The sequence below is a fragment of the Euphorbia lathyris genome, chromosome 5 (assembly GCF_963576675.1).
Source record: "Euphorbia lathyris chromosome 5, ddEupLath1.1, whole genome shotgun sequence".
In the NCBI taxonomy this organism is placed as follows: domain Eukaryota; kingdom Viridiplantae; phylum Streptophyta; class Magnoliopsida; order Malpighiales; family Euphorbiaceae; genus Euphorbia; species Euphorbia lathyris.
Window position 1 is genome coordinate 13,070,744 of NC_088914.1, and position 72,089 is coordinate 13,142,832.

The window sequence follows — 72,089 nt, forward strand, 5'->3', positions numbered from 1 at the left end:
CTTGTTTATATTCGTTTGTACGAACGTGTAGTTATACTTGTCAACTTCATCTATACGTGTCTATATGTTTTTATTTAATACCGTTCTTATACTTGTACAAAACTGTGCAACCTTGTATGATGTGTATGATTTTCCTTCCGCTTTCATTTATTTCTGTATTTATCTTTTCTCAGCGTATGCCTACGAGATCAGCGAAAATACTGTGTGTCCCTCTTAACCCTGAACTTGAACGTACTCTTCGCAGGAGCAAACAAATTGGAAAGCTGAAGCAAGACGAGATCATCGAGCCTATCAAGCCTATCAAGATGACTGACAATGAACGGAACAATGAGCGGAACACTGAGAACACCGGACCAGAAAATGACACTCGTCTGATGAGTGAGATCCTGGCACCGCACCGACACCAGCATCTGTCCGGCATTGCTGCTCCAAATATCCAGGCCAACACGTACGAAATCAAGTCCGGTATAATTCACTTGATTCAGCAGACCGGATTGTTTGGAGGAGAAGCACACGAGAGCCCGAATGATCATATGGATCGCTTCCTAATGTGCGCAGACACTGCAAGAACAAATGGGGTTCCCCAAGATGCTGCTAGGCTGAAGTTGTTCCCGTTTTCTCTGACTGGGCAAGCTTTGGAATGGCTGAGAACACTGGAGCCCGGATCAATCACGACTTGGGCAGGATTGGAGAAGGAATTCTTGTCCTACTACTTTCCTCCCTCGAAGACAGCAATGCTCAGGGGTGAGATCACATCCTTCCACCAACCCGAGCACGAAGCGCTCCACACATCTTGGACCCGATCCAGAAAAATGTTGCGCATGTGCCCTCATCATGACATACCCAAGCATCAATTGGTAAGCGTCTTCTATCACGGACTGACTCCCACCAACAGAGCTATTGTAGACTCCGCAGCGGGTGGAGATTTGTTTAGGAAGACAGCAGCAGAGGCATATGACATGATTAATGAGCTGGCCAGGAAGAGTGTGCAGTGGCAAGAACAGAAGCTCGCTGGCCCTTCAAGGCAGCGGGTATTTGCTGTGGAAGAACAAGAGCAAAATTCGAGTGTTGCAGATGTAAGTAGGAAGATGGACATCCTGTTGGCTCAATTCAGCCAACCTCCCACCTGTGTGCACTGTGACGGCGACCACCATGGAAAGGAATGTCAAGCAGGTAGCCCTTTCGCTGGAGACGGGATGGAGATGGTCAATTACGTTGGGGGACAACCGAGGTACAATCAGAACTATAAAAACTACAACCCCAACAACCACAACTCCTACAACAACAGTAACAACTACAGGAGGCCTCAGCACCCGAACTTGTCTTACGGGAATTCAAATCAGAATGTGCTTCGACCTCCTAGCGGTTTTGTTCAAGAGCATAGAGAGCAAGGGCTTGGCATGCCCCCATACCAACAGTAGAATCAAGGGCCAATGCAACATCCCAAGGAATCCGACGAGGTGATCACTCTTTTGAAGGAGATCTCGGCTAGGCTTGCCAACAACGAAGCCTTCTGCAAAGATTTGAGCAATCAGGTAGCTCAGATCAATAGGGACAGGCAGGAAAGACCACAGGGTTCTCTCCCAAGCACAACGGAGAAGAATCCAAAGATCCTGAGAAAGGATTGAGTAAGGGGGAGAAATCGGGTTCTCCTCGGTTTAAATTTAAAGCTTGAACAATTTAATTCTGCATTCCTTTTTCTTTTATTTTTATTTTTGTTTATTTTTGTTAATTGAATTCTAATCTCGCTTGTCCTTTTTTTATTTACATTGTCAAGCTTTGTTCCCCCACACTTTATCCAAAAAAAAAACGAATTTCGCCCAACCCGGGCGAGTGAGGCACTGCCCAGCTCGCCGGGCTGGTCGGCCGAGTCAGCCAGCTTGGCCGACACGGGCTATTCGGGATTTGAAAATCCCGAACCAAAAAAAAAAGAAAAAGAGACTTTTTCTTCCCTTCTCTCTTCTTTCTTTTTCTTATTCCATTCTTTCTTTCTTCCTTTCTTCTTCTTCTTTCCCTTCAAAAACCTAACCCCCCAAATCCACCATTCTAATCCGAATTCAAGACATAAGGTATGAATCTTTACCCATTTTTTATTTCTAACATGTTTCTAGGCTTAGATTTTAGCTTAGGGTGATAATTTTTGAGATTTAAGGAAAAACCTAAGTTTTAGGTTTCTCTCTCTTTTCTCAAATAAATCTCTTGTTTGCTTTTTCTTGATTTCCTTGCAATTTATGTTGACATTATGATTAATTTGTAGTTTGGGTGTGATTTCTATTTTCAATTTGTGAATATTTGGAGAAATTGCTCAATTTGGGTAAAATCCCCATTTTAGCTCAAAGTTCAACTATTCCAATTATAGTTAAAAACTTGTCAATAGAGTTATGAATTGCATTCTTACCATGTTTTAGTCATTGGGTATCTCCAATTTTGCATGAATTTGTGAATTACGGGTAAAACACTTAGGGACCAAATACTTATGGTATTGGTCCCTAAGTTCCTAAAACTATGGTTTATGCCTATGAATGGTTTATTTGGGGGTTTATGTTCAGAATTGTAAATATGTCCTAACTTGTCCATTTTTGGTCTATTCCTCAGGAACTATGGGTAAGAAAAGCAAAGCCAAGGTCGTGGTTGAGAATGAAGCCGAGTCTGAGGTCGAGTTCAGCGACAGCCTCTAAGCTAAGTATGATCCACCCTTTGGGCTTGTTGATGAACGTGAGGGGGTATTGTATGATAGATTTTCCAAGCAAGAACTTGCTACCCATATAGTTGTTGATCAAACATATTTAGCGTCTATAGGCTTGAAAAAGGATTTCAATGAAATCCTCAAATTCCACGGCTGGTATAGACTAGCCACAAAACAGACCCCAGTTTATCACAACTTCACTATGGAATTTTTGACTACTTGGAAAAAAGAGCTACCCGTGGGCAGTGGGAAGCATTCTTTTAGACTAAACGGTAAACCTTACCGTCTTGATGATACCACACTAGCAGCCCTAATGGGAGTCTATAACAACCCAGAGGCAATCTCAGATTTTGAGAAACCCACGACAAAAGATATGGCCTGGGAACAATTAACAGGCATATCGGACTTTGACTCCCAGACTGCTAGCCCAGTCGCTCTCTTGGACCCACTCCTCAACCTTGTTCACAAGTTTGTGGCCCACAACTTGTTGGGCAAAAACGAGAGCAATAAAGTCTCAAAGACAGAATTGCTCATACTATGGTGTGTGGCCAACCACAAACACGTGAATAATGTCAAGACCATCTTTGAGGGCCTCTCAAGCCAAACGAGTAGGAAACGCGGTTCCCTTGGCCTTGGACACTTAGTTACCAACCTACTTGAGAGCCAATTCAAAAATTTTGACATTCAAGAAGTTGCTTTTTACCCTACTTTGCTTAACTCCAAGTTTTTGGGGAGATCTACTTTTCATGAAGTCTTAAACAGGAACCCAACCGGAGGAGCAAGCTCTAGCAGAGGGGGACGGAAAAGAGCACGAATTCCACCACAGCATAGGGACGAGGGACCTGAGGAAGAAGAACCTGCGACAGCAGGAGACCAAAGGGAACACCAAGCGCCGGGGACGGAGGCCCAGTTCCAAGCCATCAACACCATGATGGCAGAAATGCGAGATCTTAACCTACGGACCTTTAACACCATTCAACAGATGGACCAACGGTTCACCAACTTTGAGCAGAATATGGACCGAAGGCTTTCGGGTCTTGAATACGTAGCGGCAGACTACTGCGAACGCTACAACATGCCTTGGCCATACCCCCCGGCCGATCAGTAAGTTGTCTTCTCCACCCTAACTCTTTACACTCGTACTTCATGATTTGTGCTGCAATGTTGGAACTTATTGCATATTTTTAGTGTGAGGAGGAGGGGTAGAAAAACTTACAAAAATTGTATAAATTTTAAAAATTTTGTTGCGTCGTGTCTAGTTTAGTTTAGTTTAGCGTTTTTGGGTTTTGTTTATGTTTTTCAGTTTTAGGACCTAAAACCGTGAACCTCCTTCGAATCTAAACTTCGTTATTTGTCCTTGAGGGCTGAGAACCAAATCTAAAATTGCATGACAACTAGTTTAGGTGTAGGACACAACCCTTGTATCTGTAAAAGCATGAGCTAAGGTTTGCATTTAGACCCTACTTTTGAAGAAATGCTAAAATCATTACTTAGGTAGATAACTTAAGAATTGAAGGCATGTGACATTAACTTGAGTTTGGGGAAAACTAGTAAACACAAAATTGAAACCCAAAGAATTGTGAGTTGAATTTGAGCCTAAGAGCGAACATCAAAAAGCTCTTTTTCTTGACATTTTTGTGTGAATGCTTTGACTTGTGGAAGATTACAGATTTTGCACCTAATACTGTGTTGAACCTACATGCAATGATTTGAGATGATAAACGATGAATCAGCCTCATTAGAATTAACCCTTTTTCTTTACCTTATTTTTTTCTTTTTCATCCACTCTAGGAAGCCCCTTTGAGCCTATATTTTTGTAGTTTATAGATTTTTCTTTCGTTCTAACCTATTTTTGCAAACCACAGCTTGGTTTGCTACTTAACCCAAAATTTTTGCAAAGCTCAAATTGATCCTGTGTTTTCTTCTAGCGCTTTATCTTTGTTTATGGCATTACAGTAGTGAGCCAAAAGGCTAAGAAGTGAATGAGCATCACTATCCCAAAAAGAAAAAAAAAGAGAAAAACAGAAAAAGAAAAGAAAAGAAAAGAGACGAACAAAAGGGAAGAACTTCATTCCCCAGTTCTTAAAAATCAAAAACGTCTCAAGAAAACATCCCAAAAAGAAAATAAGGGATGAATAAAAAGCTCAGTCACTTCATATTCGCTAAAGCCATTTGAACTTTGTTTTTGTAGCGCTAGAACTATTAACCCTTGTTGTACCTTAACCCTCTAACCACATTACAACCCCGATTAGAGACTGTTTTTGATATCATCGGAATCATATAGCATAGTAGAGGAACTCGGATGAACGTGCAAAATCAACGCAATCCTAAGCAAGAACATAAGCCGAGAGTAAACACTTTAGCCACCAAAATTGTGTGAATGAGTGAACTACCTATGGTGAGGTGTTTTACTGAGCGATCCCCTCAAGCTCGTTTAATTGAACATGTGTCCTTTTGCTTAAAACTATGACCTATGATAATTGAAATACGGCTTTTGGATATCGTGTCTCTACTTTGTATTTCCGAATGCATGTAATTACAGATGCTCGAAATTGTGTCAAGCACCTAGTCAAACCGGGAGGTTTTCTAGCTTGCTTGTGATGGCGGGTTTAGTTTTTTAGTTTACTTGGGGACAAGTAAAGTTTTAAGTGCGAGGAGGTTTGATAGGGGTCAAAAACCCCTATCTTTGGGTACGGTTTTAGGACGGGTTTTAGCATTATTCAGTTAATAAGCGAGCATTTCTCGCATTTAAATGCTTTTGTGTGAGTTAGTTAGGAATTGGAAACCTTTTATTTATTTTTCATTGTTTAGGCTCGTTTTATGACCAATCTAGGCAATTACGGCCAAAATAGCATGCATAGTATAATTCCGTTATCTTTTGAAGCTAATTGGTCCGTCAAAAGTCGCACCAAACGAAGCGTTTGCTCAAAATAAGCGATTGACGGATCAATTTAGCTTTTGGACTAATGTTATCTGGAGTTTCTGTACGTGCGCAGGTGTAAGTTCGGGCGAAAAAGGACATCGACGACATTCGGCAAGCATCGAGGACATGCCGGGCGAAAACGCTCGATGAACGGGCCATTTCTGCTCGCCAAGCAGGCCCCTGGAGGCCTACTCGCCGAGCAGGCCGCCAGGCGCCTGCTCGACGAGCAGGGGGCTGCTCGTCGCGAGTAGCCCTGCTCGGCGAGCAGACTTGCGGGAATTGGTCAAAAAGACCAATTCTGCCCCCAGGAAGCCACGATGGACCCCACGACTTCCTACACCAATAAGGACACGAAAATAGGTCAAAAAGAGGGCCGAGCCACGCCTATAAATAGAGTTTTTTCAATGTAAATTAGATATCTTTTATCTTTGTAATTTTCTTAGTTTTTCCTCTCGAGAAATCCTCTCCACCTCCTCCATATCCTTCAAACCTCCATTGAAGACACCTCCGAAGCTCCGTTCACCGAGGATTGCTCAAGCTCCATCCTTAAGTCTTAGAAAGACGCCTGCATTGGTAGATAGGTTCCCTGAAAGGGATTTTTCTTCTTTTACATTCTGTCCAGCCTCTGATACATGTTATGAATTCTAGGCTTATTGTAACTTCATGACAATATTCTCCATCTTTGATATATATTATAGTTCTTGTTCATTCAATTGTTTTAATGCTTTAATCTTTGTCTTACGCTTTGTCTGATTGGTTTAACTCATTCGATAATCCCAAAATCAAGTTGGCACATATTGCGAGCTGAATCTGACCTAGTCAGTGCCTATAGGATTGACGACCCTATAGAAGATTAAGCCCAAATTGCTGAGCCTTAGAGCTAGTTTCGGCCTTACAAGGGAATCACGAACTAGGAACTTTAGGAGGATAGGTCGGGTTAATCGCCTCGGACACAAGTGACTTAGGTTTTAATTCAATTGCTTAAACATTCTATTTTCATTATCATCGTATCCCTTCATGTTCCTTCGGATAATTGCATTGGTAAAAGATCACTTAGGAGTAGTTTAACTTAATTAGGGGTAGAGTAACTTAATTAGGCGTAGAATAACTTAGTTAGAATCAGATAACTTAGCTAGGAATAGTATAATTCAACCTAGGAGTAGATTAACTTAGAAAAACCAACTCAAAACCCCCTAAGCCTAGATAACACCTGAAACCAAGTAACTCGATACTTGCAGAAATAAATCCTGTGGACGATAACCTGGACTTAACCAGAAATTTATTACTTGATAACGACGGGGTACACTTATCCCTTAATGAGTTCTCATCTCTAACTTAGGTGAGGGCGCATCATTACCTCTTGTAAAGCAGGCCCCATTAAATAGCAGCGGAAGGATACAAATCGAATCTTGTATTACAAATAATCCCACAACATCTACAATAAGCAAGTCTAAAAGGAGTTGTATTGATCTACAAACTAAGAATGTACACCAAGAGGAAGGGGATGCACGACTCTTGAGGAGAGGGAAACATAGAGTTTTCTCTCATATTGATTATGTTAGGTTAGGGTTTAGATGTGACATAATGTTCTATTTATATGCCACTTATTAGGATTAAACTTAAGCCTAATATAAGCATGTTTGGCTCATTTTTGTTACGAACAGATAATTAATTAGACCTATCTGACCAATTAATTAAATCCTACATGTCTCATTCGCACGTAATGGGAACATATTTCTTGAGAAAGGATTCATGAGTTAAATCAGGTATAACCACATTTTTTATCTTAAACTGCAAACTTCTTACCTTATTTTCTTCGGAGCATGTTTCTTTTGTCCCTCCTAAATAATCTGTATTAATCTCTTCTCCTACATTTTGTTTATTCATCAAACTTCTCTCTTGTATCTTTTCATTCCTAAATTCTTCCAGTTCATTGTTCTATTGTTCATTTTTGTTTACTTAGGACAAACAAAGATTTAATTTGGGGATATTTGTTAGGCATGAAAATGACTACAATTAAACATACTATTTGTGATGAATTAAGGGTGTTTTAGGAGTAATGTTACTTAAAAGAAGAACTTATAAGTGTTTTTATGCAGATTTGAAAAAGATTAAGTCGAACAGACTGTAAGCAGTCTGTTTTGCAGAAACCATGAGGAGATGAGCAACCTTTGATCCACCGGTTAAACGCTGTGTGTCTGATGACGGATAGCGACGTGACAAGCAGCAGGAGCGGTAGGAAGGAGCGGTACGAAAGAGCGGCTAAAGTAACAAGATGACAAGAGTGTTCGACCCTTGAGTGTTCAAGGGTCAAAATATCTTAACCACTTCTAGTAATCCAGGATCAGTTGAACAATCTATTTTGTTTTGTAATATTTTATTAAATACTTTTGTATCGATTGCTTTTTCCTCCTATTTATAGACGTAGTGGAGGGAAAGGAAAGGTACCTTTTTGAGAGAACAGAAGATATAAGTTTTTGTAGAGAGAGAAGCTCTCTAAGAAGATTATGACTCCATTGATGGAGTCCTGTAGATACAATGCAAACTGTTCACTCGGTAGTATGAGTGAGTAGTCATTTTGAACTGGTTCGGCTACTTAGGGCATGTTATGTAAGTCTTCTATTTTCTATTTATGAATGAATGTTGATACATTATGATGTGTTTGATAAAGCTTTCACTCTATTGATGTATGCATGTATGTTAGTGTTAGATGAATGATAGGGAAATGCTTTCATCTTCACGGAACTTTTTATCAAACGTCCAACCCCCGAAGTAGGAATGTTAGGAGGTTGTATCAAGGGTTTTCTTTATTCAATTGTTGTTTCGATCGTAATGCAAGAAAGATCCAACCTTAGGGACGCTTACGGTTGTAGTATGTCTTAGAATCTTAAGAACACACGAGAGTTGACTTAAGTGAGCATTAAAGCAGAAACATTGACTTCACTTTACGTCATTCATGAATAAATAGGATGTTTAGAGACTGAAAGTAACATGTTCCACTGTGCCTAGCCTGTTCTACCTTTTATCATTATTAAATACTCTTTTTCATAAGTTGAATCATTGACTTTGATACCATTTCACAATATTTCTCAATACAAAGAATTCACACACCACGAACACCCTGTTCTGCAAGGTTTTTCTAGTAAAATTTGGTCATCAATCCCTGTGGAGACTGTTGGTCCCGTGTAATGTAATAGGATTAGTTCCAAGGGGGGGTTAGGAACTAATGTACCTTTTCTTAAGTATGCTGACTTAATTTAATTCTTTAAATAACTTCACTCAGTTTTGGTCAGCAATGATGAGCATGATGTAAGACAGCTTTAGTCAGAGGCTGACTAGAACTGTTTCACTTGTGAGTTGGGAAATAACACTTAACGTCAGCTTCCAACTCAGCACTCTGATTACTCAGCGTCGGCTTATACAAATTATATACTGAGTAATTTAAGCAAGCAACACATACATATATATCAAGAGAAAGGTTAGAGATTACTCAACAGTCTTATCCTGGTTCGGCCTCACCGCCTACGTCCAGTCCCCAGAATCCTTCCGGGCTTTTTCAATCCACTACTGAGCTCTTTAAAGGTAGAGCACAAACCGTTTACAAAGCAATAGAGTATGCAAGGGTACCGCCCTCTATCCGTCTACTCAATCCTACTGAGCGCTATAACCGAACACTCAGATTTTCTCTACCGCTGAGTACTAAAACCGAGTACTCAGCTTCACTCTCTCAACCTTTACAATTGATACAAGATTTATTCTCTCAAACGAAGAACACTTTAGATGAATACAAATTCACTCTAGACTTTTACACAGAGATTGGATTTGGGTGTAAGAACTTGCTTTTTCTATTTAGACAACTTCTACTTTGGATTTCACTCTTGTGAAGATTTGCTTTTCTATCTGTGCTTTCTTGTATTTCAGCAAAGAATCCAAATGATGAACTTGTCCTTTTATAGAAAAATCTGAGGCTCCAATGATTTGAATTCGGACATATCCGTTGAATTAAAACGGTCTTCTTGCGTCACTCATTGGTCAGTATACAGATTTGCAAGCCAATCCCATCGTCTGAATTTAGCAGGCGTCAGGCTTGTCGGTTTCATCTTCTAGCATCAGGTTTCGTCTTCTAGTGCCAGGTTTGTCTTCTTGCCAAACGCCAGTTGATCCATGCGTCTCGAGAAGGTCTCTTGGTGTAATTTCGAGGCTTCTAAATTGATGCAGACCTGTGTCAGGCGTTTGTCTTTTAGTCAACGGATCATTGGTGCTGTCCTGACGAATACTCAGCTTGACTTATTTGACGTTGCCTTTAAGATCTCCTTTGACGGGGTTGAGTTATGTTCTACTCAGCTTCTTAGGTCAGCTTCGTCTTCAAACGTTTGTTCTGAAGAAGACTTTTCTTCTATGATGCTGAGTTGTGTTCTACTCAGCTTCTGTGGTTCATGCTGACTTCGTTCTGTCTTACTTTTTATTCCTGTTATCATTCATTAATATCCTCAACATTGAACAAACACATTAGTACAATTAAATCAAAGCACTTAAATTTAATTGTCTTAATCATGGGATTAACTTAAATAATTTTGTCAAATCAAAATCATGTGGAAAGGTGTTTCAACAAACTCCCCCATTTTGATGTTGGCAAAAGTATTTAATTTTGGAACTCAGCATTGAGGTTCCCCATGATTGTTTACCTTTATTCTTCTGAAGTTACTCCCCCGTAAGGGTTGCATCTATTGACTTAAATTAACTCTAAACCTTCTAAGATTTAATTGAGTGAAATTAAGACATCCATTTATTGACTTAGTTCAATTCTAGACCTTCCAAGATCTAATTTAGATGAGCCTAAGGTCAGCTTTCAGAAGTAGGTCAATATTTGGAACATATAATTATTACTCAGTGTCAAATATAGATATCAGAGTTTATGCTGAGTGTTATTTACTTGTATATTCCTTATGTTCACAAGTTTTAATTTGTTGTTCAATGAATAGTTAAGTATGACAGATCAGCATATAAGCACAACAAAGTAAGCATCGCATATATAAGGGAAATTTGGATAAAATATGCTTATAAATAATATTACTCAACTTAACAAGAACATGCCATACAATATAAGTTACAAGCAAAGACTATATAGACTATTGCTAGCACTATTTCTTATGTTTGTTTTGGGCAGTTCGTTGTTGCTGAGTGTGGGTGCTCGGGTTAGCAGAAGTTGAACCAGGCTTCTACTGAGTTCCGGTAGCTGGCTTAGATATCTCCCCCGTTTTCTACTGAGTTCCAGCAGCTTGCTTTGTTCGTTCTTTCTCCCCCGTTTTGCCAGCATCATGAGATGGAGGAGAAGGAGCATAGAAGATCCCCTGTTGAACAGCACGAGTCAGTTTTGATGAATACAGTTGCAGTTGACTCGTACTCTCTCGTAGACCTTGGAAGACCTGCATACCATCGGCCATACTTGAGGCGGGGATTTTAATGTTGGCACTGAGTATACTGAGTAAATACTCTTGAGATTTCTCGATCCAAGTAATCAATTCTGTCATCTGGGCATAGGATTGATGATACATCCTGAGCAGGGCAGTGTCGTATGTTTGACATTGAGCATTTGTGTGACGGACCTGCGCAAGGGTGGATTGAGTGCATTGCAGAATCTCGTTGGTCTTCACTTGGTCAGTGTCCATTTCCTCTTTACTCAGGTTGAGTAGGCGAATGGCTTCACCAATCTATTCGATGGAGCACTGAGAGGAGGAGGAGATAAGGTCACGAGCTCCAGTCAGCTCAGAGGTCAGCTGGGAGAAGTGTTGATTGACCTTAGCAGAGGTTGCATATGTTGAGTTCACAGTTGATAAGGTATTGAGTTGACCTTGGATGGAGTTCTTATGGTTCACCATCATCAGCTAGAATTCATCCAGCTTCACTATGGACTCTTGCTTGGGCTGTTGAGAGATGAAAGATGTCATGACACTCATAAGATCTTTGAGACCCTTGATTTCAGTTAGAAGTTGAGTGACAGAGGATATTTGGGTTGGCTCAGCAGGAACATGCCCAGCAGCATCGGCGTGAGTTTGATGAATATCCTGAAGTAGAGCTTGTGCTGAGTCAATGATTTTTCTTCCAGACTCAGAAGCATTCAGATAAGCATAGGAATCATCGATCTTTTGCTCAGGGGCCGGAATTTTGTTAGCACCGGATGAAGGAGGTGTTTGGTGCTCTCCAGAAACGGAGGTGCCAGCTTGGTCAGCAGCTACACTTTTATTCAGGTCAGCAGCTGGTGCTGACTGATTTTCATTCTGCTTAGTAGGAGTGGGAAGAGGTGGATCAGTAGAGTTATTAACCTACTCGGTGTCAGTCTGAGGCTGAGTAGAATTTGGAGGTTGAGGCAGCTCAGAACTGTCTTGAGCAGGAGTTTCCTTTGCTAACTCATTGGGTTGAGCAGCATGGACTTCGAGCACTTGCTTAGTGGAAAGTTGAGCAGAGGTGTCGGCAGAAATTTGATCCTTAGGAGCTTTCGGGTCGGCTTGTTCCTCAGCTTGAGAAACAGAGGCTTGTTTTTCCTTCACTTGGTCAGGAGAGGGTTCAACAATGGTGGTGAAGAACTGGAACTGAAGTCCGGTTAAGTCAGTGATTGGATCTCTTAGCGGGGAGTCTTTGGGCTTTACGTTTGAACCGCTTTTCTGCACTGTCCTTAGGAGTTTTGGCTGGTGGAGAGGGGTCAGCAGCAATGGAGTCGTGGGACTCGGAAGAAGAATTGAGTCCAAAGTCAGCATCAAGGCCTTGCACAACCTTGTCCTTCACTGGTGACTCAGTGGGGTTCTCAGCTTGCTCAGCATCAATTGGTTTACTTTGCTCAGCAGGACCCATCTTGTCAGCTTGAGGCTGTCCCTTAGTATCACCCAGTTCTTCCTCCTGATCACAGGGAGTTTTCTCCAGATCAATTTCTTGACTCTGTACGAAGTGTGATTCCTTTGTAATCACGAAGTTAAGTGGGTCAGCTTCAATCGGCTTCATCCCAGAGGTTTTCTTCCTCTTCAGGGGCTGATCAGGTGTCTCCTCACTTTCTTCCTCAGGCTCAACTTGCCTTTTCTGTTTCTCCGCTGACTTAGGTTCCCCTTGAGCTTGCTCAGTAGCAGCTTTCTTTGCATTAGAGATTATCCGAAGCTTCCTCGGAGCTATGTTAATGTCTTTTGCGGATTGGTCAGCTTTTCGCTTTTTATCCTGCCTAGTGCGCACAGTAGGTTGTCTTTCAACCACCACTTTCTTCCCTTTCTTGGTCAGTGCATCTTGTGCTGCTTCAACCATATTATCCCTTTCAACCATATTATCCCCTTCTATGTCTTCCTCGGTGGGTTCTTCTTCACCCATAGCCCCCTTTCCTTTCTTCAGTTTTATAGGTTGGTTGTAGGCTAAGCCGAACAGCACTGTTGCGGTGATTTCTGTACCTGAAATCTCAATTTCCTCTACCATACTGACCTTGTGATCCTGCAGTATCTTTGTGATGAGAGAACCCATTCTGAGTGTCTCGGTACTACGTTGGAAGGCGCCGATGAGAAAAATGGGCATATTGAGCGGCTTGTAATTCAGCATGTGCCAGATAAAGCACTGCTCAAAGTTCGACACTGAGGAGGAGGAGTTGACCTTGGGGAACAGGAAGTTGGTCAGGATATAGTGAGCCATTTTCTGAGGCTGACCCATGCAGGTGCTGGCTATTTCTCCTTTATGGTTCTTAGGTTTACAGAACTAAACAGGGTAATCAACGTGCAAGTAATCGTTTGTGGATCTGAGTTCTGATCTTTTTGCTGTCAGCTTCAATAGTTTAGTGAGATAGGCTGGAGTGATGGTGATGTCCTTGTTTTTGACCTTGGTGACTAAATGGTCAATATCATCTTCGGCAACCCTTAGATTTGCGTAAAATTGTCTTACCAACTGCGGGTAAGTGGTACCGGGGAGTTTGAAGAGTTCGGTCCATCCGTTTTTGGAAATCCATTTGCAGAAAGGTTTCTCAGCTTCTACGAATCCTTTGGAGAACCAACGGGAACGGAAGACTTTAAAATTTTTCACGCTTTTGTAGACTGGGAGGAACACCTTTTCCTTGGTTTTCTCCTTCTTCCTTTTTGACGGAGTTGCCTGGTCAGCTTTAGGGTTCATGCTGACCTTGGTGACAGATTGGTCATGCTGACCTTGTTCTTGAGACTCAGTGGAAGTCTCTGGATATTCCTGCTCAGCAGGAGATGAAGGATTCAGATCGGAGCGATTGTCGTCGTATTCTTGACTAGAATGATTCTGGGAATCGCTAGACATGATTTTCTTAAGAATTAGATAAGTGCAGAAGTTTTGGGATCTTGAGAGAGAGAGAAATCGAATACGAAAGATTTCAAGTGTAAAGAGAAGTTAGTGGGAAATCATCCACTATTTATAGTCGTTTCGAGTTAATCTGATAGGTCGGAATGGCGGTTTCACCTCGAGTTGATCAATCGACCGTTATCTCTGGCATTTATGGCATATTCGGCGCATGGTTTTCTAATTATTGCGCTTATGTCATCCTAGGAGGCTGCTTAAATACGCGTGCTAGCATTAATTATGCAAGTGGATTCACTCAGTATCTAGAATACTGAACGTTTTGAAGTTCTGAGTGCTCTGTTTTGCGTAGAAGGAATGTTAACATGCTTAGTAACCCAGCTAATAGTAATCGCTCAACATGTATGTCTACTCAGCATAAGGTGATTTTATGTCATTCATATTAGCTCAGCATATGATAGTTACTCACTATGAAATAATCACTCGGCATATTGTAATCACCTAACATTCATTTAGCGCAGAAAATTTATTGAAGAGGATTAGACATACCGATAGCTTCCCTTAGTATGTTAAACTGCTCACGAGCCAGGGGCTTTATGAAGATATCCGTAAGCTGTTCATTTGTTGGAACATAAGTCAGCTTGATCTCACCCTTGAGTACATGGTCTCTGATGAAGTGATGCCTAATGCTGACATGCTTCATCCTGCTGTGTTGGATTGGATTTTTGGATAAGTCAATGGCACTCTTGTTATCGCATTTGACTTCGATTGTTTTTGTTTGTACTCCATAATCCTCCAGCTGTTGCTTAATCCATAGAACTTATGCCACACAGCTTCCAGCAGCAATGTACTCAGCTTCAGTTGTTGACAGGGCCACTGACGATTGCTTCTTACTGAACTAAGACACTAGACATCTTCCAAGAAAGTAACATCCTCCTGAGGTGCTTTTACGCTCCAGCTTGTCTCGTCCATAGTCAGCGTCAGTGTATCCAATGAGTGTGAAGTCATTGGTGTTTGGATACCATAACCTGCATTAACTGAGCTCTGCAAATATCTAAAAATTCTTTTTATAGCTATATAGTGAGATTCCCTAGGGTCAGTGATAGGGGTATTTTACCCCTATCTTTTAGCGCGATTTACGGGTTAATTTTAGAAGAAACAAATAAGTTTAATTACAAAAATAGACTGTTTTAATAAAATAACGGAATAAAAATAAATTCCATGCGTTCAGTTAATTTCCCGTATTTTTGAGTAATTTAAAACATCAAGCTAACTCGGTCCCAAGATTTGTATTTCAGGTACGAGCAAGGAGTGAAAATCCACTCAAATACGCGAGGCGCATCATCCCATACGCGGGGCGTGAAACATAGAGTCAGAAATAATTGCCCTATCCACAAACACCACGCGGAATCTAGTCAGCATACGCGAGGCGTACGCCAACTTACGCGAGGCGTATAAACATATGTCAGAAATAATTGCCTAATCCTGAAAGTCAGACTGCATTGTCTCCTGAGTCAATGATCCATACGCGAGGTGTACCACCTTACACGCGGGGCGTGTAAGGGAGTTCGTCAATACAAAAAGTTCAGAGACTCATTTACGCAGGGCGTGCCTCAAGCTACGCGCGGCGTAAAAGGCTCAATTCAAGCAATAAAATCTCAGAGACTCAAACACGCGAGGCGTATCCCAATCAACGCGGGGCGTGTTTGAGACAACAAAATCCGAATTGGTCCACATGCAGGAGATTTCTGATGGAATGGGCATATACGCAGGGCGTACACCACCATACACGGGGCGTATCATGGGATTTCTGCACAAAATAATGTTCCTCCATGCTTGCACCTTGTGGAATTACAATCTTGCCCCTAGCTTGATCTATAAATAAGAGTGTCTAGCACTCATTTGACATACCATTTTAGAGAGAGCAAAAACTATACTTGTTTTGATTGTTGTAGTTTAGATTTGTTTTTAGGCTTTGTGTAACTAAACTCTTCCTCGAGAGCTTGTCCGTTGCTCCCGGCATTTCATCAAAGTCCCGCTCCATCTCCGCACACCAAGCTCGAGAGCTCCACCATTCAAGTCCTTAGAGACGGCTTTTGAGTCCGGTTAGCTAGTTCCAAGGGTGGATTCTTCCCTTTACACTTGCTAATTAGCTTGATCTCATCCTATGTACTAGGCTTGTTTGTAATCCATATTTACACTTTCCATTTTATAATTTATGATTCATAATCTTCTTTTCTATATATGTGTTGATGTTTGTTACTTGTTTTGATATTTATAATTGATTGTTGTGTAGGAGAACGCGACTTCCGACGCCATTCGGGTTATTTTTAGGGATTCATATAGGTGTTGCCTTACCGGAAGTGACAAACCGAAAACCGTAGGAATTGACAAACCACGGAACTTACGGGCCCTAATTTATGGTCCCAAGCATTAGACACGCCTTGACTAGGAACCACGTAGTCTAAGTACTTCACGGGTCGGTTTCTCTACACGTAGTCGTCTTTGCACAAGCAAACCATCAATCGTATAAACATTAGAAGTCATTATTTGTCATAGTTATAACTTATCGCATTCACATCACTCTATAGAGTTTTGTTATATAAATTCGCCTCACACGTAGTTAGGAGTAGTTTGTAGCTATGTCTCACACCAACCTCAAAGTATTCACCGCTTAAATAACGTATAAAACCGAGTCTTTTAATACTTGCAGTTATAAATCCCGTGGATTCGATACCCGATCTTAACCGGATTATTACTTGATATGACGGGGTACACTTGCCCCTAAGTAGTGACGTCTAGTAAATATAGAGCATTTAGAAAGATCACATCCCTAGTCGTAACGCACTTATCGTAATATACATTTCATATTTACACCACTAGACTTCGCGCTATCAGTCAGCTTGATATCTCGCACAGTAACATACTGAGTATTGAATGTCTGGCCTACTAGCAGTTAGATAAAGTAGAGAGCCAATCATACCTCGATATAACTTGCTGTCTATTGACTTACCTTTCTCGTCAACGCAAAGCACATTGTCAATACCCATTGGGGTAGATATGGGCTTACATTCTTCCATATCAAATTTCTTCAATATTTCTTTGGCATACTTAGACTGACTAATGAAGATGCCATTCTTCCCTTGCTTAATTTGAAGTCCAAGGAAGAAGTTGAGTTCGCCCATCATTGACATCTCGAACTCAGTTTGCATCTGTTTACTAAATTCCTTACACATAGATTCATTAGTAGCACCAAAGATTATATCATCTACGTATATTTGTGCCAGCAGGGTATTTTTACCCTTTTTCTTAATGAATAAGGTTGTGTCAGTTTTACCTCTGACATAGTTCCTGGTCAGCAGAAAACTAGTCAACCTTTCATAACAAGCACGTGGTGCTTGTTTCAGGCCGTACATGGCCTTTTTGAGTTTATAAACGTGGTTTGGAAATTTTGGATCTTCAAACCCTGGAGGCTGACTAACATATACCTCTTCGTTTATAACTCCATTAAGAAATGCACTATTGACATCCATTTGGAATAGTTTAAAGTTCATGAAGCTAGCATATGCACACAATATTCTTATAGCCTCTAACCTAGCTACGGGTGCAAAGGTCTCACCATAGTCAATGCCTTCTTGCTGACTGTAGCCTTAAGCTACGAGTCTGGCTTTGTTCCTGACTACATTGCCTTGTTCATCTAGCTTATTTCGAAAGACCCATTTAGTTCCTATGGTCTTTTGATTCCTAGGCTTTGGCACTAAATCCCATACCTCATTTCTCTTAAATTGATCAAGCTCTTCCTGCATAGCATTGATCCAAAATTCGTCGTGCTCAGCTTCGGTGAAGTTCTTTGGTTCATGGACTGAGACGAACGCAACATTACTGAGATATCTCCTGAGTTGATTTCTGGTCATCAGGGTGTTCTCATCAGCATCAAGAATGGACTTTTCTAAGTGTCCTCTTAGAATTTTGATCTCTTTGGGCAGTGTTGAGTTTTCAGGAGCAGGTGTTTCAACAATCTTTGCAGTTTTAGATTGGTCAGCAAAGGTAATTCAGGTTCGTTTTTACCTTTGGTCAGCCCGTGTGGTAGTGACTCAGCAGCTCCATTTTGGTCAGCGGAAGCTGAGCATGGGTCATCTTCGGCAGACTAACTTGACTTTCCTGCAGGGTTAGTTTCATCGAACTCAACATGTACAGACTCTTCTACGACCTGAGTTCGTTTATTGAACACCCTATATGCTTTACTGTTAGTTGAGTACCCTAGAAAGATCGCTTCGTCAGCTTTTGAGTCAAACTTGGCAAGGTTGTCTTTTGTATTGAGTATAAAACACTTACAACCAAAGGCACGAAAATATCCAATGTTGGGTTTCCGTCCTTTCCAAAGTTCATAGGGGGTTTTCTTAAGTATAGGTCTAACTAAAGCCCTATTGAGTATATAGCATGCTGTGTTGACAGCTTCACCCCAGAAATACTTTGGAAGCCCATTTTCACTCAGCATTGTCCTAGCTATTTCGACTAAGGTTCTGTTCTTCCTCTCAACTACCCCATTTTGTTGAGGAGTTCTAGGAGCAGAAAAATTGTGGTCAATGCCGCTGACTTCACAGAATTCATCAAACTGTTGGTTTTTGAATTCTCTGACATTATCACTTCGGATGTGAGCTAATTTTAAGTCTTTGTCATTTTCAAGTTTCCTAATCAGTGTTGAAAACATTTCAAAGGCTTCATCCTTGCTACTCAGCAAGATGACCCAAGTATACCGAGAGAAATCATCTACAATGACCAAGGAAAATCTCTTACCGCCCAAGCTGAGTGGCTGGACAGGTCTGAAAAGATCCAAGTGTAGTAATTCCAATGGACGCTTGGTTGAGACAATATTTTTACTTTGAAAATACTTTTTGGTTTGTTTACCTTGCTGACAAGCATTGCATAATTGATCTTTCTCAAATCTAAGTTTGGGCAAACCTCAACTAATTGCTTTCTTGCTAATTTGGCAAGGAGGTCCATGCTTACATGACCAAGTCTCCTATGCCATAGCCAGGAATTATCTTCCTTTGACACTAAGCATATATTTTTGGAAAACTTCTTTTCTAAATTCAGCATGAAGACATTGTCAACATGAGGGGCAGTTAAAATCAAATCATTTGTTTTTCCTTCGAGTATCCGACACTCAGTGGCATCAAATACAACCTTTCTACCACTGTCACACAGCTGAGCCACGCTCAATAGGTTATATTTGAGACCCCTGACTAGGGAGACTGACTTAATAGTGGGATTTCCTCCGATAGTACCTGATCCTACTATCTTACCCTTTTTATTGTCTCCAAAACTTACATTTCCACCTCGTTTATGCACAAGTGTGATGAACTGAGGTTCATCACTAGTCATATGCCTCGAGCATGCGCTGTCAATGTACCATAGCTTTGACTTCTCCGCGCACCTCAGGCTCACCTGTAATTTAAACTATTCATCTTTAGGTACCCAATTCTTTTTGGGTCCTCGTTGGTTAGCATGAACAGGTGAAGCATCATATTTTATTTTGTGACGGCATACATTTATGGTGTGGCCATCTTTACCACAATAGTCACAAAAAATTACCCTTTGAGGGTATTTCCTCTTTTGGTCAGCACGATGGTGCTGAGCATACCAACACACATTTATAGTGTGTCCCCTCTTTCCACAACAGTTACACTGACTGTTCTGCTGAGTGTACTGTCTATGCTGACCAGTACCTTGATACTCAGTATTTGGATAAAACCTTTTCTTAGCCAATGTGCTCAGCTGGTTCTGTATAGATGTGATGTCCTTTCTCAGTTTCTTAGAGTCTGATTGGACTTCAGAGATAAACCGATGCATGATTTTTAGATTTTCATCTTGCCTGGTGTTGTCTTGAAGCAGATGTCGGAGTTCACTCAGTTTGACCTCTTCAATCTCATCACATTGCCTGCTGAGTGCTCTTATTTTCTTATTACACTTTTTGGTCAGTGTGTAGAGATCAATCAAGGCATTAACCATTTCATTTCTGAGCAGAAGAAGAGATGTTACCTCATTGGAGTGTTCCTCTTGGTCAGATCCATCTGAGAGGTCAGCTTGCTCAGATCGGCAGTGGTCAGCAGATTCGTCAGCCATGAAACATATGTTTGCTGACTCAGTGGCATCAACTTCTGATGAGGTTGACTCATCACTATCGTTCCATGTTGCCACCATTGCTTTTCTGCTACCTTTCTTTTCTTTCTTCAGAGTGGGACAGCTTGATTTAATGTGCCCAGTTTGATGGCATTCAAAGCAAGTGACAGGTTTCGAGCTGTCCTTCTTGTGTCTGTTGTCGCTGGACTCAGCTTTGTATTTGTCGCTTCTTCTGAATGGCCTTTTGTTTTTCTTGTCATTCTTTCTGAACAACTTCTTCATCTTTCTGGTGAACATGGCCATCTTCTCATCATCTGATGAGTCAGCTTCTGTTGAGTCAGCTTTCATGACAAGAGATTTTTGCTTCTTGTCCTCTGACTTTTCTTTAGCTTCAAAATTCTTCATGGAGATCTCGTGGGTCAGCAGAGATCCTATGAGTTCATCATATTTGTATGTGGTCAGGTCCTGAGCTTCTTCTATAGTTGTCTTCTTAGCTTGCCAGCTCTTGGGGAGACTTCTTAAGATTTTCTTCACTTGTTCTTCTTCTGTGAAGTTCTTGCCGAGTCTCTTAAGCTCATTTATGATATTGGTGAACCTTGAGTTCATCTCAGAGATGTCTTCATTCTCGTTCATCTCAAATAGCTCATATAGTCTCATGTGTTGATTCACCTTGGACTCCTTGACCTTGCTGGTTCCTTCATAGGTCACCTCCAGATTCTTCCAGATTTCCTGTGCTGACTCACAACCTGAAATTTTGTTGTACTCTGCAGCATCTAAAGCACAGTGAAGCATATAGATAGCCAAAGCATTATTCTGTAATTTTTTAAGGTCATCTTCTGACCACGCAGTCACACTTTTAACAACTTTCTTGTTGTTTACAATTTTATAAGGAACAAACGGGCCTTGGACTATTGCAAGCCATGCACTCATGTTTGTTGCCTGAATAAAATTTTTCATCCTGTTCTTCCAAAATGTATAATTTGACCTGAAGAACAAGGGAGGCCGACTAATAGATAATCCCTCAGGGAGTATCTGTGTTGTTTGATTTCTTGGAAGGAAACGAGTGCTGTTCTCAGCCATTTACAGGGATCAGCTCAAGATAGTTTTATCTTTGAATAGTGAGCTACTAGGCTCTGATACCACTTGTTGGTCCCGTGTAATGCAATAGGATTAGTTCCAAGGGGGGGGGGGGGTTAGGAACTAATGTACCTTTTCTTAAGTATGCTGACTTAATTTAATTCTTTAAATAACTGCACTCAGTTTTGGTCAGCAAGGCTGAGCGTGATGTAAGATAGCTTTAGTCAGAGACTGACTAGAACTGTTTCACTTGTGAGTTGGGAAATAACACTTAAGGTCAGCTTCCAACTCAGCACTCTGATTACTCAGCGTCGGCTTATACAAATTATATACTGAGTAATTTAAGCAAGCAACACATACATATATATCAAGAGAAGGGTTAGAGATTACTCAGCAGTCTTATCCTGGTTCGGCCTCACCGCCTACGTCCAGTCCCCAGAATCCTTCCGGGCTTTTTCAATCCACTACTGAGCTCTTTAAAGGTAGAGCACAAACCGTTTACAAAGCAATTGAGTATGTAAGAGTACCGTCCTCTATCCGTCTACTCAATCCTACTGAGCGCTATAACCGAACACTCAGATTTTCTCTACCGATGAGTACTAAAACCGAGTACTCAGCTTCACTCTCTCAACCTTTACAATTGATACAAGATTTGTTCTCTCAAACGAAGAACACTTTAGATGAATACAAATTCACTCTAGACTTTTACACAGAGATTGGATTTGGGTGTAAGAACTTGCTTTTTCTATTTAGACAGCTTCTATTTTGGATTTTCACTCTTGTGAAGATTTGCTTTTCTGTCTGTGCTTTCTTGTATTTCGGAAAAGAATCCAAGTGATGAACTTGTCCTTTCATAGCAAAATCTGAGGATCCAATGATTTGAATTCGGACATATTCGTTGAATTCAAACGGTCTTTTTGCGTCACTCATTGGTCAGCATACAGATTTGCAGGCCAATCCTGTCGTTTGAATTTAGCATGCGTCAGGCTTGTCGGTTTCATCTTCTAGCGTCAGGTTTCGTCTTCTAGTGCCAGGTTTGTCTTCTTGCCAAACGCCAGTTGATCCATGCATCTCGAGAAGGTCTCTTGGTGTAATTTCGAGGCTTCTGAATTGATGCAGACCTGTGTCGGGCGTTTGTCTTTTAGTCAACGGATCATTGGTGCTGTCCTGACGAATACTCAGCTTGACTTATTTGATGTTGCCTTTAAGATCTCCTTTGACGGGGCTGAGTTATGTTCTACTCAGCTTCTTAGGCCAGCTTCGTCTTCAAGCGTTTGTTCTGAAGAAGACTTTTCTTCTATGATGCTGAGTTGTGTTCTACTCAGCTTCTGTGGTTCATGCTGACTTCGTTCTGTCTTACTTTTTATTCCTGTTCTCATTCATTAATATCCTCAACATTGAACAAACACATTAGTACAATTAAATCAAAGCACTTAAATTTAATTGTCTTAATCATGAGATTAACTTAAATAATTTTGTCAAATCAAAATCATGTGGAAAGGTGTTTCAACAGAGACAATACTCTATTTATCACTTTATTACTTGTATCTAGTGCACTTGCTAGAGTCTGTTCAGAGGACAACAGCATACTCACAAATAGTTCGTGCGACCTACATATTATATATCGAGAGCTCCTGTATTGTATACTCATTGGAGATATATAGTCTCTCATATAACATGTATCAAAATAAGTATTATACACTCGTTGGAGATATATAACCTTTCGATGAATATGTGTTATAAAACAATATAGTTTGTTTTATCCTAGATTTCACATCACATTTACTATAATCAATTTTATCTTTAGAGTTTTCTATTTTCACAATTATTCTCATGAGCAAAACTGTCCGGACTGTGAAACATAAAATGTTGAAGATGTGAACATATGGAATCTTTTCCTCTTACTATGTTATTTCCATCATAATTTTAACTTGCTGATCTAATTGGCCTCTTTTCGGGCTGAATTATCACCTAGCTCACGAGAGCATCCTTCTAAGGTAGCCATATTAAATTATGCTTGCAGAACTAGTTAAGAATCTTGAGGATAATAAATCAAAAAACCATAATTTCATGAAGTGAGTCTCACACTAGGAAAAGGTTGAGACCGTTCTTTTTCCATCTTGTGATCGCTAAAAACACATGACATGAAAACATGTGTTACGATGTTCATTTCCTTCTGTTTGAATAAGTGCATGTCTTTACTCAAATAACACCAATGAAAGCATCAATTTAGATGTGCTAGAACATCTAACCTTAGTCCACCTATTAAAGGACTATATTCAGTTATATAGACAGAAAGGTCTAAGTCATAACTAAGCTTGACCTTGTAGATTTCACATGATCTCATATATACAAACGTCTGTCTGCATGTATATGATAGTCTTGTATTTTAATAAAGCCAGTTTCATAGTTTATAACAAGAAAACCTTTAGTATTGAACAAGCTCCTATTTGTTCAAAAAAACATTCTTATCCTTATCTTTGTCATCATGAGACAAAATAAGGGTAAACACTCAAGCGAATGAGTTACTTCTCTACCCGATATGCATAGAATTTATAATAATAAACATTAACAGATAATATTCACACTTGTGTATTATAATGAATTCAAAGACTTTATTGAATAATTATGTTCACAATGTTACATGAAATAGAAGTATGTTTAGATCTTATACATAAACCCTAGGTTCTAACATGTTTTACATAAACACCCCTCTTGACAGGTTTTGTTAGAGGATCAATTATAATGTCATGAGTCAAAACATACTTCATACACAAACTTTTTTGCATGCAATTAAATCTCTAACAAAATGATACTTAATCTCTATGTGATTGGCTTTGCTTTGGAATCTTTGATTGGCTTTGCTTTGGAATCTTTGGTTTTTAGCAAAAGCAATAACAGATTAACTATCACCATTGATTACTACTAGAGTATGTGTACGTAGTAGTAATGTTAATTCATGCAACCAAATGATATTTTGAAAATTTAAGCTGAGCAAACCTTTGATTTTGATTTATGTAAGTTATGTGGTTTCCTGCTATAAGGATGTCATCAACATAAAATGACAGAATCTCAAACTTATTTTCGAAGCGTTTAGTATAGACATAGTGGTCTTCTTCCATTAGATTAAAGTTGTTCGATAACATCTCGTTATGAAATCAGACATACTACTGACTTATTAAAGATTGTTTAAGGCCATAGATCGATTTATTCAATTTGCAAACTTTTTGTTTGCAGGATTTTTCAATGAAACCTCTAGATCGATTTGATCAATCTGAATAAATAAACAGATTCATGAGTTACCCCTTGGAGCGTATAATTTATTTATATATTGATTGTAACGGAAGAATGAATCTTGATTGCGTATCACTGGTTATAAATATGTTTCTAGTAAACATATATGTGAATAATTCATCTATTAACTCCAAGGCTGGCTCATGATCGTTTGAAGCCATATGCGAGATATAAATTGTAGGCTCTTTATACATAAATAAAATTTTAAAACTACATATGTTTATATAATTTTAATTTGACGAAAAAATGTATCTTTTATGGCTTTTTATTTTACTCTTTGTAGTCGTTTTATTCTCTTTGTTGATTTTGTATTGGTTTTAGTCTGTAGTTGTATGTAGACTTGGGCATGGGCTGACGAGCCCGTCCGGTCCGCCCAGGCCCAGACCCATTTAGCCAGACTTGGACACATGAAAATGCTGTCAGGTCCGACCCAATCCCATATAAACCCGCCAAAAACTGGATGGGCTTGGGCTTTGAATTTTACGTCGGCCCGACCCGAAATAGTATATAATATATATATATATTTATATAAATTATAATATATAAATATAAATTATAATATATTTTTATAAACATAAATATAAATAATTTAAGTTTGTTGTGATATATAATTTATATAATTTATAGTATATAAATATAATGGAAAATTATAAAAATAAACATTGTGGTTATATCTGTTTTCGGTCGGCATTCTTGTGGTTTAAAAGTTTACAAAACAATATCTTGGGGTTCATTCTGTTAGCAAACACATATCAAATTGACTAACGGTGTTAAAAGTCAAAAGGAAAAGAGTTAATTTAGTCCTTATATTTATTTATTTTATAAATTAACTCCTTTATTATCTAATTATTACAAACAAAACCCAAAATAAAAAAATAAAAATCAATTTCACCCTCTTTTCCATTTCTCTTTAATTTTTTTCTTCTTTCTCTTTCTTCTCTCTCAGGAAAGCTGGTTTCTTAGCTTTTATGTTAGAAATGGTAACAGAAATCTTGCAGATATAGAAGTAATTGATGATTATATTAAAATATATATGATTTGTGACTATTCAGAGGACTAATTGTGGGCTTTCTCCCCTCCAAATTGGACTATTTGCTCTACAATTTATTCTCCAACGCAACCTTGCGAGAAAATCATACTCTTCCCTTTGAAGTTCTCCTTTTTCGATCCTCTCTGCATTCCTTTCCAGTGCGTGTTGCTTAATCTTCTATTAGATATCTTTGATTCATCTTTGCTTATGGTAGTAGCCAGAATGGATATTAAATACCTTTCTTTTCCGGCTGATACACCTCCGCTCTCCGTTCTCGCTGCCGCCAAGGTTGCATCCATCGATTTGCCTACTTCAACTGTTACTGACTCTTCTTCTTCACCTACTCTCATTTTCTCCAATGGGTATTTCATTTCCCCTTTGTCTTTACTGAAATTTCTGACATTTTAAGCTTAATTCTTTAGTTGATCTTTTCCTTGCTTCTGATTTATGGCTTTTTGTTTCTGTTGTTCTTTAATTGTAGGGCGAAATTGCAACTTGTAGTTCTTAGTTAAATTGGTCGGATTGCTAAACTTCCTAACTTCTATTGGCAGGATGCCTTCGAGTTCAGTCAGGTAATTTTCTTCGTGTTTGGTCTTTTCTCTTTTTTCTTCATTTCACTCAGCTTTATTAATTTAGAGAGAGAAAGATAAGAGAGATTGGAGAGAAAGAAGAAAAAAAAAAGATTAAGGAGAGATGGAGGAGATGGTGAAATTAATTTTTATTTTTTATTTTGGGGTTTGTTTGTGATAATTAGATAACAAGGGATGTTAATTTATAAAATAAATAAATATAAGGATTAAATTAACTCTTTTTCCTTTGACTTTTAACACCATTAATCAATTTGGTATATGTTTGCTAACGGAATGAATCTCAAGGTACCAGTTTGTAAACTTTTAAACCACAAAGGTGCCGATCAAAAACAAGTGTAACCACAAGATTTATTTTTATACTTTTCCCTAAATATAAATGTAAATATATTTTTATAAACATTTTAAATTTAATTGTATTTTTTTTTATAAGGTACCAAAATAGGTTTATGGTTTTTAGAAAAGCATCAATTTAGGCTCAACGTACAAAATAACACCAATATAGGCTTAACGTTTAAAAAATGGTACCATTTTAGGTCTCGATAACGGAACAAGACACGTCATTGATATTACTTCGTTAAATTCTGTCAATTGTACGTGGAGGGAGAAATCAGAACTTAACGGAGTAATAGAAATGATGTGTCCAATCCGTTACCGAGACCTAAATTGATACTTTTTTAAACATTCAGCCTATATTGGTGCTAGTTTGTACGTGGAGCCTAAATTGATACTTCCCCAAAAACCATAAGCTTATTTTGGAATCTTATCCTTTTTTTTAATATACAGATGAGCTTGGATGGACGAGTTTGAGATTCATATCTTAAGCCCGAGCCCAGCCCGAGCCCGACTAAATTTCTTGCGGGGTGGACTGGGTTTGGACTTGTCAGGCTTTATTAAAAGCCCGACAGGTCGGATCCATGCCCAGGTCTAGTTGTATGACATTTTATTCCTTTTTTTTGAAGGCAAACTAGCAAAGGATTTTATATATGAAGCATCGTTACATCAGTGGCTAACACAGAACATAAAAAATCCGGTTCTGAGTGCCAGAAAGTAGGCGTAACCAGAGACAAGGCCTCACAAGCTAACCTATGAGCCACTTGGTTGGCAGACCTATTAGTAAAAACAACAGAAACATTCTCTATACATTGTATTAACTGATAGCATTCCCTAATTACCGTACCAAAATCTGATATATCGGTCTGATCCGCAAAACACGCATCGACAACCTCTTTCGCGTCCAATTCCAAGATAATCCCCTCCCACCCCTGTTGCTGAACCAGACGCAGCGCCTTTAGAAGACCAACTGCCTCAGCCAACCGCGGGAGGACAATTCCTTGAACAGCCTGCGCAAATGCAAAAATAAACTCACCTGTGTCATTTCTTACCACACCCCCAATCCCAAATTTTGAGAGTCCACCCCGAACGAAGGCGTCAATGTTGAACTTCAATTTTCCAGCCAGCGGAGGTCGCCATACAATGGGTCTGCACACCGGAACCTGGACACTTTCATGACCGATTGCAGCAGTAAAAGAAATGAAAAAATTCCTGCACAAACCCGCAGCAATACGAGGAGGGACAGAAGAGTTTTCCCAAATACCAGCATTCCGCTGACTCCACAGCTCCCAAATTCCTAAACAAAGAGAATAACATTCATGATCCTCCCTAAACTCCAAAATTTTTCCAAACCATTCGATAAAATAATCACTCGTTGCAATATGTGAATCAACGCCCAATTCTATCCAAAAACGTCTCGCATATTCACAATCCATGAACAAGTGAACCGTATGCTCCCCTTCCTCCTTACATAGGCCACACAGATTATCAGACACAATTCCCTTCAAAGAGAGTCTATCTTTCACAGGTAGAAAATTACAGCAAGCTCTCCATACTAACATTTTAACTCGCGGGGGGAATAGGAAAAGACCAGAAACGGGTCCATTTTAATGTTGGTCGTGAGGACACACTATCCCCAATAATATCTCTTGCAACTCTATACCCAGACCTCACCGAATAGTTACCTTTTTTCTCATGGTGCCATATCAGACAGTCATTTGAATTCCTCTCCCCCAAAAAGGTCTGCAATATCCCTTGAACGTCTTGATCAACAAACAGACCTCTAATCCTATCAAGATCCCATTCATCAGAATTTGGTAATCTAAGTTCAGCAACTGTCAAATTTTCCAGCCCGTCGCCTTGCACTGATCTTGGTTTGAAATCAGGAGCATTACTTAACCACGGATCAGACCAAACATTAATTCTAGAGCCCCCTCCAACTCGCCATCTTAATCCTTTCGCAAGCACTTCTCTTGCAGACCAAATACTTCTCCAAATCACACTCGGGTTGGAACCCAAACGTGATGATAAAAAATCTCCTTGCGAGAAGTATTTAGCTCTGAGTATTCGACAAAACAACGTATCCGGTCTTGATACAAGAAACCATGATTGTTTAGCTAACATAGCAAGATTAAAAGCATGTAGTTGTCTAAACCCGAGACCCCATGCTCCTTTCTTTCACAAAGCCTATCCCAAGCCGCCCAATGAATCCTTTTCCTACCTGTTGGATTTGATCCCCACCAAAAGGAGTTCATCATCCTTTGCATTTCTTCACAAAGCGAGATGGGGATTAAAAAGGTACTCATGTAATAGGTTGGAATTGCCTAAGCAATAGATTTTAACAGAATTTCCTTCCCCGCTTGTGAAAGCAACTTCCCTGCCCAGCCAAATAAACGATTTGATAGCCTAGATTTCAGATACCCAAAAGCCACCTTCTTACTTCGACCCACCATCACCGGAAGCCCAAGGTACCGTGATATATCCATCGGCTTATCAATCCCTAAACAACCCCTGATTAAAGCTTTATCTCCTTCCGTTACTTTTTGGCTAAAAAATATACTAGATTTAGAGAAGTTTATAGCCTGACCCGAGATTTGCTCATATTGAATCAATATTTCCTTTAGAGTCCTAGCTTCGTTCTCATTTGCTCCACAAAAAAGCAGACAATCATCCGCAAATAGGAGGTGGGAAAGGACCGGAGCACCACGAGCAACTTGGCTGCCCGTCAGGACTCGGGCGTTTTGAGCCAGGTTCTGAAGACAAGACAAACCCTCCGCACACAAGATATACAAGTATGGTGACAACGGATCACCTTGACGGATGCCTCTACCAGGGATAATAGGCCCTAAACTCTTACCGTTCACCTGGAAGTAATAAGATACAGATTTTATGCACATGTGCATCCAATTGATCCATTTATCAGTAAACCCCAATCTAGCTAGAAGCTTTAAGAGATATTCCCATCTGACACTGTCATACGCCTTCCTAATATCGATTTTAACCGCTACCGAGCCCCCTTTACCCTTCCTTTTAGAGCGTATTGAGTGAATTGTTTCAAAGGCAGTGATCACGTTATCAATTATCAATCTACCCGGCACAAAAGCTGATTGTTTTTCGGCGATGATATCCGGAAGAATAACCTTAATTCTGTTAGCTAACACCTTTGAGATGATTTTATATAGCACGTTACACAATGCAATGGGATGAAAGTCATTCACAGAAGCCGGGGCAGGAACTTTAGGAATGAGTACAATGTTCGTTTCAGTCAATTTATCAGGGAAGGAACCACTCTCCAGCCATGCAATTGCTGCCTTTGCCACCTCATCACCAATAAGATACCAAAATTTCTGAAAAAAGCCCGGCCCGAGCCCGTCGGGACCCGGGGACTTGTCTTGATGCATTTGAAAAGTCGCCTTCTTAAATTCCTCCACAGCAAATTGTCTACCCAGCTTTCCGTTCATAATGTCACTGACTTTATTTGGGATTTGATCAAGTTCAGACACCAACGGATCATCAACTGCCTTGAACAAATTTGCGTAAAACTCCTTTATTAACTCCCCAATTTTTTCACCATCATCTGTCCACTCCCCATCATTCAGCAACAATTTCTCAATTTTGTTCTTTCTCTGCCTTTGAGAAGCCATTGCGTGAAAAAATTTACTGTTACGATCTCCATCCCTGAGCCAAAGAGTCTTAGACCTTTGTTTCCAATACGAGTTCTCCAACTCAAACAGTTTTTGCAACTCCCCTCGGGCTGAAATAATCTCCGCATCCGAATTACCCTGATTCAACCTTAATGTTTTCTTACTGTAGTTGTATTTTTTTTGTGTACCTAATGTATAAGCATTTTCATTATAAAAATGATGAAAAAAATACCTTATAATTTTAGAATTTATAAAAAAGAGAAAAAATATATTCATATCAACGTAAAAATATTATCATCTAAAAACTACTGTCTTTTTTAGACATAAAATCATTAATTAAAATTTATTTCAATGTCTTTTTAATTTTTTTATAACTTTTTCGTATGGAAAAATTATTATATGGACCCCTATTTTTAGGTCCCTAGACGGATTTCTCTATTACCAAAGGGCAGAACCGGAACCCTAACCCACTTTATATCCGTAATGATAGAATTATTTGTTTCGTGCTAAATTTCCAATAATGGATATATAAATCAAATTTTAATTGATTTAAGAAGAAAAATGGAAAAAGAAAGTCCTAGTTGTGGAAAACATGATAATATAAATTGTAGTATAGAAAATTAGAAGAGTGGAAGACATGCCCTCACTTAGTTGCCCCACACCATATAAAACCATCCAACGATTTTCTTTTTTGATCTGTTTAACTCAAATTTATAATAATGCGAAAAATATATATAAAAGGAAAACAACGTTGAAAATATTTATTTTTCTTTATTTTTTTTCTAGGAATATTAATTAGATTTGGTTCAAAAAAAAAATATTAATTAGAAAACACGAATAATGATAATCACAATTACTCACGTCTATTTCCTTAAATTACTTTATTAGAAATAGGCGGTGAATATCTGATCAATGAATTTGACCAGTCATTGTTAGATTTAGGTTCATTATCTATAATGATACTAGATTTAACAATGATTGTAATGAATCTAAATCTAACTGTGACTGACCAAATTCACCTAGTTAACACCGTTTTATAAAAATACTAAATGTTTGAATTTTTTAGGAAAAACTCATTTATGAAGATTTCCTCTTAATTTTAACAAAATTATTATTTTCCAGCAAAACACATTTTACTTTAATATTATAATATCATTATTATATTTTATATTTTTTTATGAATAGTATTATATTTTATATTTTAATAATTCATATTTAATACTTACTCACATTAGAATTATTGATTAATTTAAAACTTACTTGCATTAGACATTAATAAAAATGAATGAATCAATAATAACAATTAAACACAATAATAAACAACTAATAACAACAACTATCAATTAATAGTCGAACGAAATAGATTTGTACAATTCTTACAAAGAAGAACATCCAATTTATATTATTCTCTTTGACTCGTCATTCCAAATTCATCCACTTCCTCAGCGCTCTTCGTAGCATTCATTTTAGCTCTCAGGTATCGACGATCTGGCGTGTTGCCGCTGTCACTTGCATCTGGTTAATCTGGTATTACAGGAATGAAGCAATCTTTAAGGAAATTTCTCCTTCTATTCAGCACTCGAAGATCACCCTCTTTCGAATGATTCAAGAGTCCTTTGCCACTTCTAAAGGGTTTTGCTCTTCAAGGAGAGATGTTGCTATCTTATCCCGGCTTTTGGCTTCTCCTAGGCCGCCTCCTGCTCCCAATATTATCCCGGTCCATTGGCTTAAACCTCCTCCAGGATGGGTTAAAGTCAATGTGGACGGCTCTACTTTTGGCACGCCTGGCGAGGCTGGAGCGGGAGGTATTTTTCGAAACTTTCGAGGCTTTCCCAAAGGTTGCTTTGCCTTTTCTACCCCTCCTTCTTTTGCTTATATGGCTGAATTGAGAGCCGCTATTTTCGCAATTGAACTTGCTTGGGAGAAAAATTGGCATCAGCTTTGGGTTGAGTCAGACTCAATATACGTAGTTAATCTGCTTAAACATCGTTCCATGAATGTTCCTTGGAGTATTCGACAAGAGTGGTTGCATTGTCTCAACATTTGCTCTAGGATGAACATTCTCTTTTCACACATCTTTCGCGAAGGAAATAGAGATGCTGATGCATTGGCAAAATTTGGAGTCTCTTCCTCAGTGATCAATTGGTGGCCTTCAGCTCCTGCTTTTTGCCACAGGTTTATCGATGATGACATTTGTAGTATTTCGCACTTGCGTATTTCTTGACTTTTTTTTCTTTTCTCCTTTCCCCTTCTTTTGTTTGTTCTTCTCTTGTTCAAACGCTCATATTTTTCTTTTATTAATATATTGTGGGTTTGATAGTTCTTGGGCCATGGGTGCTCACCCCGTCTAAGTTCTATCTCGTCCCAATTTCTATCAAAAAATTTTTATATTATTCTATTAATTGGGGGTTTTCTGAAGGTGACAGTCTAGTTGAGATGTTCGGACCTCTTTATCACTCTCTCAGGTTTTTTACCAAAAATAAAAACCATTCTAATTAATAATAAACAAAACCATCCTGGTAAAAAAGTTGACATATATACCTATATAAAATAGGGTAATTAATTTATTAGTCCCTGTATTTTGATAAAACACACTGTTTAGTCCCTGTATTTTTAAAAACACATGGTAAGGTCCCTAACCTTTTTCTCAGTGAACTGTTTAGTCCTTCCGCCTGTTTGTTAGATTTTTTACCATTTATGACTTCGGAAATGACTAAATTACCCTTTACTATTTACCTTCAAACTTTAGAAGAGGAAATCCAATTTAGAAGAAGAAGCTATTTGTATGGAAAACAAGAAAAAGAACAGACTTAATGCTTACGAATTTGAACGATTAAGAAGAAAATCAAAAAGAAGAACACTCAAAGTTGATTTCAGATATATTAGAGTTTAAAGGAAAGGAAAATAAAGGAAAAGAAGAATGCAAATCCAAATTGACTAACAAAATCTTCATGAGGGTCTAACGGCAGGGACTAAACAGTTCATCGAGAAAAACGTTAGGGACTAAACAGTTCATCGAGAAAAAGGTTAGGGACTTTATCATGTATTTTTGAAAATATAGAGACTAAACAGTGTGTTTTGTCAAAATATAGGGACTAGTAAATTAATTACCCTATAAAATATAGGGATAGTTATAAAAATAAATTTTGTAGTTTGACTGATTTGTAAAGACAATTATTACAGTTTATGTAAACAAGAGTCTGTAGTTTTTGCAATTTACAAACTCAGTTATTTTTTCAAAAATTATTACTTGACTATTTATCTCAAAAAAAAATGAGTTATTTAGAGTAATTAAAATGACTGACTTTGCAAATCATCCAAACTACACTGTCTAACTTTACAAATTAACTAAAGCACGAGTATTGTTAGCCGAAAAATAGATCCACATATCATTTAACAGCAAAATTCACAAAGTACATATTATATTTACAAACTTTTAAACCACGTGAACTCTTTTTACAAATCGGTCAAACCACAATGTTTATTTGCATACTTTTCTCTATATTAATATACACGGTGATGTCTAATGATTGATTTAGGGAAATCAAATCCTCTAGAGGCAGGATATGAACTGGCAATCGAATCTTTAGCTTGACTTTATATAATTATATAAATAAATAATTAAGTTAGAATTGAAGAAGAAGGCTGCTCTTAGGGATGAATAATTAATAATCAAAGGGCATTTTTCTTGAAATAGTAAGGCATTGTTTGGAAGTTAGAATTAAGAAATGGGAAGAAAACCTTGCTGTGATAAGGTTGGTTTGAAACGAGGTTCATGGACCATTCAAGAAGATGAAAAACTTACAAATTTCATCCTCAACAATGGGATTAAATGCTGGAGAGTCCTCCCAAAACTTGCAGGTCTGGCAAGGTGTGGAAAGAGTTGCAGATTAAGATGGATGAATTATTTAAGACCTGATCTCAAAAGAGGAGCTTTAACTGAAGCTGAAGAAGATCAAATTATCCAACTTCATTCACGTTTGGGTAACAGGTACTTCTTTCTCAATTTCTTTTTTTTTTTTGAATCATCTTTCTCAAATTAATGGAGCACTTTTCTACTTTTATGATGATAATTTGACAAATAAATAATATGTTATATTTCATACAATTTCATTCTGGGATAACATACTAAAATAGGCATATGTTTTTTTGAAAAATATCAATTTAGACTCCACGTACAAAATAGCATCAATATATACTTAAAGTTTTAAAAAAATGTATTTTGATACCCGAACGTGATACGTCCGTTAAGTTCTGATTATAGAAATTAACAGAATAATACTTATGTAGAAGAAGAAATACAAAAAAAAAAAAAAACAAAAAAACAAAAAGTAAAAAAGTACCCTATAAAAGTAAATGATATTAAAATATCCACTAACCATCTCAAAATGAAAATTTAAGACTTAATATTGTTTAGAATTAACATAGAACCACATTTTCGATTACACAAAATTAGAATTTTCAGATTTTTCTCGATCGCTATATAAAAAATCTGTTTTTTTCTTAACCAAATAACAGTTAAATAATCAGAAAACAAATATTTCAACAATTAAAATTGCTAATCATATAGGTTCAAAAAAAAAAAAATTGCTAATCATATTGTTCTCATCGGTTCTATAATATAGGTTCCCTGCTCGATATAAAACGTTAAGTTACTTTTATGGTACTGAATAGTAAAAAGCAGAGGCTTTATGTCTGCTTTTACAGTTCAGAAACCATAAAAGTAAACCCAAGTTGATTGTTCATACGTGTAATTTGTCCAAAAAAATATGACCCGTATCTAGGAATGGCAACGGGTAGGGTACCCGCGGATAGTGTCAATCCCAAACTCTTATCCTTTTATTTTTTAATTACATGTACCCGTCTCATTATCCTAATGGGTATATTTTTTGGATCTCATACCCGTCCCATTTAATTCACGGGTACCCGTGGGTACCCTTACCCGTTAAGAATCAATAAATAAAACAAAAAATATTACAAATTTAACAAAGTACAAATTTAATAAATCATAGATTTAAAGATTGAATAAATTAAACCTTAATAAATAAGAATAAAGTAAATTAGTTCTATCACTCAATGGTTGAACAACAAAAGGTTGGAGTTCAAATCTCACATTTTACATACAAGAAACAATAATATTTTTTCATATATAAAAGATTTATGATGGGTAACAGGTACCGAGTACTCTGGGGGTATTTCCATACCCGTCCCATTACCCTAACGGGTAATGATTTTGATCGCATACCCGTCTCATACCCTTTTATACAGGATACGGGTAGTCCCATTAGGGTCGGGTAGTGCCGGGTACCCGCGGATACAGTACCCGTTGCCATCCCTACCCGTACTATTGGAGATTTGAACCACTCCTTGCTCCATTTTTTAAAGGTGTTAACTATACGAGTTGAGTGAGTTAAATAAATTTAACATATTGAATTATATGAGTTGGATGGATTGTAGCGGGTTGAAACTTATTTTTATTTTTATTTTCTTTACTATTTTTTTCTTACTTTTCTTTCATTTTTCTTTTTCCTCCTCTTTTTATATACATCTAAAATAGAGTAAAAAACTAAACCGGCATTATATGGTTTAAGATATTCTTTTTGTTCTTTTACTATTTTTTTTTTTTTTTCATTTTTGCTGTCTTTATTTATTTATCTTATCTTATTTATATATATATAAATTTTTTTTTTTTGATAAATTTTTTATTATATGTTAATCAATACTGGATAGTACCTCTGTTTTAGTTGGTTCGTTTTGTCTGTCGGTGGTATAGTCCCTCCCTTGTTACCAATTTTTTTTTTTAAATTACATCCTTCATTCTAGTTAATTTATGTTAATGGTTTCTAGGTATCATAATTTAAGATTTCAGTTTGGTTCAACATATTTGCTAACCTTTCCAAAATATTTCACCTTTGTATTATGTATCTTACTAATTTTTATTTTGTTTTCAATACCCTAAAGCCATATGCATCTTTTTAATTTTAATTTTGTGTAAAAATAAGTAACGTTTATGGTTTAGAAACCAGTATATTTACTAGTTTCAAACTGGTGATAAATAATTTTTAATTCTTTTTGTTAGGACGGGAATTCCCTGTCACCCGTGGAGATCCGTGTGAGGTGGGGGTGAGAAAAAAAATCCTCGAATCTGTTTGTTTTCTATTTTAGGTTTTTTTTTGTTTTTCTTATTTTTTTATTTTTTATTTTCACGGTTTTTTTCGTTCTCCTCAATTTTTCCGTTTTTAAGTTTTCTACTTTTTTCGTTTTCTCGATCCGCTATTTTTACAATTTTCGTTTTTTTCAATTTAAAAAATATAAAAACAAAAAATAAAATAAATTTCAAACCAGATAAATAAATAAAACAAAGTGAGAACATAGAGAATTAGATGGGTTGAATGGATTAAACCCTTAAATATAAGATTCACAACTCATTCAATCCATATAACCGATTGTAACCTATAAACCATTACCTTTCAATGGGTTGAAATTTGATGTTATAATAATCCATCCAATTTTAAATGCCCCTACTCTGCTATGAATTTTTTAAGCCAACTATGGTCACATGACCGCAGGTGGTCACAGATTGCTGCACATTTTCCAGGCAGGACGGATAATGAGATAAAAAATCACTGGAATACAAGAATTAAGAAGAAATTAAAGCTTGTTGAGCAAAGCAAGAATTCTGATAAACATGTTTCTAAGGAAGCAATTGATTCAGATCAGTTGAAATTGGCTGATGATCCTATTCAAGATTCCAATTCATCTCAGAATCTGAGTAAATCAGAATCGGAAGCCTTAAATACTGATCAATCGGAATCATTTAATTCAACAATTGATGAGCATTCAAAGCAAGAAGATGAGGATCACCAACACTGGATTGATAATGTGGACTATTTGTTATCTTGGGATGGCTACACCAATTTAGAAGATATATTTCCTTTTGACAAACACATTTGATTTCAACTTATGTTTCACAGTAACTATGATTTTAAACCGTTTCACGTTTTTATATATATTTTAGAAATCAAAACTCTTGAAAACTTGTACAAAACGTTTCGGGTTATATTTAGATACAATTCAGTCTTAGAAAGTATAAAGAGTCAATTTATCGTGACAATTTGGCTTGCAGGACCAATTTGTCCTAGAAATTTTTTAAATACAGTTTAGTCCTTCATCTTGTCATTTGTATTTAAATTATTTCAAAATAACAAATATGATAAAGGTCAAATTGTATTGAATGTAAAGAAATACAGAGAGAATGCGAAAACCATAATTGGTAAAGTTAAAATACTAAATGATAACAGTAAACTAAAACCAAGCTAACCATATATACATGTCACCTATCTTAATTACAAGTGTCACACCTTGATTATAAAACTCATCGTTTTATACTTTGTTACCCCTCCTTAAGTTGGAGTGTAAATAGATTAAACTCCAAGCTTGCCTAAAGCAAGTATAAATAACTTTAGTGGAAAAGGCTTTGTCAAGATATATGCTAGGTGATTTGCTGACGTGACTAAATAACATGTAATAAATAGATTATCCATTGTAATTCTGTTGTTGTTGACTGATATTCTACTTTTGTTGATAATTTGAAAACAATAACATGTTTCTTATTTTTCATATATCGGAGGCTATCATAATAACACACAGTATCACGAGGGGTCAATTACATGAATATCATAATTAAGTACAAAATTACAACTAAGTCATATCACCAAACTTCATTCTTAATATGTCATTATTTTCTGTATATTATGATTTTACATCATAATTTAAAGATTCTAGACTCCAATTCATAAATCATAAATCGTAGAAAATATATTCTAGACTTCTAATTTATAAATTCTAATCCTTAAATATATTAAAAGTAATGATTTTAACTAGTTTGACATAATCCAAAACTATGACTTGACATAGTTGTAAATAGCTTTTAGAACATGAATTTCTATGTAATTTTCCCTATCCTGAGATGCTTTTATTAGGGCTGTACAAAATATACCCAACCCACCAATCCAACCCAACATATTCTATATTATCTAATTTATTTGTTGGGTTGGGTTGGGTTGAGTTTGATTAAGAAATTTTGAAGAGAATTTGAATTATTCATACACTAAAGCAGAATTATTCTTTTCATATTATTCTTTTCATACTTATTCTTTAATATTAGTAGATTTTTCAACTCATTATATATAGTTTCCTTTCAACTCGTTTTTCATACTTATTCTGGAAATTCTAGAATTTCAAAAATTCTGAAATTCTGTAATTTCGAAAATTCTGAAATTCAGAAATTCTCGAATTTTGGAAATTCTGGAATTCCAGAATCGGAAGAATTCCAAAATCCGAAAATTCTAAAATTTTGAAAATTCTGAAATTCCAGAATATGAAAATTCTGGAATTCCAGAATTCGGAAATTATAGAATTTCAAAAATTCTGTAATTTCACAAAATTCTAAAATTTTAAAAATTCTAGAATTTCAAAAATACTGAAATTCAAAAATCAGGAATTTCATAATCTGGAAATTCTGAAATTCCAAAAATTCTGGAATTCCATAATCTGGAAATTCTAGAATTTCGAAAATCTCAAAATTACAGAATATGAAAATTCTGGAATTCCAGAAATTCTAAAATTTTGAAAATTATAGAATTCATAAATTTTGAAATTTCAAAAATTCTGAAATTTCAGAAATTTACAAATTCAGGAAATTCTGAAATTTAAAAAATTCTTGATGATTTGGATGACTACTACATTGTTGTTTGATGATGCTCCATCGAAAACTTTTTAATTTGATTGTAGGTTATTTTAATATAATATTGTTATATTTTAATTTGATAGAACATTACATATTTGGACTAATAGTTTTTACGTATATGTTAATTGAAATTCAAGTGAACAAATTTCTAGGTTTTTTTTTGAAAAAATTCGAGTTATTATTTTAATTGATATTTTATTTAAGTTTATTAAGAATTAAAATAGTTTTTTAATTTTTTTTTAAGTTACAGCTATTGTTTTAGTTGATATAATAATTAATATTCTCAAAGTTATAGTTTGTTTTATATATAGTTGTCATTTTGAATTATTTGAATTAACATTCAACCCAACCCAACCCAATCCAACCCAACTCTTTTAATTTGAATATTTGATGGGTTGGGTTGGTTTTAACAACCAATCCATGAACTATTTGTTCTAGTGGATTGGGTTGGGTTGGGTTCCAAATACCAAAAAATTATTCATTGTACATCCCTACTTGTATTGTATACAAGTGGCCCAATTTGCATTTGCAAAAAACCTTTCAATCCCAGTTGTGTGGATGTAGAGTAAAATAATCATTTTCTTGGATCTCATTCACGTGGTTTAGAGGAGGAAAATGAAAACCTTGTTGAACATCCACATTTTTTAAACCATGATGTGTCTGAGCTTGTGCCATAGGAGCATCATAAAGGAAAAAGAGTGTCAAAAAATTCATGACTTAAGAATTGATCATTTTCTACATTCTTAAATAGGTATGAAGCTGCATAAGGAAAAACATGCTCTATAAACTTCACATCTCTCAAATGGTATATGTATGAGTCAAAAGATTATAAACTTTATATCCCTTAACACATGGTTTAAAATCAACAAAAAAAATGCATCGTAAAGCACGTGGATTAAACTTTATCTTTCCTAGTTTAAAATTGACTATACAAACTAAGCTGCCAAAGATCTTCAAATTATCATATACAACGAACATGTTATATAACATGTGATATAGAGTTACATCATTAAAAACATGTGTTGGCATAACGTTGATCAAATAAGGAGAATGTAAAATACAATCAGCCCAAAAAGACAATGGTAAGGAAGCTTGAGTTCTAAGGATACGTTTTGGTAAGACATATGAGCTTTATAATGGAATCCCCATTACACTAAAAGTCCATTAATATGTTTGGGTGAAATTTATAATGTAATTGGAATCCTCTCATTCTTACCGTACTCTAACCTTAGATCAATTTGGAATAAGTTCTATAATTAGTATATAATTACTTATTTATATCTTTGTTAATGCTGGAGGAACTGATGTAGTTGGAGATGGAAGAACCCATGAAGAACCATATGGATTATGATCATTATAATTATCATTATTTCCATGATTGTCTTGTACTTAAATTTGCAGATTGACCCATTAATTCAGTATTCAAAGATGGTTGAGAAGTGAAAGGGACTTATTGAGGGTCAGATAATTGTCGCAATGATAAGTTTGAATTATAGAGTGGTTGAAAGGGATGATGAATTACTCTAATGAATTTAAAATTGGAGAGTCTAATTTAAGGATTAATGATGAATTGCTCAACAAATCGAGAATCTATATGTCTTTAATATTATTTCCATTTTGATGCGGACATCCTAACTGGGATCAATAATAACACGCGCCTTGGCGGATCTCCTCTCGGCGTTCCCATAGAGGTTGTATCCAAGAGGGCGGATCCCCTGGACACGCGGGCGGGGCGGATCTAGGTGTACGCCATGAGGCGTACCAACAACTACACTGGGCGGATCTCAAGTTTACTTCCTGCCGAAGGAATTCTCCAACAACCTCTGACGCTCCGTACCTGCACCTCTGTACCTGTTGTCTGGGTGCATCACCTATCTTACCCTTTTATTGTTAACCATATTGTAACCCTAATAGGGATAGTTCCTGTCCTTTACTTATCTTTAGAGGTTGTATTTAAACCCTCATTTTTGTAAGGATAAGACAACTTTTATCAATCAAATATCATTTCTCATTGAGATTAAAGGTTTATACCTTTGTTTATCGGGATTCACTCCTTCTAGTCTAGCTAGAGAAGAAGATCTTTGTTGGTTTACGACTAAAACCTCCATTTATCGCTTTCAATCGGTATCAGTTGGTATCAGAGCCAATCGTTTCCTGACCCGAAACTTCTTTTGGCAATGGTTCAACCCCGACAACCGCAAGATTCCATGGAAACCAGTGATCGGAGATATGAGGAGCTGAGAGAGCACCTCGCGGAACAAATCCAGGCCAGCCTTGAGCGGCAGAAACAAAATGACCAACGGTTCCAGGAGCTAATCGCTTCCCTAGAAAACCTCAGATTGGAGATCCGTGCAGTGGTCAGACCAGCCGCCGGGGAGCCCGACCAGAGGAGGGAAGGAGTCCTTGAACCACGACCCCAAAGGCAACCCACGCCACCTCGACTGCCGTTGACAAATGTCCAACTTCCACAAATGGGTCCTAGGGATCCTGAGGTAAGAAGACCCAACTTTGTCCTTGTACATAACGCTGATAGTGATAGTGATGATTTTGAGGATATTGGGGACAATGGTGCCTTTAGAACTGTGAGGAATGGTGGTCCGATTGATAACCGGCGTGTGGGTATGGCTAGGGCAGAACCAGACCTAGGAAACTTTGACAGAGATGATGCCTTTAAGCTAAAAATAGATTTACCATCTTTTGGTGGCGAGCTGGATATAGAGGGATTCTTAGATTGGTTATCGGAAGTTGAGCGTTTCTTTGAGTATGCTGGTATTCCTGATGAGAGGAAAGTTAGACTGGTGGCGTATCGCCTGAAGGGTGGCGCATCAGTTTGGTGGGATCAGATGAGGGAGGAAAGAAGAAGAGGGGGCAGAGATCCGATTAGATCTTGGCTACGGATGAAGGCGATGTTGAGGGAGCGGTTCTTACCGCCGGATTATGAGCAGTATATTTACAGCTCCTACAGGGGATGTTCTCAAGGGACTCGAAGTGTCCATGAGTATACTTCAGAGTTCTTGAGGCTTTCGGCGAGAGCCAACTTGTCTGAGACTGAAAGCCAAAAGACCTCTAGGTATCTAGAAGGGCTGAGATACAACATCCAGGATCGTATTGGCACACAGATGGTGGTGCGAGTACAAGATGCTAGGAATTTAGCCCTCAAGGCTGAATCCCAACTGACCGGGAGATCCAGGAGATCCGCCACTACTGAGTATACGCCTGGAGGAAGAGATAACGTAAGGTCTTATGACAAAGGCAAGCAGGTGACGAGTACCAGTGGGGCCAAGGTTAACAGTGTGGGAAGGGGATCCGTTGGAGATACTAGACCATACAAAGAAGCACCTATACCACCCAAGAGCAACAATCCGTATGCAAGGCCAGCACCTTTCAAATGTTTTCGGTGCAATGAGCCAGGACATAGATCCAACGAATGTCCTAGAAGAAAGAGCGCTAACATGGTGGAAAGGTATAAAGATGACTATGACGAAGAGGATGAAGTATTTTGTGAACCCTTGGGAGAAGATGATGAGGTGGTGGGTGAAGAGAGGTACGCCATTCATGTGGTACGGCGTTTGTTTGTCTCCAGCCGGATAGAGGGCGATCAGAGGCACCGACTATTCAGGACCCGCTGTCTTATGAAGGGCGGGCGATGTAATGTGATAATAGATAGTGGGAGCCAGAAGAACATTGTGAGTAGCAGCGCCGTTCAGAAGTTCGGGTTGTTGGTAGAGGCGCATCCTGATCCCTACAAGGTGGGATGGATCAAGAACGTGGGTGAGTTGAGGGTGACCCAGAGATGCAAGGTACCGATTGAGATTGGTAACTATCATGATGAAGTCTGTTGTGATGTGGTGGACATGGACGCATGCCACCTATTGTTGGGCCGACCCTGGCAGTTTGATAACAACGCCACCCACGCCGGAAGAGAGAACACTTACAGATTTGTGAAGAATGGGGTGAAGTTTATCCTTACACCAATGGTGAGAGAGCCAAAGGCCGACGAGAAGTCTACCTTGGTAGTCTGTCCTACACACAAATCGTTTGTCAGCGAATGTGAAGAGAGCCAAATGGTATATGTGGTAATGGTTAAGGCGAATCACGAATCCGCCCAAAGGGACGAAAGGGAGATGCCGAGTGAAGTGACCCGCCTACTTGGCGAATATCAGGATCTGTTCCCTAACGAACTGCCAAGTGGGTTACCACCTTTGAGGGAAATCCAACATCATATCGATCTTGTGCCCGGGGCTAGTTTACCAAGCCTCCCACACTATCGAATGAGCCCAAAGGAGAATGACATCATGAGACAGAAAGTGGAGGAACTCATCGAGATGGGATACGTTAGGGAGAGTATGAGTCCTTACGCCGTTCCAGCTTTACTTACACCGAAGAAGGATGGGTCTTGGCGGATGTGTGTTGACAGTAGGGCTATTAACAAGATCACCATCAAGTACAAGTTCCCGATTCCAAGGTTGGATGACATATTGGACCAACTTGGCGGATCTCGAGTCTTCTCCAAGATTGACCTCAGGAGTGGGTATCATCAGATACGAATCCGATCTGGGGATGAGTGGAAGACTGCCTTCAAGACAAGAGATGGATTGTATGAATGGTTAGTTATGCCCTTTGGGATGACCAACGCCCCTAGTACTTTTATGAGACTGATGAATCAGGTGCTTCACCCAGTGATTGGGAAGTTCGTAGTTGTGTATTTTGATGACATTTTGATCCACAGCCAGACCTTGGCGGAACATGAAGAGCACTTGCAGACAGTGTTTGACCTGTTAAGGAAACACCAACTATACGCCAACACCAAGAAGTGTGACTTTGTCATGGAGAGCTTAGTTTTCCTTGGATTTATGGTCAGTGGGAATGGAATCCAAGTTGATGGGGAGAAGGTAAGAGCCATCCGAGAATGGCCTACCCCGAGGAACGTGGGGGATATCAGGAGTTTTCATGGGCTAGCAACGTTCTATCGCCGATTCATTAAGAACTTCAGTTCCATAGTGGCCCCGTTGACGGAATGTTTGAAGAAGGGAAAGGGGTTCGAGTGGGCGGACGCCCAAGAAGAGAGCTTCGCCTTGATCAAGGAAAAGCTGAGTACAGCGCCAGTGCTGGCGTATCCCGATTTTGACAAATTGTTTGAAGTTGAGTGTGATGCCAGTGGAATTGGGATTGGTGGTGTCTTGATGCAAGAAAAGAGGCCCATTGCATACTTCAGTGAGAAGCTCTGTGAGGCACGGCAAAAATGGGCAACGTATGATCAAGAGTTTTATGCTGTAGTGAGGGCGTTGAAAGTATGGGAACATTACTTGGTGGGAAAAGAGTTCATCCTCTACACTGACCATCAAGCTCTCAAATACCTGGGAAGTCAGAAGCAACTTCGAAGCTCCATGCACGCCCGGTGTTCTGCCTTTATAGATAAGTTCCCCTATAAACTTATCCATAAGGCGGGAAAACAGAACATAGTGGTGGACGCCTTGAGTCAGAGGGTTGCACTAATAAAAACAGTCAACCTGGAGACCGATTGTTTCGAACACATCAGAGGAGAGTACCTGGCGGATCCTGACTTTGGAATTATCTGGGAGAAGTGCCAGCGCCAACATGGGGATGGGGCGTATCACTTGATGGATGAGTATCTAATGAGGGGCAACCAACTTTGTTTACCCTGTACTTCTATCCGCGAGAAGGTGGTCCGAGATCTACATGGCGGATCCCTGGGGGGACATTTTGGGCGAGACAAGACATATGCAGCAGTGAGTTCCCGTTATTTCTGGCCCAAGATGAGAAGAGATGTGGCGTACCTGGTAGAACGATGCTATATCTGCCAGACCGCCAAGGGACACGCTACAAATGCTGGCTTACAGCTACCCTTGCCTGTACCAGAAACCATATGGGAGGATCTGTCCATGGATTTTGTCCTAGGGTTACCCAGAACTCAGAGAGGCATGGATTCCATCTTTGTGGTTGTTGACCGGTTTTCGAAAATGGCACACTTCGTACCATGCCGTAAGACTAACGACGCCTCAGCAACTGCCAAGCTATTCTTCAAGGAGGTTGTCAGACTACATGGTGTACCAAAGAGCATTGTCTCAGACCGTGACACAAAGTTCCTGAGTCACTTCTGGCGGACCTTGTGGGCTCTTTTTGATACTTCTCTGAAGTTTAGTACCACCGCCCACCCTCAGACAAACGGACAGACAGAAGTGGTCAATCGGACTTTGGGAAACTTACTGCGCAGCAAATGTATGGATAAGCCCAGGATGTGGGACGTGGTTTTGGCACAAGCTGAGTTCGCCTACAATGGATCTGTACACTCGGGAACTGGGAAGTCACCCTTTGAGGTGGTATACACTAAGACCCCGAATCACGTCCTTGATATAGCCCACCTTCCCAAAGGAAACGTGACTGCAAACCAGCTAGCCAAAGACTATGTCCAGATGCACCAAGAGGTAGATGAGGTTATGGTTCACTTGGGAAAAGAGAGACTCGCCAACGCCACAAGCAGCAAGCTTCGACCGAGAAAGAACGGGCCATATAAGATCACCAAGAAGGTCAATGCCAATGCCTATCACATAGCTTTGCCAAATTGGCTTGGTAAAGTCTCACCGGCGTTCAATGTTCGTGACCTTAGCCCGTGGAAGTCAGATGACCCTTTGGAGAACAACACAGACCAGCCAGTGCCGAATTCTTTTAAAGAAGGAGAGAATGATGCGGACATCCTAACTGGGATCAATAATAACACGCGCCTTGGCGGATCTCCTCTCGGCGTTCCCATAGAGGTTGTATCCAAGAGGGCAGATCCCCTGGACACGCGAGCGGGGCGGATCTAGGTGTACGCCATGAGGCGTACCAACAACTACACTGGGCGGATCTCAAGTTTACTTCCTGCCGAAGGAATTCTCCAACAACCTCTGACGCTCCATACCTGCACCTCTGTACCTGTTGTCTGGGTGCATCACCTATCTTACCCTTTTATTGTTAACCATATTGTAACCCTAATAGGGATAGTTCCTGTCCTTTACTTATCTTTAGAGGTTGTATTTAAACCCTCATTTTTGTAAGGATAAGGCAACTTTTATCAATCAAATATCATTTCTCATTGAGATTAAAGGTTTATACCTTTGTTTATCGGGATTCACTCCTTCTAGTCTAGCTAGAGAAGAAGATCTTTGTTGGTTTACGACTAAAACCTCCATTTATCGCTTTCAACCTGTATCACATTTTGAGGAGAAGAATATGAGATTAAAGCTGCTCATTGAAAATGATATCGATTTGATAATGTGGAATTTGGTAAATACAAACTTCAATTGCTCTATTTGAAGTTGGTCGGAATGTCAGGTTCAACTGCAGGCAATGAATTTCACTGTTTCCCACGTATATCGTAAATGAAATCAAGTGGCGGACCGCCTCGCCAACTTTGGTAGGAGCAGGTGAATGCTGGTGGGAAGATACACCGGACTTCTGTCAATTCCTTCTCCGGGATATGGGGCATGGACTCTTTCCGTTTCAATTAATCGGTTCGGCCGATTTTAATATTGTTCATGTATTCATTTGATTCATTGACATTGTTTTTATTCTTTCATTCTTTTTAATAAATGGGTCGGAACATTCGCTCCCTCCCCGCTTCTAATAAAAAAAATAGAAATATGGACCCATATCATACTTTGCTAAGAAAATAATAATAACATTATTATTATTATTATTATTATTATTATTATTATTATTATTATTTGATGTCTAACTGTTTGCTACTAAAAATATGTAAAAAATAGTGTAAATAAAGTTAAGGACCAAGCTAAGGAGGGTTGGGTTGAGTGTTATTTTCTAATTGCATATTTTATCTTTCCAAAAATATTAGAGATGCATTGTTATAAGTGGCTTGAAGTATTTACATGATAAAGTTATTCTTAAGTTTGATATTGTAAATGATAAAGTTATTCTTTCTTGTTTAATTTCTTAAAGAATCATGACTCGTCTAAGTTTAGCTAGAAGAAATTCAATAAGGAGAAGGAAATTAAGAGCATCATTGTTGACGTCGGTAGAGATATGTAACATAATATGTTGGTTTCATCAATTATTTTGTAATATCATGACATGTTGACATACTTTACTTAAAAGGAAGCTATATAAATGGTTTTTTCTTAAGGAGGAGAATGGTGAATGATTTTGTCTATCGTGATGATGAAGTTTGTATGTCAGGAATTAGAATGAATATGCCTACTTTTAAAAAATTGTGTTATATTCTTGAACATGAAGGAGATATAAAAGATACAAAGTACATGATGATAGATGAGAAAGTAGCGATGTGTTTGCATATACTTGCTCATCATGTGAAGAACAAAGTTATTAGCAGGCACTTTTGATATGTATTGAAAGGAATCAAGTGTTTGCAAAGTTTGTTACTTAAAAAGCCGGAACCAGTTCCTGCTAACTTGTCAAATTTTAGTTGGAAATGGTTTAAGGTAATACTATTGATGCGTATAAAACATATACGTGATTTTTAGAGCAAGTCCACTCTATCGTACCAAGTAATGCATTATACTTTCGTATAAAGATCGATCCTACATGGATTCCGCACAAGCATTAACTATCCATAAGTTTTGAAGTCTAAACGATTGAATTAAAATGGTTGGTTGTGAATAACGACGAAATTTTTGTTGTTGTTAAAACTATAGAGTAAAACACTAGGGAGTCGGGTTCACTTCCTAAGTTTGAGTCGAATGAAATCTATTGAGATGAAACATCGAAGAGAAATTCGTGATTTTAAAGATGATGATTTCTAAAAGAAACTCTGTACTAAAACCTTAGACCACCTCGTTCTTATTCTTCACTCCTATTTACTTAACTGGGCCAATGGTTACTTAAATACAATAAGAAAGCTTTAAGTTCAATGAGAAATCCTAACAATGAAGTGCTAGAAACCACATCGATTTGCTATCGAGTCTAAGAATGTAGTTTTTCGTTAACCTCTTGATACTATGGTGAGTAAAAAGCGATTAACTGAAATGTGGATTAAGCTTACGTTCTTAGTTCTTTAAATCAAATTGTTTTCGGGTGTTTACCTTAATAGTCTTCTAACTTGACTCAAAACATTAGAAAGATTCCCCTCATCCCTTGTAGGGAAGAATTAGTGCATAGTTATTGGAGAAATAATACTTGAAATGAAATGAAATAAAGTGAAACTTATTGAAAGTAGAAGATGGAGAAATGAAAGATGAACAAACTTTTACTTAAAACTTAAAATCAACTTACAAAAACCAAAGGGAAATGACTTTGAAACTAGAAATTGAACTTAAAATCTCCAAAAAATGACTAAAACAAGAGTAATTGACAATTGCGCAAAGCTTGGCTACAATAGAAAATGGAAAAAGTGTGTATTTTCTTCCAACATCTCATCTATTTATAGGCTAATTCTTGTTCAAATCAAGATGATAATCTGAATTTTATGATTAGTAGCCTCCAAAATACTGAATTGGTGCATTGAATGACCTTGAGGAGTTCAATTGAGGAAGGGTATGGACTTGCATAGAGAAGATGAGCCGTCTATTGCAACTTACTGAAAATTACAGGTCTCACCGAGACCTGTGCCTTTCCAGCTCTTCTTGTGCGAAATTTGGCGAGGTCTCGCCAAGACCAGCCTCTGGAACTTAAAGTTACGATGAGAATAGTTTAGGATTTTAATTAATTCAATTAGGATGATATTTGGTAATTATAGAGAGAGAGACATGGGAAGAAGGAGAGAGAGATGAAAATTGTTTAGGATTTTAATTCTCATAAATTTTGTTTAATTAAATTAGAAGAGAGATATGAGAATTATTTAGGATTTTAATTAATTAAATTATGATGATGTTTGGTAATTAGATAGAGACATGAGAAGGAGAGAGAGATGAGAATTGTTTGGGATTTTAATTATCCTAAATTTTGTTTAATTAATTTAAGAGAGAGATATGATGATGTTTGGTAATTAGAGAGAGAATGAGAATAAGGAAAGAGAGAGATGAGAATTGTTTAGGATTTTAATTATCCCAAATTTTGTTTATTTAAATTAGGAGAGAGAGATGAGAATTATTTAGGTAATTAGATGATGTTTGGTAAGTAGAATAATTATATTCTTCCCTTCAAATAAAAAGTAAGAGAATCCCTCTCTATAGCCTCACTGTGTGTGTATATATATTAAAATTCACTTTTTTGCATTTAATATGGTATAGTTGTGTGGTGGAAAAAAATTGACCTAACCTGATAACTCTAAAAAGAATAAAAACATATGAAAAACCAAAAAATAAATGTTAAACAAGAAATTAATAAGGGAATTCACGGGATCCCTGTTGGGGCGTTATTAAGAACGGGTATAAGGATCATGATGCATATATAGAGGGGTTGAAATGAAAAAATTGTTAGAAGGTTTTGACCCTAAACCAATAAAGAGATTCCCACGCTAAAACTTGAAGGAGTTAAAAACCCTCAATTTACAAGGTAGAACTTATAGGAACTACAAAATCTCAAATTAGATAGATATAAATCCTAGCCTTATAATGATCTCTAATGCTCTCTCGTTACTTCCATTTTGTACTTCTTTGATTCAATTTCTCATGAATACCTAATTTATTATTATTATTTTTTAATTTGATACTCTTGTCAGATCCTTACATGATGGGATACATATATCCGTTCTCGCTTCTAACGGATAAAACAATTCTCATCCCCACCTCTACAGAAAATGTAATCAGGAAATTCTCGTAATCGATGGGGATGGGAAATTCCCACCGGTTTTTTTTCCTAGATGGGTTTGGGGGTGAATAGTATATGGGAAAAAAATGAGATTACAATCCTTTTACCGCTCTTTAGATGGGTTTGGGGATGAATAGTATATGGCCCTTATGTCTTACATAGGCAGTTAGCTATTTGGGCCTTAAATAATGATAGTGGGCCGGTGCTTGAGTTAAATGAGCTCACTCTTTTAAGTCTATCCAAATCTCATGTCTTTTGAAATTTAATTTGATCACAAATATTAATTTATTGGGAAAATTAAGCAGAAATTCATGTTTTAAAAATTATTTACAATTATGTCAAACTAATAAAATTATTATTTTTAATCAATTTTAAGAACTAGAGTTTATAAATTAGGGATCTATAATATATTGTCTAGTGTTTAGGATTTATGAATTAGAATTTAGAATTTTTAAATTGGAGTGTAAAATCATAATGTATAAAAAATAATGACATATTAAGAATTAAGTTTGGTGATATAACTTAGTTGTAATTTTATACTTAACTATGATGTTTATGTATTTGACCCTAATTTATTCTGTACTAAATTGGCCCAAATTTATCTTTATTTTTAGATTATATAAATTTTCAAGCAAAATTTGTCCAATTAGTTTTTGGAATCAATTCTTGGACTTTCCAATGGGTTGAATTTGTTGAAGAGACTTCAATGTGTAATTTAATTTGAGAACATTTAGTACCTGTATTTTTAACGCAATTTACTCTACCTAGTTTCTGTTTTACTGCTAGTTGCTTGATATTTGTTGTTGCTTATGGATAGTACACATTAATTGATAAAATCAGTTGGTTTAAAATATTACCAAATCATTTTTTTTATTTCATGATTAGAATTAAAAGCCAAAAAGTAGTTCCGTATTACAAAAGAAATAGACACTAAGTATTTGTTTAGTTGTCTGATTTTAATTTCTTTTCGTTGTTGCACCAAATAATTATTTGGTTTTATAGATATTTTGATAGAAAATTAGTTAATAGGTATGTGTTATCAACAATTAACAAGCTATTAATAGTTGAATTGAATAACAACTAGTTAATTGTTTGAGATAATATATTAGTCATTTTTCAAATCACCAACAGTCGATATTTATGTATTCAGCTTGCTAATAGTTTGTCCAAAATTAATAAATATAACGAATATTGTTAGAGATGATATGTATTAGTTATTCCTTAAATCAGTAAAAGTGAATTGTTTATATTATTTTTTAAAAATACACTAAGAGTTTATTAAAAATAAGGTTAATTACAACTAGATGTTATGTGGTTTCACGAATTTGCAAATAAATACTTGTGGTAATTTTTGTTACAAACGCAACATTATGGTTTGCAAAATTTTAATTTTTTTATTGATCTTGTCAAATTTTGCACATAACGAACTCAAAATAAAAAATTTCAAGAATTAAAGTTGTTTACTATCATATTTACTATGAACTCAAACCTAAAAAGTTAAAAAATTAAATTTGTTTAAAATATAGTTTAACTTTTGAAAATTTTCATTTTGTGATCGTTATTAGTCAAATTTGACAAAGTCAACAAAAAAAAATGAAAGTTTTGTAAATCATAGAGTTACGTTTTTAACGAAAAATACCACAAGTATCCATCAGCAAATCTGTGAAACCATATGACATTTAGTTGTAATTAACCTTAAAAAAATGCTCTAATATATTGACCAAAAATATGAAAAATAAAGTGTGAGATGGGCTTATCTAAAAATGTGGGCCAATTGGGTCAATATCAGGAAGAACAATTTGTCTCTGGAGAATTCCAGAATAGATATGAATTTCCAATCTTCCATAACAGTCTCTCAATCTCCAGAAATTTCCATTGTTGTCTTTAAATACGTTACCAGTTCCATCTCCCATTTTCATAAACACAATCTCAACTATCTAATTCCTCTTTAATTTAATCACACCAAACATGTCTCAAGCTTTATCCAATCTGAGCTTTTCCCTCCCATTGTCACCAAAAAACTCATCGAATTATCTTCCCTTGTTGAAAAGATCAAATGGGGTACTTAGCTTCAAAACAACCCCCAAAGCCATGGCGGAACAAAGCAGAGACAATCTCGATCACCTCCAGAGAACCACCACCAAGCAACCCCTGCCTAAGAAAACACCACCTCCTCCTTCTGTTTCACCAGGTAAGTTTTAACTGTCATTTTTGGTTGAGGATTTCCGAAACCCGTGTGAAAGCATGCAGATGAGCGTGGATGGGTGTTAAAAAATCTCTGAATGCTTTTTTAATTCTCGGGGTTTTATCGTATCAGAGTAACTGGGTGTTGCAAGCTCGTTACTTATAACATCTAACCATTTTCGTACATAAAGGAATAACTTTCCAATCTTAAACTTTGTGATTTTTGTTTGCTAACATAAATATTTTAATATTTTTTTATCTTCTTGTGAATGTATGGAGGAAAGCCAAATTCACTGCTTTTACTGATTAATTACTAATTTTATTTTTTTTTTAATTATTTTTAAATTTATTTGGGCCAAAAAGAATACTAAAGTTACAAGCTTTTTTTATTAGCTTGTTATTTCTGGACCTGATTTATATTTAGGTGGCACCATTCCATTAAACATGCTCTTAGATCTTTCTCGACCGTTTAGAAGCTCGATAAAAACTCGATTCGGTTAAAGCTCGTTAATATTTCGAACCGAATCTTTTCGAATTGAACTTTACCGAGCTTTTATCAAATCGAGTAAGCATAAAAAAAATAGAAAAAGTCTTATAACAAATTAATTTAAATAAAAACTCAAAGTTGATAGAACCGATTTAACTAAAAATTCAGTACCGAACCTACTGAGGTTCGGTTCTATCAACTTGAGTTTTTAATTAAATCGGTTTTATAATATTAATTTATTATTCTTAAGTTAAATTTTTTAATTTTTGGCATTATGTATCTAAATTCTGATAAGGAAGATCTTGAAAATTCCGCAGGGTTATGGGACAGGTTTCCAACAGCAAGAACAGTACAGCAAATGATGGAAACAATGGAGAGAATGATAGAAGACCCATTTGCCTACTCATCAGGGGGCTGGCAGGCACCGCAGCAATCTCCGGCAGCAGAAGGAAGTGCGTTTGGGAGGGGTAGGACGCCATGGGAGATAAAAGAAGGAGAAAGTGAGTATAAATTGAGATTTGACATGCCTGGAATGACCAAAGAAGATGTGAAGGTTTGGGTGGAGGAGAAAATGTTGGTGGTCAAAGCAGAAAAGGTAATAGATAAGAAGGATGGAGAAGAAGGAGAAGGAGAAGGAGAGTGGTCGGCGAAGAGCTATGGAAGGTATAGCGGGAGGATTGCTTTGCCGGAAAATGTAGAGTTTGAGAAGATAGCAGCTGAGGTTAAAGATGGAGTTTTGTATATTACTATTCCGAAAGCTAGTGTTACTGCTAAAATTCTTGATATTAATGTTCGGTGACCCGTTTAATTAATTAATGGAATTTACTTCTTTTTGTTTTTTTTTTTTTGTGTTTTTTGTTTTTTTAGGGAGGGGGGTTTGTCAAATATAAAGTTTAGGATTAAAAGAAAAACGAGAAGAAGAAGATTGAAAGGATAAGCTACAATTCCTTAGCCTTTAATTTGGCACATGAATATGACTAAACAATGGCGTTCACATTGACCCTCAACAGTTAGATCTAGGTAGATTAAATATAAGTCTTAGAATATTTTGAATCTTCACCTTAGTACTTTAATCCGTCTAGATTTAACGCTGAATGATCAAATTTACCTGATCATCAGGGTAGTCATCAGTGTCCATGTGAACATAACTCTATGAATACAACTGGGATCATCTCGATGCTTCTAGTAATGGTAAATGCTGCCTTTGAATTTTCTCTCTCACTCTCAATCAATCGTGTTTGGAAATAGGACTCTCGGAGGTAAGCCCACACCAAACATACTCACACTTGCTAGAGTTCGCATATCTCCCATGAAATTGATGGACTCCAACCATGAAATTGATGGACTCATGGATCTTGAAGGGAGATCTGTCGATTTTCCTTATTATGAAGCGATTTGGGCCATCGGCTATTAAAAACTGTTCACATCCTCAGGCCTCATCTCGGATTGCACCTGTTTGAAAATAGATTTATTAGTTCCATTTTTTTACCAAATATATTGTTTAGGTCCATATTTTAAAAAACACGTTATAAGATTTGTATTTTAAGTGAATATATTTTAACTTTTAGGACAGACATATTAAGATACAAAATAAATATATTATTCTGTTATTTTCTGTCTGTCTGTTTATATCAAATATAACGGTTGGAAATCTAAAGAATAATTAAAGGGTTAAAAGGCTAATATTGATAAAAGATAGAAATTTTGCAATATGTTTTTCAAAATAGAAAGACTAATCAGTTGTTAGGTAAAAATGTGTGAACTAAGATTTTTCGGCTTTTATTTTTGTTTTTTTCTCATATTTGACCTCCATTAATCATGTTGGTATCTAGAACTTATGAAGATATGATAAATTTTTCATGTGAGAATGATCGGATACTTCTTGCAAAATAAAGGAAGTGTCGGCTGTCACTCATATATAAGTTGATTTCTACTTGAGATAAAGAGAAGAAAATAGAAAGCGAGCTAGACTTTTAAACTCTATATTCATATATAAGGCTCGACCTAGTCTTAGATCACCTTGATTCATCTGAAAACCCCACATCCTTATTTTTGTAAGTCGACTCTAGACTCTCGACCAAGATTTGAGGATGTGTTTCTAAGGTAATATTTGTTTGCTTGTTATCAATTCCCAGTTTAGATTTTACCATTCATGAAAGAATTTATAAATAAACAAATTTCAATCTTCCAATTGATATTCAACCTCAACCAGAACCTCAAAAAATTTATGAAATGCAGGAGGAGATCAAGGAGTGGGGAGAGAGAACACACTGGTTTCATATTTTATATAAGGTAGTAAAATCTAAGAGTAGTTTTGATATGTTTGCTAACAGAGTAATCTTTAAAAAATCGATTTGTAAATTTTTAAGGAATAAGATGAAAAAATACTATTATTTTTTAGGTATAAAGAGAAATTTTATCCATATCATATCATATCATATAAAAAACACGCTTATATCCTTAAAGTCTGCAAGTTTGACCGATTTTATCCTTAACTATAATTATACACTTGAAATTAAAAAAAAATGCAAAAAAACATAGGATGTACACACTGTTTTAATTTGGTGCAAAACACAAGATAACATTTTGAACTTTTGTACTTTTTTTCCACGTGTATATAATATATATTTGATTGGTTACTGATTAGTAATTACATAACACACAAATAGAGGAGACGTAACAAGATTAATGACTGCAAAGAGTGTTCCAGTAGTCATGACTGAAAATCTGTCCAGATCCGTTTGTCTTACTTGCTATTTGCTGTTACGGTTTGTTGTTGGAAAAGTATGGAGTCCATGCTTTCGGAAAAAGCTAATTTTCATATAAGAAAGGCAAACAGTAGTTCCTTACTCAAACACTTAAAATTCTCTTTATTAATATGAAAAGACAATCAGGGGAAGAAAAACACCCTGTAAGTTTCAAACGTTAGAAGTAAAATTGACCTGTAAAATTTGTAGTAAAATTGTAAATATTAGAAGTAAAATTATTTTGGCTTCCAATATTGAGAGTTTTTTTTTTTCTACCTTATCCATTTTTAAACCACTTTTGGCTTCCAAGATGGGGATATAAATGAATTTGTGAGAAAGTTCAAAATTTTGCAACTATACATAGAAATTCCTTACAGCAATAAAAGTGATATAGCAATCTGCAATGGCAACATTCAAGATCTTCAAATGTGTACATTGAACAGAAATTGCATCTGATTTTCATTAGCTAGAGATCTTTGGCTCGATTAGTATCTCTAAACCATTCTTGAAACTTGGCATTGGATTTCTGGAAAATGACATGTCCGGAGAAGAAAGCTTCCATGTAAATTGAGTCAACAAATTATGTATTGTAACTAAAGTTTCAATCTTTGCAAATTCATTTCCGGGGCAAATCCTCGGTCCTCCACCAAATGACATAAAACAGTAAGGTGGGATTGATGCCTGTTTCTCGAAATGCCCCGGATCGAACTCCGATGCATTTGGAAATATGTTATCATCCATATGAGTCATGTACGGGGCCACTATTACCTGAACCGAAGAAAAAACAGCAAATAGTAAACAACTACAGCAGAATGAAACACACTTTAGTAATTGCAAAAAGGTGAAAATTAAGACCTGCCATCCTTTCGGAATAAGAAATCCTTCGTATTCGAAATCTTTTACGACTTTCCTAAAGCTAAACATTGCAGGAGGGTACATTCTCGGTGTCTCCAAAGCTACACTCCACGTATATTTCATTCTTATAAGATCATCCCATGTAAGAAGTTCCCCCGGAGCCTTACTCTTGGCTATTTCCTCTTGTTCTGTAGTTTCAAAATGTTAATGATTATGCACAAGAATATGCGCGAAAATCTAAAATCGATCTTTTTTTCGATTAGTATATACCTTGAAGAATGTTGGCATGAACAGAAGCATCAGTTGCTAAAAGTCTGATCAAGAAGGTAAGGAGAACAGATGTTGTGTCATGGCCTGCAATCATTGTAAAAATAGCATTGTCTACGTATATCTTCGTCGGAAAGCATAGGCGAATTGTCCTCGTTTCGGAGACTGATTAAGGAAGTGAGAAGATCTTGTTGAGGGGAAGTTTTTTGTTGTTCTAGTGCTGCTCTTTTTTCTTGTATAAGTTCCGCGATAATGTTTTCGATTTTCGATCTTGATTTCAGGCTACGGTTGAATTTTGTGAAGGGGAGATTGATGGGAACTGATAATAAGCCATCCAAGATGTGGTGGAAGAACTTGTTGAGGCTTTCTCTTCTGGTTCCTTGCTCTATTCCCACAATAAATGAGCTCATGATGTTGAAAGTCAGTGTCTCCATAAATGGCATTGCCTGTTATGTTTTTGATAATTCATATTAGTTAGATAAGAAACTGTCGTCTCAGCTAATTATAATCGCACATATTGAACTCTCGGTTAACAAGACAATTAATAAGCCGTGAATATCAAACTCGATTACATTAGCAATCGCTTGCATTTTGTACAGTTTTCCCTCTTTCAACATCACAACACATGAATAAAAAAACTAATTTACAGCATGTTTGGTTTATCTACCGTTTGATGTTGTTATTTGGTGTTGAAAAAAACAGCTTTTCAGGTGTTATAGGCAAATAGAAGTTTCTAACCAAACATCTATAACTATCAATTTTGAAGTGAAAAAACTAACAAAAACATGAAAATTAGTAACCAAACACCCCCTAAACATGTTAAAAGTGCAATTTCGGATTCAAATGAAATGAGTTCTAATGAAATTTGATATCCATGTCAATGAACCATTTTTTAATTAAAAGTTTAAACTGATAGTTAAAATTCAATAATACTTTTTTTTATCAGTCAACTATGTTGTGCGGAAACTATTTTTTACTAGCATTTATGCATTTGGGTTCATTTCTGTTTGAGTTTTTTTTTTTTCCATTTCCTACCTAATTATTTTAGAAATACTGTTTGGCCTTGGTTTCTGCTCCTATACAGTAGTTAATTACTAACGCTTTTTTTATTCAACTAAAAGTTTAAACTAAATATTTCAGAGGTTTCACCGTTAAAAGTTTAAACTAAATATTTCGTTAACCATTTTTCAATGCGATTATAATTAGTTAAAGACTCAAAAATGTCAAATTAGAAAATAAAACTGATACACATAAAAATTGTAAAGGGCATATGCTCTATGGCTAAATCATATTTATATTTATGATCATTAAGTTTTATTTTCTTTCAATAAAGTCATTCAATTTTTATTTTATTTTTTCAACAACATTTTCTGTTTGAATTTACTAAACTTTGAGACAGACCACCGACTTTGGTGTAATTTATCTGAACTTCAACATACTTCTTTCCCGAATTAAGGGTTAAAATGGCCTCTGAAATTTGTAACCACGATCATTTTAACCCAAATCAAAGTTAGATATAAATTCAGTCCAAAAATTAGCAAAAATTTGACAAATTGACGACAAACAATCAATTTTAATATTTAAACTAATTTCTTAAGTTTTCGCAACTTCTAAACTAAACTTCGAAATGTGTACCAAATTCAAATTCAGAAGTTATTTTAACCCTTAATTCTTTTTTTCCCCAATAAAACAAAGCCAAAATCATCAAAGAAAAACAACATACCGAGATCTTTTCCTTTCCATTCCAGTGGATCTTGATCTGGGTTCTAATTTCTTGATCCATCTTCCCAACATATTGCTTCAACACTTCAGGTTTAAGAAACGAAACAAGTGCAGCTCTAACACGTTTATGTTCATATCCACTCAATTCAAAGATCCCTCTTTCCCCAAATATTTTCCTCACCGACGAAGGAGTCTCACTAGAAACACAGTTACTAGTGTAGATGAACTTGCTAGCAGCTGGACCATGGATAAACACAGTTGGAGATCCAAACACATTCATCTTTGAGACTGGACCATATTTTCTGCTTCTTTCCTTGAGCCATGTTCCTGCTGTGTCTTGATTCAAGGCTCGCAGAAGACTCAGGCTCTGGCCTATTATGGGTAGACCTAAAGATCCTGGTGGAACCCTTTTGGGGGATTTGGTTTTTAGAAGAAAGTAGAGAGGGAGAATCAGAAGAAAGGAGAAGGTAATAATGAGTATTAAGGGATCCATTGATGCTAGAGAGAGTTGGTGTTGAAGCTTAGTCAACAAGATCAATCAATTGTTTTCAATAACTTTTAAAATGTCCTTTCTAAGTACCTAATTATACATTGACCTGGTGTTTGGTTTTTATCGGGATAGGGACAAAAGTTGGGATAGGAATAAAGATAAATGGTTGAGATAACGATAAAAATATGATAGTCGAAAATTATTATTCAATGTTTGCTATGTGGGATAGGGATATGATAAAATAATACATTTTACTATTTTAACCTTATTTATGTTGGGTTTTGGAGACTAATAGATATGCCTAATTTAAGCGATAGGGATAAAAAAAAAATTAGGGTTTCTTGGGCGATTAGGGTTTCTTGAAGAGTATAAATATAGTCTATTTCTTTATAATCCGTATCCTGAAAATTATAGTGGAATATCCTGGCTTGGTAGTGTCCCCAGACGTAGTCATTCAAATTGAGTGGCGAACTGGGTAAACAATTCTTGCGTGTTTGTTTGTGTTTCGTTTATCGTAATTGCATTAGTTCCTAAGAGCATCTCCAACAGCCTCTTAAGTTGCCTCTTAAGTTAAAATTTGAGGGAGAATGGAAAATTAGCTTCAACATTCTCTTAGTGATCCTCAAATCACTAAGAGCCTTCATCATCTCTATTAATAGAGAGTCTCTTTCCACCTCTTAGTATCTTTTAATCCATTTTTTATTAATAATTTATTATTGTAGAGCCTCTTTCCTTACACTATTGGTAAATATAACAACAAGTAATAATTTTAATGATAAAATAATAAATAAATAGTGAATACAATGAGTATTATTGGAGATGATATATCTTAGTCACTCTTAAATCACTAAGAGTCAATTATTTATATTATTTTTAAAGAGTGCACTAAGAGTCTCTTGGAGATGCTCTAACAATTTAAACTACATAACATTAATTTGAGGGATAAGATGGACTTTTCCATCCTATTAAAATCGCAGGAGCTTATCCCACTCTTAGCTTATCCCACTCTTATCTTTCTAACCTATCTCTAAAACAAACATGGGATAACTCGTCTCAGTTTTTTTATCCCTATCCATGTGTCTTTATCCCCTCTAACAAACACCCCGTTAGTTATTGAATTTTTTATAGTGGTCTTAAAATGCTATTTCAATTTCAATTTTTTTTAATAAAATTATTAAACTTTCAATTTTATTTCAATTAAATCATTCCAATAATTTAAAAAGCACATAGACATCCAAAAAAATAACTACCACATCAGTAATATTCAATCTTCACCGCTGGCCGAAACAACACGTATCAGCTAAATGGCTGACACATATTGTTTCCACCAGCGGTGAAAATTGCTTACGTGGAAGCTATCTAATATTTCTAGTGTTTTTTTACTTTTTAAGTCACCGAACTAATGTTATTGATTTAAAATTTAAAGTTGAATTAGCACAAATTGAAATTGAAAGTTTAGTGATCATTTGATCCATTTAAGCCATAAAAAAAACGTATGGGCTCCCATATGATAAACAGCGTTAAAAGAAAATAAGAATGATTTAATTTAATTAAGTGATGGAGCTCTGAAGATGCTCCTTAAAAAATTTTGTTGGTTAGTTTAATTAGGCTGTCACAATTTGACTGGAATAAAATATTTCACATAAAACAAAAATGACAGATCATGCATCATAAAATAATAGTTTTTCATAGTTTAGGAAAGGTAGTTTCTTTCAATTTGTTACGATCCTCCATCCTCATGAGCTAAGCAGTGTTGTCCGTTGTTTTTACCATGGTTTTAAAAACCGGACCGGACCAGCCAGTTGATTTTGGAACCGGCCAGGCTCTGGTTATGCTAATTAAGAGTCAATAATATTGACCCTATTATAACTGGAAAAAACCGGTGAACCAGGATCAACCCGGTAAACCGGTTTTATCCCGGTTTCTAATTGAAAAATATTTTAAACAATCTGCTTTAACTATTTATCTAGAACCATGATTGAATCTATCTCTCATTCTCTCAATACTATTTGTCACAGACACAACCTCCCGATTGTCTGTCGACCGTGCGACACTGCCTAATCATGTTCGAAAATTGAAGATTTGAGATAGAAAAGTTGTTAAAACTATCTTTTTTCGATGAAAATAAATTCTCCTCAATTACTAGTTCAGCCTTAACCTCGAATGCTAGGCAACGTTTTGCAGCAGAATTAGGATCTTGCACAAGTCTAAATGAGGAAACATTCTTTTATTAGAAACAGAATGTTTTACAAAGGTTAACTCACAAAGGAAATTCTCTGAGTCACTCACTTGCTTTCACACTTTTCGGTGGATTTGTGGAATTGGTTACAAATGAGCCCAACTCTCCTATTTATAGGCTATCTAAGAAGATTCTAGAAAAATTTACACAAAAATCCTAGAAAAATCTAGAGCAAGAACAATTTAAAAAGAGTAATAAGAAGAGTTGGGAAAGGTTGGGGCCTTTCTTATATGCCCCTAGAAGTTTCATGGGCTATTCCGGCCTATTCTGCCATGTCCCGAACTATTTCGACACATTTCGGCACACTTCGGCACCTTCCGCACGAATCTGGCCCGTTCTGGCATGTTCCAGATGAATCTGGCCCGTCCTGGCACACTTCGGGCTCGTCTGGAATTTTCTGGGCCCATAGCTCAACGACCTGAGGTTCATTGTGGGAAGTTCCTTGCAACTTCTAGCCATTGCTCGCAGCTCCTGGCAGCCTCTGCACCACACGAACAGAGGTTAAATATGCCTGCTGGCACGTACACGGGCCCGTAACTTTCTACCATGGCAATTTTTCTTGACTTTAATATTTTTCCGCACTCCCCAAAGACCATAGCTCCATAATGATCCCAAGGAACTATATATATATATAGAGAGAGAGAAAGAGAGAGGCATTTGGAATCCTCTAAGTACCTTTGTGGGATGCTAGTGTCCAATGGAACATATGAATGTCCACTGCCCCTAGGCCTCCAGTTGGTATAACCCATATTATAAAGGGGACCTTCTCTTTGCCAAATTGGCCCCTGGCAGGCACGGGCCGTTGCTCGGCTGCCTTGTGCACGATTGCACATATGATTGGCCCGATGTCCACGATATCCACCAGCTTGTCCTGCAACGTCCCGATGAACAGTAAAATGATAGTTTTGCCCCTAGCCCATTTCTCTTGGCCCGTTGGGCATATGACTTTGGCCAATCCTCAGACGAACGTATGCGGGACGTGACATCCTCCCCCACTCCATTAGGCAACGTCCTCGTTGACTTCATAGGGTGTGTCACGCCTCCTTGTCCACAATGTTTTCTCACGGTCTTGCTTGGACATCTCCACCTAGTTTGGCCCTTCTGTTTTGCCGTTGTCCCTCCGGTATTAGCATCATCATTCAATGGTTGTTGCTAAATCGCAACATGTCGTTCCTTCAATGACTCATCCCTATGTTGGCCAACCCCATGGCCTACGATCTCGGAGATTTGGCCCTCCGTGGCTTTAGCCTTCTTCGACCTCCACCTTCTTGGCTTATGTTCATGCTTGTTCTCCGTTGGCAACTATCCTTCCACAACCCTTGATTGGTAAGCCTTCCCCGCACCTTTCCTCCATTGGTGCTTGATGCCGTAGGAATCTTCGGTTGGGTGATGGCACATTGTTCACCCTTGTCACTTGCGTCTTTGGTCGCCCGTTTGGCCTTAGACATTCTTCGCTTCACCGCTCCCTCGGGCGAAGTCTTGTTAGTTGGTGCTCTACTTTGCCCTCTAACGGAAACACCTTGTCGATTGCATCCTTGGCCATCCGTTTGGCCTTGGATGGATGATGTTCCGCCTTGCCCTCTTACAGCAACACCTTAGAAAAATCTTTTGCATTTGCTTGTTTGAGCTCCACCTTGCCCTCTGATGCAAGCTCACTAGGCATCGCTGGTGGTGGAACGTCCTTTTTCCCTTGGACATCCGTGGCTCGCTCAGGCTCGATGCTTGAAATTTCTCCCTCTCCATGGGGAGATCTCGGTGTCGAGGGGCTTGATGTCTTGTCATTGTATTGTCCCTCAATTCTTATTGCGCCCAAATGATGCAGGGACCCATGTACATTTTGGTCGGTTGCTCATGCACGTCGTCGTTTTGTTGCCGCTCCCGTTCTTCGATGAGTGCATTCAATTTCTCCTTCATTGGGCAGTCCATTGTCTTATGTTGGCCGGTACACAAGTAGCACTTAAGCGGCCTTTCCACGTAATTCTCTTTATTGCCTTTGAACGGCTTGGCTTCATACGGTTTTGGGACGTTGTTCTTGCTACGATCATGGGCGTCTCCCCCACTTTTTCCATTGGCTCCACTACCTTGACCATTCTTGCCTTTGTCATGGCTGATGTTTTGCCTTCCTGACTTGTCGACCTCTACTAACGAGTCGGCTACAGCAATTGCGGCAGAAAGTTCTTTCACATTCCTCTGTTGAACTTCTAGCCTAGCCCATTGCTGTAATCCCTCCAAGAAAAGATAGAAGGCCTCCTCTTGCGGATAGTTCGGTAGCTCTAGGAGAACCTCGAAAAATTCCTTGATGTACTCCTGCAAACCACCGTGTTGCTTCAAATGTCGCAACTTGGCCCTCTTCTCGAGCTCACCCACCTCCGAATAGAATTGGGCTTTAAGCTCATCTTTAAAATCCTCCCAAGTAGCGATTGAACACGTACCTCATCACATCTCTTGCTCCTTCAATCGCCACCATACCATGGCCGTATCTTGCAAGTAGAGTGGCACGGCATCGATCATTTTGGCATCATTTGCTATTCCAAATGCCATAAAATACTTCTCCAAACTCCATATGAAGTTGTTGATCTCCTTGGAATTCCTCGAACCACCATACGCCTTGGGTTTTGGCACTTCTAGTTGCTGCGCACTAAATGCACCTGAAGTTGATGGTTCGCCATGTGCAATCGCCCTGTTGCACAAGGCTAACTCTTCCTTTGTCATGACTAACTCGATAAGAGCATGCTCTAGTTCTTGCCTAAGAGAAGCAATTTGAGCTTCCAAGGTCTTGTCCCATTCCTCACAATCAGCGGCGACCTTATTCAATGTGGCTAGCACCTCTTGCTGGAACTCGTCCCCTTCGAGCACCTCAAGGCGCTGATCAATCACCTCGAACTTATCTAGGCCATCGGCTATGGCAAACTCCACTTTTGCCAGCCTACCGTTGATGTCGACAAGGACGTCTCGCGACCTTGATCTTCCCCTCTTGCTCTTAATTTTCTCCTCGTGCACGCTAGTCGCTTCTGCCTCACTTCTATTTGACATTGTGCTTTCGTTGGTAAATTAGAAATCTGTAGGTAATTCTATCACAAGTTCGTCAATAACCTTGGCTTTCTGTCGGAAAAACTTGCTTGCAAACTTGGTCTTCAACCTTTGTCTCTGATACCACTTGGTGGTAGAAGTAGCCTAATGTGACACTTCACCGTAGATCGGAATTTGCTCCGATACCATTTGTCACGGATACAGCCTCCCGATTGTTTGTCGACCGTGCGACACTAGTAAATTCTTCCCAACTACTAGTTCAGACTTAACCTCGATTGCTTAGCTCGAATGCTAGGCAACATTTTGCAGCGGAATTAGGATCTTGCACAAGTCTAAGTGAGGAAACACTCTTTTATTAGAAAAAAAAATGTTTTGCAAATGTTAATTCACAAAGGAAATTCTCTAAGTCACTCACTTGCTTTCACACTTTTTGGTGGATTTGTGGAATTGGTTACAAATGAGCCTAACTCTCCTATTTATAGGCTATCTAAGAAGATTCTAGAAATATTTACACAAAAATCATAGAAAAATCTAGAGCAAGAACAATTTAGAAAGAATAAGAAGAGTTGGGAACGGTTGGGGAATTTCTTAGATACCCCTAGAAGTTTCCCGGTCTAGTCCCATCTATTCTAGCACGCCTCAAACTATTCCGACACATTCCGGCACACTTCAGCACATTCCGCACGAATCTGGCATGTCCTAGACGAATCTAGCCCGTCTTAGCACACTACGGGCCCGTTTGGAATTTTCTAGGCTCGTAGCTCAACAACCCGAGGTTCATTGGGGGAAGTTCCTCGCAGCTTCCAGTCATTGCTCACAGCTCCTGGCGGCCTCTGGGCTTGCTACGTGTTTGCCCCGTATGAATAGAGGTTAAACGTGCCTACTGGCACGCACACGGGCCCGTTGGCTCTATCGCGGGCCTGTAACTTTCTACCATGACATTTTTCTTGCCTTTAATATTTTCCCACACTCCCAAAGACAATAGCTCCATAATGATCCCAATGAACCATATATAAAATATGGAGGCATTTGGAATCCTCTAAGTACCTTTGTGGGATGCGAGTTGTTGAAACACCTTTCCACATGATTTTGATTTGACAAAATTATTTAAGTAAAAATATTCTAACACATTAAATTTAATAAGCTTTGATTTATTACACTAATGTGTTTGTTCAATGTTGAGTTTAATTGTATATAAGACATTGAGAATAAAAAGACCAAAGGCCCATTAAGTGGAAGACAAGCCCAAGTCAACATATCAATATCATTCGGCCCAAGAGATTCCAAAAACGGAGCCGTATCAACTAAAATGACGACTCAGAAAGAGAAGGATCGAGAAGCCTTCGTGGCAAAAGCTTCAAGATGAAGGTGCTGAGTTGGACGATAAAGCAGTCTGGACAGCGGCAGGAAATGTTCAACTTCCAGACAAAGTATTTCCACTTTGGGAAAAGTTCAGAAGGCGCAGAAAGCTGTCTCGTGGACTTTTCAATAAATGGCGAAACATTCTACCAAAGACTGACGAAGACAGAAGATGCAAGAATTCTATTGGCCAACGACGCTGAGCACGCACAGAGTGACAACGACAGGAAGCCGTTTCCCTCCAACGGTTATTTCGAAATTCGAAATGACCAGGTGCCTCAAGTGTCACTATATAAAGGCCATCCATTTGCTTCAATCGATGCAGATCTTCAACTAGCAATCACGCTGACCAAATTCATACTCGAAGAATCTATGAGAAAAACAAAGCAAATACCTTACACCAATTTCCATACTTTTGTGTAAAAGTCTAGAGTGATTTCCAATCATCTAAAGTGTCTTAGCAATTGTTGTTTAGGACAATATCAATATCATTTTTAGAAGTATAGAAAGGAGAGGCTGAGTACTCGGTTATAGTACTTAGCGATAGAATAGGAGTGAGTAGAGGTATAGAGGAAGGTACTCTTGTTATACTCAGCTTCTGGTTGTAAAAGGTTTGGTGCTCTACCTTTAAAGAGCTCAGTAGAGAATTTGAAAGTTCGGAACGTGTTCCGGGGACAGGACGTAGGCATAGAGGCCGAACCTAGATAAATCTGCTGAGTAACATCTCTCTAACCTTAAACTCCTTTGATATATATATTGCTTGCTTGAAAACTGACTAAGTAAAGAGGTCACGCTGAGTTGTGTGCATTGAGTATCTGAGTTCAGGAATAGACTCAAGTGCTATCTCCTGACTTAAGGAAAGAAGTTGACTTAGTCACCAGTTGACTAAGCTAGTGTCTTAAAATCACTCAACGTGCTGTGTAATTCTCTTCATAAAGAAAAAGAAGTCAGCCTAAACGAACAAATTTTAAAATAGTTCCTATCCCCCCCCCCCTTGGAACTATACTTGTTACGTTATAAGGGACCAACAAGTGGTATCAGAGCTTAAAAGCTCACTATGCAAGGTTTAACTACCTTGAGCTGATCCCCACTATTGCTGAAAACAGCACTCGGTTTCTCCCAGGAAATCTGACAACTCAGATTTTACCTGAGGGTCTGTCCATAACTCGGCCTCCCCTATTCTTCGGGTCTAACTATACCTTCTGGAAGAATAGGATGAAAAATTTCATTCAGGCTACAAATATGAGTGAAAGGCTATCTATAGTCCAAGGCCCATTTGTTCCTGTTGAAATTGTTGATGGCCAAACGGTTGTCAAATCTGAGACCAGATGGATAGAGGATGATCTCAAGAAGCTACAAAATCATGCTTCGGCTATAAACATGCTTCACTATGCGCTAGATGCTACAGAATACAACAAGATTTCAGGTTGTGAGTCAGCGTAGGAGATCTGGAAGAAGCTGGAGGTCACCTACGAAGGAACCAACAAGGTGAAAGAGTCCCAGGTGAACGAGCATATGAGATTGTACGAGCTGTTCGAAATGAACGATGATGAAGGGATCTTAGACATGAATGCAAGATTCACAAACATCATCAACGAGCTCAAGAGACTTGGGAAGATCTTCACTGAGGAAGAACAAGTCAAGAAGATTCTTAGGAGTCTTCCTAAAAGCTAGCAAGCGAAGAAGACTGCTGTTGAGGAAGCTCAAGACTTAACCACCTATAAATATGATGAACTCATTGGCTCACTGCCGACCCATGAGATCTCAATGAAGAATTTCGAGGTGAAGGAAAAGTCTGAAGACAAGAAGCAAAAGTCTCTTGTCATGAAAGATGACTCCACTGATGGGAGCTCAATAGACGATGAAGAGATGGCTATGTTTACCAGAAAGATGAAAAGGCTGTTCAAAAAGAATGACAAGTATTCTAAGAAGCCTTACAAGAAGTTTGATAAGTACAAAGCTGACTCCAGCGACAGCAAGTACAAGAAGGACAGCTCAAAGCCCATTACATGCTTTGAATGTCATCAAACTGGCCATATCAAGTCAAGCTGTCCCTCGCTGAGGAAAGAAAGGAAGAACGGCAAGAAGGCAATGGTGGCAACCTGGAGTGATAGTGATGATTCATCATCATCTGAAGCTGATGCCACTGAGTCAGCAAAGATTTGTTTTATGGCTGATGAACTTACTGAGCCATGTGTTTCTGAGCATGCTAACCCCTCCATTGCATCTGATGATGAGGAACATTCAACTGAGGTAATATCACTACCCTTGCTCAGAAATGAAATGGTTAATGCCCTGAGTGACCTCTACACACTTGTCAAAAAGTGTAATAAAAAGGTTAGAGCACTCAGCAGGCGATGTGACGAGGTTGAGGAGGTCAAACTGAGTGACCTTCGATATCTTCTTCAGGACAACTCAGATTTGCATAGTAACATAGGAATTATGCAAAAGTTTGTCTCTGAGGTCCAATCAGATTCTAAGAACTGAGGAAGGACGTCACATCAATTCAGAACCAACTTAAGGTTCCGAATAAAAGAAATAATCTTCTGAACACTGAGTACCTAAGTACTAGTCAGCAGAGATGGAATCCTCAGCGGAATGTCCAGTGTGACTTCTATGAGAAGAAAGGACACACCACAAAGGTGTGCTGGCACGCTCAGCACTGGGGTGCTGACCAGTCAGTGAGACATCCTAAACGGAAGGTCAGCTGTGACTTCTGTGGAAAGAATGGACATACTGTCCAAGTATGTTGTCATAAAATAAAATATGATGTTTTACCTGTTGAACCTAACAAGCAAGGACCCAAAAAGAATTGGGTACCTAAAAGCAACTAGCTATATTGTATGTAAGCCTGAGGTGTGCTGAGAAGTCAAAGATATGGTACATTGACAGCGCATGCTCGAGGCATATGACTGGTGATGAAACTCAGTTCATCACGTTTGAGCGTAAACGAGGAGGAAGCGTAAGTTTTGGAGACAACAAAAAGGGTAAGATAGTAGGGTCAGGAACCATTGGTGGTAATCCTACTATTGAGTCTGTCTCCCTAGTCAGCAGACTCAAATATAACTTACTCAGCGTAGCTCAGCTATGTGACAATGGGAGAAAAGTTATATTTGATGACACTAGATGTAAAATATTCGAGGGTAAAACAAATGAGTTAATTTTAACCGCCCCTCGTATTGATAATGTCTTCATGCTGAACTTAGAAAAGAAGTTTTCAAAAACTGTATGCTTAGTGTCAAAGGAAGAAAATTCCTGGCCATGGCACAGGAGACTTAGTCATGTAAGCATGGACCTCCTGGCCAAATTAGCAAGAAAGCAATTGGTTGAGGGTCTGCCAGAACTTAAATTTGAAAAAGATCAACTATGCCAGCCAAGCTGGAAAACAAACCAAACAATCTTTTCATAGTAAAAACATTGTCTCAACTAAGCGTCCATTAGAGTTACTACACTTGGATCTCTTCGGTCCAGTCCAGCCGCTGAGCTTGGGTGGAAGAAGATTTTCCTTGGTCATTGTAGATGACTTTTATCGGTACACTTGGATCATCTTGCTGAGTAGCAAGGATGAAACCTTTGAGACATTTTCAAATTTGGTAAGAAAACTTGAAAATGATAAAGACCTTAAGTTAGCTCACATCCGAAGTGATAATGGTGGAGAATTCAAGAACCAACAGTTTGTTGAATTCTGTGAAACCAACGGCATTGACCATAATTTCTCTGCTCCTAGAACGCCTCAACAAAATGGGGTTGTTGAAAGGAAGAACAGAACCTTGGTTGAAATTGCCAGGACAATGCTGAGTGAGCATAGGCTTCCAAAGTACTTTTGGGGAGAAGCTGTTAACACAGCGTGCTACATTCTTAATAGGACTCTAGTTAGACCTATACTAAAGAAAACCCCCTACGAACTTTGGAAAGGACAAAAGCCCAACATTGGATACTTTCGTGCCTTTGGCTGTAAATGTTTTATCTTAAATACCAAAGATAGCTTAGCTAAGTTTGACTCAAAAGCTGATGAAGCTATCTTTTTAGGCTACTCAACAAACAGCAAAGCATATAGAGTTTTCAATAAACGAACTCAAGTTCTAGAAGAGTCAGTACATGTTGAGTTCGACGAAACTAACCCTGCAGGTAGATACCAGCCGCTGACCGAGGATGATCCACACTCAGTACCTGCTGACCAAGAACCAGCCGCTGAGTTATTCCCTTAAGGGCTGACTAAAGGTAAAAGTGAACCTAAAATTGTTTTCACTGACCAGTATACTCCTGCAGAGAGTGTTGAAACACAGACAGCGCAAGACATCAATCTACCAAAGGAGATAAGAATTCCAAGAGGACACTCAGAGAGTGCTATTCTTGATGCCGCTGAGAATACCCCGATGACGAGAAATCAACTCAGAAGATACCTCAGCAACATAGCATTCGTCTCAATCCAGGAACCAAAGAATTTCGCTGAAGCTGAGTATGACGAATTCTGGATGAATGCAATGCAAGAAGAACTTGATCAGTTTAGACGAAATGAAGTATGGGATCTAGTGCCAAAACCAAGAAGCCAGAAGACCATAGGAACAAGATGGGTCTTCCGCAACAAGCTGGATGAACAAGGGAACGTGGTCAGAAACAAAGCAAGACTTGTAGCTCAGGGCTACAATCAGCAAGAAGGTATTGACTACGGTGAGACCTTTGCCCTAGTGGCAAGGCTAGAGGCTATTATAATTTTATATGCATATGCATCTTATATGAACTTTAAATTATTTCAAATGGATGTTAAGAGTGCATTTCTTAATGGAGTTGTAAACGAGGAAGTTTATGTTAATCAACCTCCAGGGTTTGAGGACCCTAAGTTCCCAAACCACGTTTATAAACTCAAAAAGGCTCTGTACGGCCTCAAGCAAGCACCACATGCTTGGTATGAGAGGCTGACCAGTTTCCTGCTGACTCGAAATTACGTCAGAGGCAAAGCTGATACAACCTTATTCATTAAGAGGAAGGGTAAAGATACCCTGTTGGCTCAAATTTATGTGGATGATATCATTTTTGGTGCCACTAACGAGTCAATGTGCAAGGAATTTAGTAAGCAAATGCAGACTGAGTTTGAAATGTCAATGATGGGAGAACTCAACTTCTTCCTTGGACTTCAAATCAAACAAGGAAAAAATGGCATCTTCATAAGTCAAGCTAAATATGCCAAGGAGATATTGAAGAAATATGATCTTGAAAACTGCAAGCCAATATCTACTCCTATGGGCACTGACACTGTCCTATGCGCTGACGAGAATGGTAAGTCGGTAGACAGCAAATTGTATCGAGGTATGATAGGCTCTCTACTTTACTTAACAGCGAGTAGACCGGACATTCAGTTCTCAGTATGCTATTGTGCTAGATATCAATCTAACCCTAAGGAATCTCATTACATAGCTGTAAAAAGGATCCTTAGATATTTGCAAAGCTCAGTGAATACAGGTTTATGGTATCCCAACACTCATGATTTCACACTCATTGGATACACTGATGCTGACTATGGATGAGACAAGCTTGAACGAAAAAGCACCTCTGGAGGATGCCACTTCCTAGGGAGCTGTCTTGTATCCTGGTTCAGCAAGAAGCAGGTGTCAGTAGCCCTGTCAACCACTGAAGCTGAGTACATTGCTGCTGGAAGCTGTGTTGCTCAAGTCCTATGGATTAAGCAACAGCTTGAAGACTATGGCGTTCTAACAAAGACAATTGAGGTCAAATGTGATAACAAAAGTGCAATTGATCTATCAAAGAACCCAATCCAGCACAGCAGGATGAAGCATGTCAGCATCAGACATCACTTCATTAGAGATCATGTACTCAAGGGTGGGATCAAGCTGACCTATGTCCCAACGGATGAGCAGCTTGTGGATATCTTCACGAAGCCACTAGCTCGTGAGCAATTCAGCATACTGAGAGAAGCCATTGGTATGTTTAATCCTCTTCAGTAAATTCCAGTCCTAAATATATATTCAAAATGCTGAGTGAATTACCATGCTGAATGATTTATGCTATTACTTGCTAAGTAGATAAATATACGCTGAGTGATTATATCAAGCTGACCTACTAAGCATAAGAACCATTCCTTTGCACAACACTGAACTTTAAACGCTTGAAATTCTTAACACTGAGTAAAGAGCCGTTGCAAACTTTAATGCCAAACACGCGAATTCAATAGCCACCTAGGATGACGTATAGACTATAATTAGAAAAGACACGCGCCGTATATGTCATAAATGCTAGAATCTTTGTCGATTGAGAATCTCGAGGTCAAATTGACAACGCAACGTCTTGGATCGACTCAATACCTCTATAAATAGTGGATGTATTCCCACTAGGATCTCTTTACTCTTAGAAATCTTTGGCATTTATACTTCTTTCTCAAAATATTCCCAAAACTTCTCTGAGAATATGACAAAAGTCTCTATGAACATCTCCAGTGCCGGTCACTCCCAAAACCGCTCCGATGACAATCCCACTTCTCCTACCCAGCGTAATCCCACTGGAGCTGTTATGCCGAGCAAGAAAACTCAAGCTGTCCTAGCTACCTCTTCTAAAGGGAAACAGCAGACGAATGACAAGGGTAAGAAAGTCGAACAACGCACCTACACTAAAGTCTTTGAGAGTGTGAGGGGGTGGAAGATTGACCAATCTCGATGGTTCTCACCCGGATTCGTGGATGCCAAGCAACCTTTCTGCGAGTGGATCAAGAAAAATGGCTGGACCGAGATGTTTTCAGTTCATGATTATACTTACCCTGAGTTGGTACGCGAATTTTACGCCAACCTGAAGGTCGCCAAAGAGGACAGGAACTACCTAGCCACTAATGTTCGAGGAAAGAACATCTCCATCACCCCAGTGTACCTTGCCTCACTATTCAAATTAAAGAACGAAGGAGCTATACTTCGTAAGTCTGGTGACCATGACAAAACCGACTACGTTAAGACCTTCTGCAAACCTGAGGGTCACAAATGTGAAATCTCGAGCACGTCCATGGGTCAGCATCAAAAGATGGCCCATTATATACTAACAAATTTCCTCTACCCCAAAATAAACTGCACCAACTCAGCAACCAACTTCGAGCAGTGCTTCATATGGCACATGCTGACCTACACGTCGATCAATATGCCTGTTTTCATCATCGGTGGGTTTTTACGAAGTACAAGAACCCTTAGGCTGGGCTCCTTCATCACTCGAATCCTCCAGGATTACAAGGTAGACACGGTTGCGGAGATTCAAATTC

At 37.9% G+C, this 72,089-nt stretch overlaps 3 protein-coding genes and 1 long non-coding RNA gene across 4 annotated transcripts; 3 read left to right on the forward strand and 1 right to left on the reverse strand.

Annotated features, from left to right (window-relative positions):
• The first annotated feature begins 25,370 nt into the window (after positions 1 to 25,370).
• Positions 25,371 to 27,836, forward strand: LOC136231225 (uncharacterized). Its single transcript, XR_010689732.1, has 3 exons — positions 25,371 to 25,778; positions 25,898 to 25,988; positions 26,966 to 27,836. It is a non-coding gene; the product is annotated as an uncharacterized lncRNA (long non-coding RNA).
• A 5,724-nt stretch (positions 27,837 to 33,560) lies between these two features.
• Positions 33,561 to 37,459, forward strand: LOC136230431 (myb-related protein 315-like). The gene is made up of 2 exons (XM_066019493.1): positions 33,561 to 33,971; positions 36,550 to 37,459. Exons 1-2 carry the CDS (start codon positions 33,709 to 33,711, stop codon positions 36,932 to 36,934), a joined length of 648 nt encoding a protein of 215 aa, XP_065875565.1. The 5' UTR covers positions 33,561 to 33,708; the 3' UTR covers positions 36,935 to 37,459.
• A 13,859-nt stretch (positions 37,460 to 51,318) lies between these two features.
• Positions 51,319 to 52,967, forward strand: LOC136230398 (heat shock protein 21, chloroplastic-like). Its single transcript, XM_066019465.1, has 2 exons — positions 51,319 to 51,645; positions 52,443 to 52,967. Exons 1-2 carry the CDS (start codon positions 51,423 to 51,425, stop codon positions 52,922 to 52,924), a joined length of 705 nt encoding a protein of 234 aa, XP_065875537.1. The 5' UTR covers positions 51,319 to 51,422; the 3' UTR covers positions 52,925 to 52,967.
• Positions 52,968 to 54,917: 1,950 nt separating this feature from the next.
• On the reverse strand, positions 54,918 to 58,258 carry LOC136230332 (taxane 10-beta-hydroxylase-like). Its single transcript, XM_066019382.1, has 4 exons — positions 57,718 to 58,258; positions 55,998 to 56,440; positions 55,728 to 55,915; positions 54,918 to 55,640 (listed from the first exon to the last, which is right to left on the reverse strand). The coding sequence occupies exons 1-2, from the start codon at positions 58,207 to 58,209 to the stop codon at positions 56,075 to 56,077; spliced, it is 858 nt and encodes a 285-aa protein (XP_065875454.1). The 5' UTR covers positions 58,210 to 58,258; the 3' UTR covers positions 54,918 to 55,640; positions 55,728 to 55,915; positions 55,998 to 56,074.
• Between the last annotated feature and the right edge of the window lie 13,831 nt (positions 58,259 to 72,089).

What these genes read in the sequence shown, in the direction of transcription:
- LOC136230431 (XM_066019493.1), top strand. Translation starts at nt 33,709, where the DNA reads ATGGGAAGAAAACCTTGCTGTGATAAGGTTGGTTTGAAACGAGGTTCA. An exon ending in CATTCACGTTTGGGTAACAG is followed by an intron (nt 33,972 to 36,549) that starts GTACTTCTTTCT and finishes ACATGACCGCAG; the next exon opens with GTGGTCACAGATTGCTGCAC.
- LOC136230398 (XM_066019465.1), top strand. Translation starts at nt 51,423, where the DNA reads ATGTCTCAAGCTTTATCCAATCTGAGCTTTTCCCTCCCATTGTCACCA. An exon ending in TCCTCCTTCTGTTTCACCAG is followed by an intron (nt 51,646 to 52,442) that starts GTAAGTTTTAAC and finishes AAAATTCCGCAG; the next exon opens with GGTTATGGGACAGGTTTCCA.
- LOC136230332 (XM_066019382.1), bottom strand. Translation starts at nt 58,209, where the DNA reads ATGGATCCCTTAATACTCATTATTACCTTCTCCTTTCTTCTGATTCTC. An exon ending in ATGGAAAGGAAAAGATCTCG is followed by an intron (nt 56,441 to 57,717) that starts GTATGTTGTTTT and finishes AAAACATAACAG; the next exon opens with GCAATGCCATTTATGGAGAC.